Source organism: Peromyscus californicus, unplaced genomic scaffold (assembly GCF_007827085.1).
Source record: "Peromyscus californicus insignis strain IS unplaced genomic scaffold, ASM782708v3 Scaffold_5__1_contigs__length_169319896, whole genome shotgun sequence".
NCBI classification, from domain to species: domain Eukaryota; kingdom Metazoa; phylum Chordata; class Mammalia; order Rodentia; family Cricetidae; genus Peromyscus; species Peromyscus californicus.
The window spans coordinates 147,934,153-147,995,100 of NW_026294573.1; the positions used below are offsets into that span (position 1 = coordinate 147,934,153).

The window sequence follows — 60,948 nt, forward strand, 5'->3', positions numbered from 1 at the left end:
CTATCTCATAATTTGAGCCAGAGGTCTGAAGAAGAACTTGGATGGGGAGAAAATGAGGGCGATTAAGAGGGGTAAACAGGCCGACCCAGCTGAGTAGGCAGGTTCCAGCATTCCAAGGAGGCTCTCTTGTGCCACCTACTGAGAATCATGTATAAATGCATGAAATACAGATTTTTTTTTTAATGGTTAGTGTACAATTAACAGTTTAAAGTAGCAGACAAGGAAAAGGTGCAATATTGAACAATGGGTTGAGAAAATGTTTCATATTTGCTAACATGAAGAGATATTAATGCAATATATGTATATATTTGAATGAGAGATGCAGGAAATAAACAAGTACACAGTAATCTTATTACTATACATATAGATTTTATATATATATATAGTTATACAGATTACTGTATATATATAAATATAAAACAAGACATACATATATACATATCCACAGACAGACATACTGTGGATTAAGACACTTTAAGGAAGTAATGGAATTCTAGGCACTGGAATTAGATCTTATGCAACAGCAAATAGACAAATCCCCTTGTTTATAATCTTCATTCTCATAGGGAAACATGTGACAATAAAAATCTATCAAAATGAATTAATTAGCTAATAGTAAATCAGTCATTTATAAAGCCTGTACCACATATGGTTCTCATGCTAGAGATATAAGTTTGTGAGCAAACTTAGTGGCCGTGGTCTCTATCCTGAGGGGCAGATGGAGCAGGTTAAGGCTGATACAGTGATAAAGGAAGCTGTGATGATGGAGAGACAAGACCCACGGCCTGGTTACAGAGGGTCCGTCATGGCATCCTTTGAGGAGAAATCCAAGTTAGCATGTAAACAAGGAGTGGGGTGGCTGAAACAAGAGAGTCCCCAGAAAAAGATCATGATGGTTTGGAAGTTCGAGAAGGAAGGTGAGCAGGGAAAACCGACAGAAAAACTGCTGGATGACTGTTGATCCACCCCAAGAATTTACTCTCTGTCTGTGGTGCCTAGAGTTGGGATGGATGGAATAATGAGGAGCAGGGAGAATGGAGGAGTGTTTGGACGTGACCTGGAGCCATCTCTCAAAGATCATCATGAGTGGTTCAAGGGTTCAATAAATTGGGTTAGCCCTACTGTCTACTCTTTAGGAAGAAACCATTGTTTATTTACTTTAAAACAAACCCCAGATCAAACAGAATCCCTAACAACCAGGGTCTTGTTATGCTGTCCAGGCTGGTCTTTAAGTCACAAGCTTATACAGCCTTCATTCTTATGGGAAAATATGTAACATAAAAAGTAATAAAACAGCCGGGCGGTGGTGGCGCATGCCTTTAATCCCAGCACTCGGGAGGCAGAGGCAGGCGAATCTCTGAGTTCGAGGCCAGCCTGGACTACCAAAGTGAGTTCCAGGGAAAGGCACAAAGCTACACAGAGAAACCCTGTCTCGAAAAAACCAAAAAAAAAAAAAAAAAAAAAAAAGTAATAAAACAAATATTTTTATAGATACTAATTTGTTTAAAATCAATTTCTGAAGGATATTAAATCATGTGAAATATACTTTTTCCTTAGTATTTTAAAAATCAAGCTACAGAGCCTGGAGGGATGGCTAAGGGGTTAAGAGCACTGGCTACTCTTCCAGAGGTCCTGTGTTCATTTCCCAGCCACCACATGGTGGCTCACAACCATCTATAATGAGATCTGGTGCCCTCTTCTGGCAAGCAGGCATTCCTGCATGCAGAACACTGTATGTGATAAATCTTTGAAAGAAAGAAAAGAAGGAAGAAAGAAAGAAAGCTACAAAACAACATATGCAGCACATAATCCCATTATGAAAAAAGGTGTAAATAAAGGCATATATTATACATAATGTAAAGAAAACTGGGAAATATGCTAAGCTAAAATGTTATATTGGGTATCTAAAAAGTCATGGCATTAAAAAAATTTTATTTGTACTTTTCTATATTTCCTAAAACTTCTACAAAGAATATATACTACTTTGTAAGTTGAAGGACATTTAAATGTATGTGAACTGTACTAAGGGATAGAAAACAGTGTCCTAAGGGTTGAAAGTCACCAACTGTCCTGATGATGTAGAAGAGACAAGGGCTTTTCTGAGGAAATGACTTGGTGCAGCAGCTTGGATGGGATTCCAGAGTCTGTGAGTTTTTTAACTCTAATGATCTGAATGATACTTTCCTTAGCACTGAATAATGCAACATAACTTTCTTTATTTCCAGACAAACCTTACCAGGGCAACTAATATATGTGCATATATTTGCATGTATAATCCTGTTATTTCCATGTGACTTAGACCCTCAAAGCCAGTGGTTCTCAACCTGTGGGTCTCAACTCTTTGGGGAGTCATATATCAGGTATCCTACATGGCAAAATATTTGCATTATGATTCATAACAGTAGCAAAATTACAATTATGGAGTAACAACAAAATAATTTTATATTTGGGGGGTCACTACAACATGAGGAGCTATATTAAAGAGTCACAGCATTAGGAAGGTTGAGCACCACTGCTGAGTCTAAGCTATGTTTAGAGGAATTTTGAGCCACACTGACTGCATTTGTCCAGTAGGGCAAACAACCTAAATTACACCAGTCCTGAGGGACCTTTCCAGTGAGGAGCTTGCTGGTGACCTTGGACCTTCCACAGCACTGTTTCCAACCTCAGTTTTCTGAGGCACAGATGAGAGAGGTTAGCGGCCACTGCATAGGCTCAATAAATCTAATGAATTGGGGTATTGCTCCCTCTTTGTAAAATAGACAGTATCCTAAAAATAGAGTGAAGACTAATCTTTGAATACTGATAACTTTAATTCTACAGGATTTACAAAGAAATGTCTGAAGCTGGACAATAGGGGAGATGAGGCTGGTTTTCTGTTTGATGCATACCTGGAGGGGACTTTTGATGAGCTGTGCAAAGGCTGTTCTGGAAGGAAAGGGTTCTGCAAAGAGGGAAGTAGGTAAAGCAGAAGGAGTGGAGATTTTAGTGGCAAGACGCGGTGGGGTGGGGGGAGGCTGTGCCTGCCCAGTGCCAGTAGCCCTTTCCTACAATTTATCATTTTTAAAATTTATTCTTCCCTCATACAATCCATCCTGACTGCAGTTTCCCCTCCCTGCTCCCTCCACTTCTCCCACCTCCCCTCCCCCATCCACTCCTCCTCCATTTCCCTTCAGAAAATAGCATGGCTCCCAGAGATATCAACCGAATGTAACATAACAAGTTACAACAAGACCAGGCACAAACCCGAATATCAAGGCTGGATGAAGCAACCCAGTAGGAAGAAAAGGGTCCCAAGAACAGGTGAAAGAGTTAGACACCCCTCCACTGTTAGGACTCCCACAAGAACACCATGCTAACAACCATAACACACATGCAGAGGACCTAGTGCAGACCCATGCAGGCTCTGTGATTGTTGCTTCAGTCTCTGTGAGCCCCTAATGAGCCCTGCTTAGCTGATTCTGTGGGCTATGTTCTCGTGGTGTCCTTAACTTCTCTGGCTCCTACAATCCTTTCTTCCCATCTTCCACTGGGTTCCCTGAGCTCCACCTAATGTTTGACTGTGGGTCTCTACATCGGCTCCCATCATTTGCTGGATGAAGACTCTCTGATGACAATTGGGCTAGGCACCAATCTATGAGTATAGCAGAATATTATTGTTTTCCTATGATTTAGACCCTTCAACCCAACCTTCAATAATACACAATCCAGGGAACAGCAATGTGCTTTTAAACAAAGGCAACTTTGAGGTAGGTCCTTTAGCTGCCATTCTTCATAGGTGAATAATTCTCCTTTGGCAACTTTTACAAAGAATTAGGGAGGGGTTGAGTCACTGTTGGCACTCTGTGGTACTTTTCCGACATGTTCACTAAAGTTTAAAGACTAAGTATGAAGTGGTTCTGTGAAGCCAGGACTTTTTGATTATTAATGGAAACGTGTGAGCAATTGTTCGTTGTGTATAAGATTTATAATACGATGCAAAAATATATTCTATTAGCATAAGGACTGAGGAAATAGCTCTGTGATTGAGCACTTACTCAGCATGCTCATGGCCCTGGTACCCTGCCCCATGCATGCACATACACACACACACACACACACACACACACACGCACACACACACGCACACATATGCACACACACACTCACACACACGCATATACACACAGTGTGTGTGAGTGTGTATGTGAGAGAGTATGTGAGTGAGTGAGTGTGTGTGTGTGTGTGTGTGTGTGTGTGTGTGTGTGTGTGTGTGTGATTGGTATAAGAATCCCTCCTCAGGAGAACTTGTCTTTATTAGGAAAACTCAGTTCTTGCCTGGTATGAACCCCTTCTGTAGAAGCCGAATGTGGCTGATGACCCCACAAGGAGGTGGGTCCTGATGAATCTGAGAGAGAGAAAGGGAGAGAGAAAGTGAGAGAAGAGATATTGGATGCCACACTATTTGGAGCACTTGAAGGACTCAACAAGTTTTAAAATAAGTCGCCAGGAATTTCTTCTGGAAACTGTAGAGAAACTGAAGAGGCAACCAACTATGGCCCCATGTAAGCAGAAGTCCTTGACTGGGCTTGGACAAGGCCAGGCCCAGAGGGAGCCCGGGGCAGGCAGTAGGCACAAGTTTAGATACAGTAGCAAGCCTGGGTACTGGGGAAGTGAAGCAGGTGGATTAGTGAGAAGACATAGAGGTACTGTGGGATGGTCTGTATGTCAAATGTGTTGCTGATTGGTCAATAAATAAATCACTGATTGGCCCGTGGCCAGGCAGGAAGTATAGGCGGGACAAGGAGGAGAATAGAGCTGGGAAGTGGAAGGCTGAGTCAGAGAGACACTGCCAGCTGCCATCAGGACAAGGAAGATGTAAAGTACCGGTAAGCCACAAGCCACGTGGCAAGGTATAGATTAATAGAAATGGATTAATTTAAGCTATAAGAACAGTTAGCAAGAAGCCTGCCACGGCCATACAGTTTGTAACCAATATAAGTCTCTGTGTTTACTTGATCGGGTTTGAGCGGCTTGGGACTGGCGGGTGAGAGAGATTTGCCCTGACTGTGGGCCAGGCAGAAAAACTCTACCTACAAATGGCGTCCAACGTGGGGCAAGAGTTTCCACCTAAAACCTGAAAAAAAAAGATTCTAAAACAGAGCTAAAAACAGCTTCCTAATTGTCTCTCTCAAATGAGCGGCAGCTGCCGGTTTGAGCTACTGGCGGGTTCCTAGCGTGTGCGCTCGACCTGCCCCCGTATGGCGGGAATGAAGCCTCTGCAAGTGGCACATTAAGCTGCATTGTGGATTTAGCCTTTGCTAGCACAAAACAAAAAAAGAGGTTTCTGGGCTACACGCTGCTTGGATAAAAGCATAGACCCACGATGGCTCCCAGAGCTGGCGGTAAGCATACTGCCGCCATGTTGGGAAGCTGAGGTGGGCGGAGCCAGCAGCCACAGCTGCTGCAGCTTAAAGCAACAGATTCATAATAAGACAGATTCAGATGTAATAGTTTAAAATGTGTGTAAAATATACGTAGGCTTAAAAGAGACAAAAAAAGGTGATATATACAGTATAGAAACAAATACATGGTTTTAAAAAAAATAAAGTCTTTAAAGAGACAGTAAAATTAATATAAAAAATAAGCCACGTAGAGATGACTATTACACAGAGAGTCTGGATTGTGTTGTCTTTGGGATTCTTAACTACAGAGAGATATTTGATTATAAAGGAAGCTGAGTTAAACCAGTATGTATATTTTAAAGATACTTTGACTTCAAAATTTGGATGTAAGGATATGTTGCTTTGGAAAAGAGTCTCTTTTGTTTCCACAGAAAGCAAGAGGCTATGGATTTGTTCCAGAGTAAGATACATCAGGTTTGACCAGCCAAGACCCCCTGAAAGGTCTCCGATGACACCATGGCCCAGATGATCCAACATCCAGAACCGTTTCAAGACAACTGGCTCAGATGATACAGCCTCACGGACTACTCCATGATCCTAAAATTTTCTTTGTTTCCCCAGAAGATACAGCGCCCCCCTCCAGCAGGAAGTAGTAAGAGAAGCTACGCCCAAATTCCCAAATATACCAAGCTGACTTTGGAGATGTGTAAAGGTTAAAACCTTCCTTTTTAAGAAAAGAAAAGGGGAAGTACTGTGGGATGGTCTGTATGTCAAATGTGTTGCTGATTGGTCAATAAATAAATCACTGATTGGCCCGTGGCCAGGCAGGAAGTATAGGCGGGACAAGGAGGAGAATAGAGCTGGGAAGTGGAAAGCTGAGTGGGGGAGACACTGCCAGCCGCCATCAGGACAAGAAAGATGTAAAGTACCGGTAAGCCACAAGCCACGTGGCAAGGTATAGATTAATAGAAATGGATTAATTTAAGCTGTAAGAACAGTTAGCAAGAAGCCTGCCACGGCCATACAGTTTGAAACCAATATAAGTGTCTGTGTTTACTTGATCGGGTTTGAGCGGCTTGGGACTGGCAGGTGAGAGAGATTTGTCCTGACTGTGGGCCAGGCAGGAAAACTCTAGCAACATAGAGGTACGTGGAGAAATAAAAAGATAAACATCATTTCAAGGGAAGGCTAGGTTGAGAGCACTTCAAGAAGGCAGCTTACCCATTTTGACAAGAATTTAAGAAGAGAAATCCCTGGAGAGAGAAGGAAAAATACGATTTGTCTGTTCTTAAATGGAGTGCAAACATCTCTAGAAACTGTATCATTAAGTATATTCTACAAAACGTAGCCAACTACATGTGATAAAAGCAAAGCAAAGTGTGAATTTACTAACCACCTAAAACTGGAAGATGATTCTTAAGTCCAACAAAACAGCCATGGCTGTAAAGTATGCATAATTTTAAGAGATTCTGGTATGGCAAAAGGTAAACAGCCATAAAATAACCAATGAAACATAAATTTAGCATGGAATGTTAGTTAGAATAAAAGGGAATTTTGTTTGCCTTCTCAGTACTTAAATGTGGTTTTATGGGGTGATAAATATAACTCCTAAAAGCACCATTCAAGAAAGTTCTAGTTGTTGCTGTCTTGGGACTGGATGAATGCTCCTGAATTAAGTAGTGTTGCTTGAAGCCAGGCAGTTGAACTCAGTCCTGCAAGGAACACAGTGTATATTACTCACTGTTTTGCTATCATTGTCGGAGGTGATAACAATAATAACTTCTTTTTGGAACACAAGGAATGGCCTATTGTGAAATCAAGCTTCGAGACTAAGAACTCTCTGAAAGAAAGGGTTTATTGAACTGTGACAAATGATACAATGTCTCCAAGCTACCAGCAGTGTGGCCAGGGAGCATGCGGGAGAAGGACAGAGTTGTACCGTGGTTTGGAGGAGAAGAGGCACACGTGGTTGACCCACACCCTACATAGGCTACGTGTAAGAGAATCAGGCCCAGAGGGGAGTCCAGGGGCAGGCTTTTTGGACCCCACTACCTATGGTGGGACACCTTGCACAGCCTTGAAGGAGGGGGAAGGGCTTGGACCTGCCACAACTGCATGTACCAGGCTCTGCTGACTCCCCATGGGAGGCCTTACCTTCTTGTAGGAGGGAGTGGGGGTAGGTTTGGGGGGCGAGCTGGAGAGGCAGGAGGAGGGAAGAGGGGGATCTGTGATTGGTATGTAAAATAAATAAAAATTTAATAAAAGAGAGAGTCAGGACAGCACAAAATGGTCAAAGTCCTCGGTAGAAAGTTTGCTCATGAAGAGAAGGTCTTGCTGCTTCTTGCTTGGTTGTTCCTGAAAGCAGAATGCCTTCTAGTCTTGCTGGACAGCGTACTGGAATGAACGTGGGGAAGCCTTTGCTTCGCTGTTGATTTACTTTCCTGCTGTGGCTTACAATGGACTTCTTTTACATCTTTCATCACTCTATTCCTTGCCTGTAACTCAATTCAGGGCATCTCTGGATCCTCTTACAAACACTTAGAAAAAAGGAGGGGAGGTCAAGTATGACAGGAAAAGACCACTGTCATTGACCGTTAGACCGATACTGACCCCAGCCAGAAGCAGACCTTTCCTGAACAGGATCGGCTCAGTGATGTGGGCTTTGAGATCTGACCTGGGTCTCTCACTTCTAGACAATGGTCTGTCACAGCCATGTAGCCATGGCTTTGAGGGAGGCTCCAGAAAAAGAGAACTACTCAGTGCATTGAGCCACATTTAACTAGCTAAATCCAACCCAAAACAGTCTCACTCTGTCTGTCGCAATGGGGGAGGCCGAAGGCACAGATTGGATGGATAAAACACTTAGGTTTCTCCCCCCCCCTTTTCGAATTTTCTGCTTGATTCTGAGCAAACCCTTTCTCTGATGTCGCTCCGTGTCAAATGGTCCATCCAAGCCTCCATCTCATGCATTCTTCCTACTATATTGAAACCTTCAACATTATTTATATCCCAGAATCTCTCAGCTGCTCGTCTTTTTTATAAATTGAAGTAGCTCTTTCATACCCCTTCCTAGACCACTCAAACAATTCAGGAATTCTAATTTCATATTTTTGTTCTTATACTTCATAGATAGATTTCACTCTGGTAGACAGAATATCTTCCCTTTTAAAAAAGCAAAAAGACAAAAAAACTTGCCTGCACCCAGAACCAGTGAATATGGTTCAAAAGTGACTTTGCAAATGTGATTAAGAACGTTGAGGTGGGGAGATTACCTGAAAATATCCAGTGGGTGAGATAGAGCCCCAGAAATCCTTAAAACCAAAGAGAGAGGCAGGAGGGTCAGGAGAGAGATCTGAGGGAGCTCTGTTGCTGGCTTCAGATGAGGAAGGGGCACAAGAGGCATGGGATGTAAGCATCCTCTAGAAGCTGGTGAAGGCAAGAAATGGAGCCATGGAAGACATGCAGCCTGGATGACAGCCTGAGTCCAATGAAGTGGACTTCCGATGTCCGGCACTGAGAGATACCTCTGTTCTTCTGTGAGGCACAAAATCCTGCTAATGTTACAGAATTACAAAATGAACAATGCACTGACTGTAGTCGCTTGCCCCTCTGTCTTCCCTTCCCCGATGTTTCCTTAGCACGCATGCACAGTAACTGTCACTCACAAACACAGCGTACACGTTTGCAAATTAACTGGGCTCTAAAGAAGCCTGCAGCAAGGATGGTGTGTGTGTGTGTGTGTGTATGTGTGTATCATCACAACAGACAGCCCAATCAAAATCTCTGTTCAGTTCTTTCCTTCAAATGTTTCTGGAATTTCTGTAGTACCTTCCAGACAATCAAGACACTGAACAAAGGTGGCCCGGCCCCTCCCTCAGTGAAAAATCTTTACCAGGACAGCAGCAGCTGCCGATACACAATTGCACCCAAGGTCCAAAACGATTGAGGAGTGTGTTAATATTTGGTGAAAAGTCTTGTTTATATTTGCCATGCCATTTGTAAAAACAAACAGAAAAGATTCGTAACTGGAAGATGCGCAGGGAGGTTGTGGGTACGTGCAAGTAATTACTAGGAAGCTGCTTGAGTAAGCAACAGTTGCAAATATTTCAGGTAATTATGGATAAATGCCACTGTCTCCCAAAAGGAAAAAACAACAACAAAAACTAGGTTCAAATTAGGGGCTCCTGATGGTGGAAATGAGGCCTGGTAACGGACTGGTCATAGCTCTTCCCATTCAATCAAACTTGACGTGATTAATTTCTTTTTTTCTGAAATAGGAATGACCAGAAGAGACACAAACTAGAAAAGTAATAGCACATCATTACTGAAAAATACAAATGCTTCATAACAAAAATGGGGGAGGGTACATCCATATGCATGAATATTTTTATGCAGGTAAAATATATAATAGTTTCTCTTAATATGGAGGTTTCAGTGTGAGGGTCATGGTCTTTAGAACTATATTTCCTTGTAAATGTTTCTAGTTGCAACATTAATATGTATAACAAATTATTAAAGTAAGACTTAGAAGATTGCATTGTAGAAGGTGCATTACTCAATATAATACTCGATATTCAAGATATAGCCTAATTAAAAATTTTTTTTTCTTTTTGGTTTTTTCGAGACAGGGTTTCTCTGTGTAGTTTTGGTACCTGTACTGGATCTTGCTCTGCAGACCAGGCTGGCCTCGAACTCACAGAGATCCACCTGGCTCTGCCTCCGGAGTGCTGGGATTAAAGGCGTGGGCCACCACCGCCTGGCTAAAAATACTTTAAATGCTAATTGGTATTACAGTAAAATGAGTTGAAAGAGATTCCGTAATCAGGTAACACGCTTTTCTGCGTTCTGAGGTCAAGCTTGTGCTGTGGCTCTCCTCCTCGGTGGAAGATGATGGTGTTAGCGTCTAGTTCAAAACCTGGGTTAGAAGAGCACTCACAACATGCTTGTTAGCTGAGCTGCCCGGCTCTCCAGTGCAGTAAGAAGAGAGCCAGAGGAAGTGAGGGGAGATGGCAGGGTGGTAAAGCTGCGGGCAGAGGCGGGCAAGTTTCTGTAGACTCTAGTCCAGGGAGCACACCCTTCAGGGATTTTTTTTTAAGAAAAGGCCCGCCCAATCCCGAAAAGCTCTTTGTGATTGTGCTCTCTACTGCCACCTGCTGTTGTGTCTGGGGAAGTCTCCGTGCCTCTAGGTTTCACAATGATCAGATTAAGATGACTTTATGTAGTGAAAATAATATGAAAGTTCATTTGTTCTACACAGCCCTGACAACACATGGTAAACTTTTAAAGCTATTGTCATATTGGTGGCACCCTGGTGGTACCTTCTGGCTTTATTCTGCATTCTCAGTTCACTAACAAGGGTGAATACTTTTCCGTGCACTTATGCACAGTACTTGTATATAACCTACTCATATCTTCCCATATACTTCAAATCTGCATTAGCTTACATATAATACCTGCTACAATGTCAGTGTCTTATAAATAGTTGTTAGATTGTATTGTTTAGAAAATAAGGAAAAGGAAAAAAGTTTGTATGTGTTCAGTTAGGACACACAAAATACATTTTGACACATAGCTAAATCCTTGGATCTCAGATTTGGAAGTCCCACTGTATCTATTTGAAGGTAGGAAAAGTGTGTTAGTTCCAGTTGTCATGAAAAAATATCTGAGAAATCTTAGAGGAAAGATTGGTTGCGTTCAATTTTAGAGGTGCTATTTCACAGTTGGCTGGAATCACTGTTTGGTGGTCATGTGAAATGAGGCATGAAATGGCATAAAGCTGTTCACCTCATGGCAGCCAGAAGCTGAGACAGGAAGAGGCTAAGGGCCCTTCAAAAGCATACCCCCAAAGACCCACCAGATAACCTATTCTGTATGAATTCATCAATGGATGAAGTCATTGAGAAGTTAAGACTTGCATGATCCAGTCACCTCTCATTAGCATCACTACCTGAGAACCAAAATTTCAATGCACAGGCTTCAATATATACATATCCAAAGCAGCTAGGAAACTCAGCTTGGCTAAACTCTACATGTGGTTGAGATACAGCTTGGTGTGGGGATTTTTAATGATGTGTCAATGCTTTTCAACTTCATCATCTTCCCAAACCCTCAAGTAGACTGTCCTATGTGATGGACAGCCAGGTACAGCTATGAGATTAACTATGGTAGTATGAATTGGCCCCCATAAGCTCATAGGGAATGGAACTATTGGAAGGTGTGGCTTTGTTGGAGTAGGTGTGGCCTTGTTGGAGGAAGTGTATCACTGTGGGGGTGGGCTTTGAGGTCTCCTATGCTCAAGCTATGCCAGTGACATAGTCTACTTCTCCAACCATTTCTTGGTGGACAGCCATTGTTGGACTAGCTGGACCATTGCCTGTAAACCATTCTAATACCCCTCCTCTCTATATGTTTAATCTATACTTATCGTTCTGTAAAGTCCTGTTCCTCTAGAGAACCCTGACTAATACACCAGGCAAATGTTCCACCACTGAGATACACCCCAGACTCCTGTTGTAAGCAGACCAGCTGTTTGTAATACAAACCAGCATCTTAATATGCTAATCTTTGGGATACCCCATGTGGTGAGGAAAGGATACTATTTCTGGAAAAGATGTAGTATCTTTCCTGGTGAGGGAAAACCTCTCCTGTGAATTCACAGCTGCTTCTGGTAAATCTGGCACATCTTCATTAAGCCATTTGGCTTACTGCTCTGTGACTTAGATTTACTTCCCCTCAGATGATACTAGTCAATATTTACATACAGGAAAAAGACACAAGCTTCCTGCTTGAAAGCACTTGAGTTAAAAGTCATCGTGAATGTGCCCCCATTCGGGTCCCCAGTGTGGCTTCCTCCAACAGCACAGCTCGTTTACCCAAGTATTTTAGGGATTGCCTGTTTCTGAGAAGGGACACAAAGCGCACGGCAGCTTAAAGGAGCCCTCTAGGGCTTGGTTCATAGGAGACACAGCCAGTGTTGCCAGGGCCTGAGCAACTGGTACAGGTGCTACAGAAATAAACAAAAGGAAACAACCGAGGGAAAAGATGAACACAGACTTACGGTGGGGTACTGAGACCAACGGCTGCTACACTGGGAACAGGACCACAGGATCTAACCAAGACATCAAGTAACACACAAAACTAATTCAAAATGGATTTTAATATTTTCCCTTTTCCTTCTCAGCCAAGTGCAGTACCAGATCCTGTATTTTGAAATTTATTTACAGCACTCACCTTAGAAATAACTGTATATTGTGTAACGAAGGCTGAAATTCTTCTGAGTAGGTGGTTTTAAAACTCTATGCTGCCTCATTTATTTGCCTCTGTAGCTCTATAAAGACATTCCTGTTCTGTGGCCCTTCAGAAACCACAGTTCCAATGACCTAACTTTTTACTTCTTCCTTTTTCTCTTCAGTCATCCACAAAACGAAGGGAAAATGAAAGATCCAGCTTGGGCAGTGGCCCGGCATCCTGCCCTGAAATATTGCATTTCGGAATGCTAGGTCTTCTGGTATATACAAATCAAAAAGGAAATAGAAATGTAAAATATTTTATTACATATTTTTTCAATTCATAATATATACGGTATGTACACAGCACTGTATTTAAGTGGTTACACAACATCATTGTAGAAAGCAGTCAGGAATGTTGGCTTTGGAGTATGACAATTATCCTGAGGTACCAGGGCCCTCCAAGTATATAGTATGCCATGGAAAGAATTACTTAAGAGTATCTTGAGGAGAAAAACAGAAAATGATTAACTATATGGTTTAGGGCTTACTTTAATTGTATTTTTTTTTTCAGAGACAGAGTTTCTCTGTGTACCCCTGGCTGTTCTGGAACTTGCTCGGTAGACCAGGCTGGGCTCAAACTCAGAGATCCACCTGCCTCTGCCTCTAGAGTGCTGGGATTAAAGGTGTGCGCCACCACTGCCTGGCTACTTTAATTGTACTTTGAACCCAATATTTCTTATAAAAAAAAAAAAAAGCTACTAGGCCAGGCAGTGGTGCCACCCGCCTTTAATCCCAGCACTCAGGAGGCAGAGGCAGGAAAATCTCTGAGTTTGAGGCCAGCCTGTTCTACAGAGTAGAGTGAGTTCCAGGACAGCCAGGGCTACAAAGAGAAACCCTATCCCTAAAAACAAAAACAACAAAACAAAACAAAACAAAAATAAAAAATAAGCTATTGACTTATGAAGCCTAAATTTGCTTTCAACAAATTGGTCAATATAACATGATATATTTATAGTCTGTTATTTATAATATTTACTTATAATTGAAAAGCAACACTTTAGAAAAATGCTCTTTAAATATTAAAATGTGTGAAAAATCCTATATTGGGAAAAAAATCACCCACTTTCATAAATGTAAATGACATAAGAAACCAGGTTTATAATGGACTGGATTTGTATCACATCATACTTTGTCTAAGAGGGGTTGGCCCACTGACAGACAGGGTGAGGTATTAGAAGGAAGCATGCTGAGTCAGCAATAATATAACCAAACATTTTAAGTACATTTGAAAATATCCTTAAACATTTATTTAACTACAAGCATAAATAAAACATGCAAATACTGAACACTAGCTTTGAACTTAGAATCAAACAGATTTGTAACTGTGAGAAAATGTGGGCAGATCAATTCTGAAATGGTGACCGTCACGGAGTCTAGCTTACCATCAAGACCTGACCATGGAAAGTAGCATTGGAATTCTTCTTTTCTCTTTCTTTCTTTTTTTGTCTTATTGTCAGTGTTAATGTATTACCTAGTAAATTATCTACAACACATAATGGGGAAATAGAACCTTTTACTATATGTCATATTTTACAAGTTATAAAAATAAGTTTTTCTATAGGTAAAAAAATGAAAGAATAATATGTACTACAAGTCTTAAAACATAGCTTGACAGCACTGCTTGTGCCCAGTCACACTGAGTCCTGAAGCTCTGCAGTCACGGGTTAGATCAGAAACCTTTCGTCCACCAGTGTTTTGGTTGCCAGATTCTTTTGTCCTACTGTATTGCGGATAAAACGAAAAATCTGGAAAAATAAAATAGTCAAGAAGGAAAGTAAATATTCAGAAAAAATTAAATATGCAAACCAATTAAAAATAGCTAAATTAGTTAATTTTCTCAACCATTTCTTGTCATGAATGAGATATTTTAATTACTTGATATAATTATTTTAAAACTATAAAATAATAGGAAATGCTTTTACGAATTAATATATACATCTCATGCACACAAGAATATACTTTTAAATACTTAAGGAATTTTTTTAACTGCCTAAAACTACAGAAAACTACAGAAGCATCAAAAGCATCTCTTTGGTAAGGACAGAATTTGTCTCTGATTCTAGATCTCTACCTAGGGATTATAAATCTTGTCCTAACTCATGCCTTCTTCCTTCATGCAGGAGGGTGTTTGGGTGCTATTAATAATGGCATTTCAAGAACAGTTGCCATTTCTTGAACTTTCCATTCCAGAGGCTTTACCCACTCAGTTATTCACTAGGCACAGAGGTGAGGCTGTGTGAGTCTGGTGGACAGCCCTGAATGGCATCTCCAAGGCCTGCTTTTTTTGTTTGAATGGGACTGTTATAAAAATGAGTGCTTACTTTCCGTACGTGGGAGACTGGTAGTTAAGTATCTTCCTGGTTGCTCAGGGAACCTCTGCCCTCCACTGGATCCTAGCATTTTACTGTCCCCAGGGACAGAGCACAGAGTGTGATCTGCTGAATGGTTCTTCCTTTCTTTGGTAGGGTTAATCATATTCTAAACATTCCCCAAAGCCTGCTGTAAGTGGATGGTCATACACTCTGTTAAGGAAATAAATACCCACACTTCTGACACTTCTGCTTTAGAAGAAGCCCAGAATATGCCTTTAGAGTTACCTCTTGTTGCAGGTATGTGAGGAAGGATGCTAAAACAAAATCCTGGCAAGCCAAGTCCACAACACAGAAGAACAGCAGATCAAAGATAAGGAGCGTGGCCTCATTTCCATAATACAGCACACTGCTGAAAGAATGGCCTTCATCTATAAAAACCACGTGTAAGATAAAGAATCAAAGTTAAAATCCAGCAAGGCATAGCACAGGTGTTGGAGAATTTCTGTCTCAGCCTCCTACAGTCTGTCCTCTCTGCACTCAACCCACAATTCTGTCCTTTGTGGGATGTGAACACTCTTTTAAAAGACCTGATGAGTGCTACAGACACTTTTACCATGAAAAACAAACAAAAAAAAACAAAGAAGACATACACAAATGCTATAAATAATTTTTAGGGGTTCAGAGAACCCCCAACACTGCCACAGGAGTCCGTTTTATACAAGGTGGTGACATCAGGGTACTGGTACCATTGCATCATGATTGGTGCTGGGAACAAGGATGATTCAGTTTGTGAAAATTCCCTGGTCTGTCAGCAATACCCTTACAACATATGCACTTCTCTACGTATGTATAGGCATGCAATTACATATAAGCAGAGCGGTGACCACTATCTCTTCTAGCAATGACACACAGGATGGCCACCAGTTAATTGTGCGCCTTCTCTTCCTCCCAAGAGCTGCTCCCTTATGTTTCCTTAATGGTCACCTCTTCCTACACGTCCCAAGTTACCTTCAGATACAACAGTCTCCTTCTCATTCAAACCTTGTCCTCATCTTCTGATCCCCCGATTAGGGAAGGGCATCGCTATCATTCACTAGGTTGGAATCTCAGCTGGAAATCTGGATAATTTTTTGTCTTCCTTTCCTCTCTTTCTTCTTTTTAATTTGTTGTGGGTGGTAGTAGTAATGACGGTGGTAGTGTGTGTGTGTGTTTGTGTGTGGTGTATGCACATATGTGGGAGTATACACGTCTGTGCATGCATATGATGGCTGTTGCTGCTAGAGGGTGTGTGTGGTGTATGCACATGTGTGGGGGAGTATACATGTCTGTAAATACATATGATGCATGTGGGTGCTAGAGGAAGGCATCAGGTGTCTCTGCCTTACACATCTGGGACAGGGTCCCTCATTAAAGCTGGAGCTAGGCTGGCAGCTGGTAAGCCCCATTTCCTTATGCCCCATTACCCTTGCTGGGACAGTGAGGTTACAGACAGGCATGTGGTCATGGTCTAGCTTAATGGTTACGGTGGTCCAAACTCAGGTTTCATGCACACACACCCATCTCTTCTTTATTGATGAGATCTCACTATGTTGCTCAGGCTGACCTGAAACCTGAGGTCTTATCTCAGCCTCCTGAGTAGATGGAATTGAAGGGGCATACATGCCCAGCATTGGCTAGTTTTCCTTTCCTATTGCCTTTTTCTCCTAACATCTCGGGGGAACCCCTTTCCTCCTTGTATCCATCCTACTGCCTTAAACTTATCACCCTCTCCTGATGAAGACTGAGACTGAGAGAGAAATGGAGGGTAGGAAAAGAAGGAAGAGACACAGGAAAAGGAAGGAATAGGAAGAACTCAAGAAAACAGTTGTTAATTGTGCTTTAGAACATCCTCCCTCAGCAACTACCCGAATACTCCTCTCCTGACACCCACCCTACACCCCTCTCCTGACACCTACCCATAACAGGCTCTGCTTTAGTTTTTGCACATTATTATTACATAAAACCTTTAGAAGGTCATACTAACTTTAGAGAGAAGGGAACTTTAAAAGTTCAGATAGGTTAAGCAACATTTTGAAGTTCACAAAGCTAATGAGCGTCGAGTCCGGTTTTAAACCTAAGGTCAGAAGACTCTGAAGCTATATTCTTAACAACCGGTTCATTTCTTTAATGCAGCCTGCACCATGCCGCCAGAGTAACTCATCCAACCTACATACTGGACTACATACATACACACTTCGGTAGCCGGGCTCATTAGCAGTGCCTTCTAAACTGCTTTTATCATGTGTCCTCACCAAAATAAAATGCTGGTAATGCACGCTCACAGTAGACATATCCTATTACCTTTTATATTATAAACTTTTAAAAATACAGGTTAAGAATAATGGAATGACACATTTATAAAGTAATTTTAGTATTTTACACCTCCATGAATCAATTTACATATAGCTGGTGGTGTAAATTAAGAATTTCTTTTGAATGACTAGTCTATAAGATAAAGGGAAACTCACAAAACAAATTCTCTAAATTTTTTTTTAAATGGGGCTGAAGAGATGGCTCAGCAATTAAGAGCACTGGCTGTTCTTCCAGAGACCTGGGCTTGATTCCCAGCACCCGCAGGCTGGCTCACAACTGCCTATAACTCCAGGACTAGAGGATCAACACCCTCGTTGGCCTTGGTAGGAATCAGGCACATACAAGGAACATAGACATACATTCAGGCAAAATATCTATAAACATGAAAGTTTAAAATATTAAAAAATTAAAATGATTCCTATATCAATGTAAGGAATTTTTAAGACTTTAGCTAAAAATGAGTTAGATATGAAAGATAAACACACAGTACTCTTTAGACATTCTGTAAGTCCCACATTAAGTGACTATTCCAATAAAATCTGAATTTAATGTATTTGTTTTACTATCTATTTGTGATATGGTTAATTCTGAAATTTGGCCTTTTTGCTTTTACTCAGTCTTTTCTTTATTTTTTTTTTTGTTGTATTTCAAAATAAAATGGAACACAGAAATGACTTCAGTTCCACGAGGTTGAGTTAATGAAGCTCTCATTGTTTCTATATAAAATTACAAAAATCAATGAAAAAATGACTTCAAGCCCCCCCCCCCCCCCCACTTGACAAGAGGACTCAAGGTCATCAGGACACAAGGGGTCACCGTTGTAGAAGATGCTCTTCTCCATGGGCTCCATGAACTCCATGCCCAGGACCCTCTCAAGAAGGAGCTTATCTTTTATAAAGTAATCCATTTCCTTATGGACCTAGTTGGAGAAGACAGTCATGTAAGAAACTGTATGAAATAAATGTTTTCCAGTGAACATGAGATAGGAAGTGGAAAAGATAAGGAATGAGTAACATACAAAGAAAAACTTGTGTAGAATGAATCACTACACTAGTATTTATAATAAAACTATTTTTAGAAAAGTTTTAAATCTTAAATTCTATGAATATATTTAAGGCTAGATAGACTGAAAATTGATTTATAAGATGATTTTAAGAATTTTAAGAATAGCATAAGGATTTCAATGAGTAATAAATAACATTGTGGTGACATAAAATTCTAGTATAGACTATTTAAGAGAATCATCATTTGCTAATGGGCACATTAAATTCACATCTTTCTTTTATATAATCTAACATTATCTCTAAACCATAAGTTGTTAATGACTATAAATGTTTTTTTTTTAAATATTTGTAAGTATTAAATGAGGCAGAAAACAAAAACAAGAGGTTCCCTGCCATGGTTGATTAAAATAGCACTGAACTCTTATTGAACTTTTCAAAAGCAGTGGACGACCCCTGCTTGCATACAGATATCAGCATACATACATGATCAATGAAAGAGCCAAGGAACTTGTTCATTGCATGGTACGCTTTTATACTTTGTTCAAAGGTACTCGCTGATGAACTCAGTAGTCTGGCAGGGCCATTTCTCTAATATGGAAAAAAGAAATGTATAAATACAACACGCCTTGTGCTTTGGAAGTTAAATAAATATGGCAAAATCATGTGAACAATCCTTTATACAAACCCTTGTTAGTGTTTCATGAATTCTGTCATAGTGCTGCCTCATCTGATCAGAAACTGCAATCTGAAAAGTCTGCCCATCTGTGTTGGGTACCAAACCTCTTTGGCTGCACAAATTTTCCTGAAAATTTTAAAGGATTTAAATTAAGACAGAAATGACTGCAAAAGGGCTTTCTTAAAAAGAGAAGCATATAATTTTTCTTTAGTTAGTATCACGTTACAGGATTGATTAACCTAGTGATATTTTGCTGATAACTACTTGAGACAAAGATTCTAATGTTACTCATGGTCCACATCCTTCTCACCCCAGCTTCCCTGTATGTCTCCATGTTGTCTCCTATACTCTGCTAATTAACCCGTCATTACCAGTTCCCACTGACACAAACTTGTTCTAACATCCACTGATGACCACAGCACACACTCATTTACTATTAGTCACTGTGATGTGGTGGTTTCCTAATTGAAATGTCTGTTTTCTTCCCCTGCTGAGGAAGAACTTTCCCGTTTCACTTGATAACTCTGAGATGGAGTTCACATGGAAACTAAAGGACAAAACCAGGCTCTAGTAACATTCAGGGTCATGAGCTGTGTCCCTGCAACTTTCAAAAGTCGCCTGTGAACACTGAAGTTTCCAACTTTAAAATAAAGACGATGTAGAACACATTCCTACCGCTTCTCTCTTAAGATTCATATTCATCTCTTCCATGTTAGTGTCTGCATGTCCATGGACTGACCTCCCGTGAATGTAATACCCGAAACATCTGTGGGACAGCAGGAACACAGACACCTACAGAAAGGGGAGAGAGAAAGCCATCAGAGGCTCAGCCATACAACTACAAAAGTCGGTTTTGCTAAAATTGCTCCCTTCTCCCCAAAATGATAAGCACTGAATTTTTAGGAGGTACATGAGATGAAAACCAAGGTAGTGAGGGTAATATAGGTAAAGGGAAAGAAGATTGGAGTTGTTTTCTAAGAAAGGAAGACATTCTGATGCATGAAACAAATTTCAGGGGCTGAGGGTGAATGAATTATTAATTATTCATAATTAAGAACTATGGATAAAGAAGAAAAAAGTTAAGGCAGGAGTATTAACTTGTGGAACATTATATCTATTCTTCATATTAATAATAATATTCTTCAGACTAATAATCCAATCACCACAACTGGTTAAACTGCAATAGAATGGCTTTGTGAAACGTATGGACACATTTGTAATGCCTCTCTAAACATACCTGTGTCTTTTCAAAGTGGACCAATAACAGTAACAGATGGGGTGAGAAAGTACTCACATTACTCATGGAGCACAGATCAACGAACTGCCGGATTTTGTCTTCTATGAATCTCTCATAAAAGGCAGCAAAGAAAAAAACCTGAAACAGTAAGTCAGGGTCATGAGGACTCGCCGCCAGGGCAGCCATCTTCCTTAATAACCACAGTGCAGTATTTTCAGAAAAAAATGAAGTGCCAACCAAGAACACAGTGGTCTCTAAAGGTTCCCATGGGATAAAATCCCACTTGTCAGTTCTGATTCTATCCTCAATGGAGGGAGATTTAGAATTCTGTGAAGAGTTACTGAGTGAGTCCATTGGGAATTTTAAGAACTTATATGTGCTAACGAAACAAGGAAAGACAAAGGTGGGAAGAAAGTCTTACACATTTAGTACATATTAGTGCTGGGAAGAGGGCTCAGTATATAAAGTGCTGGCTGCACGTGCTTGAGGACCTGAGTTTGGATCCCCAGCAGCCACATCAAAAGCCTGGTGTGGAGGCATGCAACTAACCTCAGCATGAGGGGTGGAGACAGTGGATCCCTGACTCACTAAGAGACCCTCAAAGTATAGTGGAGTGACTGAAGGAGACACTGGATGCTGACCTCTGGCTTACACATGTACACACACACACATCTACATGCACAAGTATGTACACCACCCACTCACATATTTGAATAAATCAATGTATTGGTGGCCAAGATATTAATCTTGAACAGAATAGCATACAGAAACATATATTTAGCATTAAATTTTAACTACTGATAATGTGTTAACTTTCAAATTAAATGCTTCTTAAGTGTCTAATTATATAGATTTAATAGCAATACTAGGTAAGGGACTTTTATAATTTAAAAATTTCAATTGCAGACCTTTCTAGATATGTTCAGATAAACATGTTTCCTAACTATCCTATTGAGAGCTGCCCCCACCCCCCTACGCTAACCTCCACCCTTCCTTGTTGACTATCTCACATCCCTGTCAAACATCTTCACAGCACTCTTCACACTCCCTAGTTCGCTCTTGTTAGAGCCCTCCCTTGAATTTGTCCATTATATAGAACACGCTTAAGTCTGAGGATGGATTAGAGACTCTGCAGCAACTGATTTACAGTATGTCCTTAAACCAAGCCAAACAGCAACAAAACAATAAGGACAACAACATCAACATCAACACCACCGCACACACACACACACACACACACACACACACACACACACACACACACACACACACACATGCACGCATGCATGCACGCATGCATGCACACATGTGCTATTAAAGAACGTGGAAATACCAGCAGTCAGGTTAAAACATGTAGAAGGAATGGACCCTAGAACCTGCCTCTTACAACCTTCAGAGAGGTTAGATGCACGTGTGAGCTGCAGCAGGTAAAGGAACGCACAGGCTACCTGAGGAGTGATCTTGGAACCTGCCTCAGAGAGGAAGGTGTTCTGAAGGTCTGAAGGCAAAGTGAGAGCACAGATGAGGGTAGGGGGCGGCAGGACTGCCAGCTACTGTCCTAACCACCTTCCCCCTTTCCTCTTAGCCATAGACCTGTCCTTTGGGCAGGACACACAGATGCCTAGCCGAAGGGCATCAGCACAGTTAGGCGTGGCCACATGACTAAGTTCGAGTTCAGAAGACACCAAATGGTACTTCACAAAGACTCTTTCTTTAAAAACAAGATTTTACTTTTAAGAGTGTGTGTACCTGCTGGTGAGTACACAAATGTGCATGTGCAGGCAGGCATCTTCAGAGGCCAGAGAGGCCGCTGGACCCTCTAGAGTTGGAGTTACATAGGTTGTGAGTCACACAATTTGTGTGCTTGGAACCAAATTCTGTTCCCCTGCTGGAGTACCTACTGCTGTTCTAGTTAGTTTAAACCACTAACTTGATATGGCCTAGTCACCTGAGAAGGGTTTCAGTTGGGGGACTTCCCGGTCAGACTGGCTTTTGGGCATGTCTGTTGGGGATTGTCTTGATTAGTAGCCGATGTAGGAGAGCCCAGTCACCTACGAGCACCACCGTTCTGTGGGCGGGTGGTCCTGTGCTGTATGAGAACCTAGTCAAACAGGAGCCTGTAGACAAGCCAGCAAGCAGCCCTGCTCCACAGGAAGGCTTCAGTTCCTGGCTGATTCTCTGCCCTGATGTCCCTCACTGATCACCGGTGACCACCCTAGTTGTCTTTGTCACTGGTGGACGGCACAGTAACAGAATGAGAGCAGAGCACTCTTAACCACAATCATTTCTCCAGCCCCAAGACTTAAAAAGGGACAGGAAAACCAGTCTCCCAACTCCTCCTGTAAACCCATCAGCCATTATGGACCAGGAGATGAACTCAGGGATGGAGGTTCCGCCCCAGAGAACAGGCTTCTGGGTCCCACTGAGAGCAATGAGAACGTTGAGAACAGCCGGTACTGCTGACTTCTGCCCTTTGTTTTCATGAGAAGAAGGGGGAAGGGGGAGGGAATGGCTTTTTCCCCGACATTCCTGTTTTGTTTTGTTGTTGTTACATTTTATGAAATGGGAAATGTTTCAGACGGCAGTCCGTGAAATTCTCTACAATGATGCTACTTTAAAATCACAAAACACAGTGGTATGTGCACAGAACCTCCTAACACCCAGCCCTACACTTATCAAAAGATCTTATTTCAAATTCTCTCTTCTGTGTGCTCTTCTCTCCTGGTGGTCATTCACTAACTCTCACTAGTCCCAGTTGAACAGTGTCACCAACGCAGAAAAAGAGGGCATTCCAAAAGTCAGTCCTCAGGCTGGGAAGGCAGTTCAGGGGTAAAGCCTTGCCTGATATATGTGAGGCCCTGCGTTCAATTCCCAGCTCTGGGGGGAAATATCCATTCTCAGGTTATGGAATGCCACTTGAGTCCAAAGGGAAAGGATAATTTTCACAGACACAGAAAATGCCGTCTAAACAAAGATAAACAATAAGAAAAAGAGAATACCCAGAGTATAGCAGCACATCTGGCCCCTTAGTTACATATAAACTAGAGTCTGCCCGGGGTCTGAGGTCCAAAAGACCCTTCAGAGTCCACAATGGATAGGAAGTGAACTCTGAAACAAAACTGCCTAGGTTCAAATTCCAGTGCTGCCAACTCTAACTGTGAGACTTTAAGGAACTAGTTAACTCTCCAAAGCCTCGGGTTTCCTTGCTTGTTACATGAGGATACTAACTTAACCCGTCTCTGAAGGCTAACGTACGGACTAAGTAGTTAATGTGTGTAAAGCAATTATTGATTCTCACAGTGCCTGGATCACGATTCAATAGAAATAGCTATTATTATTGCCTTTGTCACCTTCTTTCTGCTGTAGAACTCAGCATTTGGAGACGTTAGGACATAAGCAGGGTTATAAACTGGGAATGTCACTTACAGTACAATCTCTTGTTACCTGTATTATTCCAATCACCAGCCAGATAGCGGTAGCCACGGCATATCTCAAAATGCGGCTGTAAGGAGCGATGTAGTCTGACGGGTCTCTAGACAGGCTAGAGGATGAATCCATTAATGCTAAGTTTTTGAACCCCACAACCTGAAGGAAAAGGGAAAATGGGAATTTAAATAGACATAGGTAAAGAAAACTCTTCCAGACTGAAAATGAAATACTCATCTCTACTCACCTTGTAAAGCTAAAATATCCAAGCTTGCAAACAGTAGGAAAAACCTAGACATGAATCACAAACCTAAAACTACCAGTAAGTTAAACAAACAACTAGCAATTCACAAGTAGTTAACATGTGCTGTGGCGTCCAACGTGGTGGCAAGAGTTTCCATCTAAAACCTGAGAAAAAAGATTCTAAAACGGAGCTAAAAACAGCTTCCTAATTGTCTCTCTCAAATGAGCGGCAGCTAACAGTTTGAGCTACTGGTTCCTAGCGTGTGCCCTGACCTGCCGCTGTATGGCGGGAATGAGGCCTCTGCAAGTGGCACATTAAGCTGCGTGGTGGATTTAAAATTTACAGGAACAAAACAAAAAAAGAGGTTTCTGGGCTACACGCTGCTTGGATAAAAGCATAGACCCACGATAGCTCCCAGAGCCAGCGGTAAACCACGGCCATGTTGGGAAGCTGAGGTGGGCAGAGCCAGCAGCCACAGCTGCTGCAGCTTAAAGCAATAGGTTCACAATAAGACAGATTCAGATGTAATAATTTAAAATGTGTGTAAAATATACGTAGGCTTGAAAGAGACAAAAAAGGTGATATATAGAGTTATAAAAACAAATACATAGTTTTAAAAAATAAAGTCTTTAAAGAGACAGTAAAATTAATATAAAAAATAAGCCATGTAAAGATGAATATTACACAGAGAATCTGGATTGTGTTGTCTTTGGGATTTTTAGCTGCAGAAAAACATTTGATTGTAAAAACTGTTGAATTATGCCAAAATGCATATTTTAAAGGTACCTTGACTTCAAAGTTTGGATATAAGGATATGTTGCTTTGGAAAAGAGTCTCTTTTGTTTCCACAGAAAGCCAGAGGCTATGGATTTGTTCCAGATTAAGATACATCAGGTTTGACCAGCCAAGACCCCCTGAAAGGTCTCCAATGACACCATGGCCCAGATGATCCAACATTCAGAATGGTTTGAAGGCAACTGGCTCAGACAATACGGCCTCATGGACTATTCCATAATCCTAAAATTTTCGTTGTGTCCCCATAAGATACAGCGCCCCCCTCCAGCAGGAAGTAGTAAGAGAAGCTACGCCCAAATTCCCAAATTGTATGTAATTTTACTTTGTTAAGGTTAAAACCTTCCTTTTTGAAAAAAAAAAAGGGGGGGGGGAAGTGCTGTGGGATGGTCTGTATGTCAAGTGTGTTGCTGATTGGTCAATAAATAAAACACTGATTGGCCATTGGCTAGGCAGGAAGTATAGGCGGGACAAGGAGGAAAATAAAGCTGGGAAGTGGAAGGCTGAGTCAGAGAGACACTGCCAGCCGCCATGATGACAAACAGCATGTGAAGATGCCGGTAAGCCACGAGCCATGTGGCAAGGTATAGATTTATAGAAATGGATTAATTTAAGCTGTAAGAACAGTTAGCAAGAAGCCTGCCACGGCCATACAGTTTGAAACCAATATAAGTCTCTGTGTTTACTTGGTCGGGTCTGAGAGGCTGTGGGACTGGCAGGTGAGAGAGATTTGTCCTGACTGTGGGCCAGGCAGGAAAACTCAAGCTACAGTGCTGGGTACTACACTAAATACTTTCTGTATTGCAAAACAGTACACTCCAAAATGTCTTCCAAGGAATGTACCCTCTAGGATGAAATAAAGCCGTAATTAAATAAGTTTGATGGTATATAACATTGACTGCTATGTCTCTTCCTGTAAAACAAAGGCTCTGAGAATTTTTATAGTAAGCTTTCTATACAATTTTATTTACTCTAGTGTTTTTGCAAAGTTAACTGCAGAAGCACAAGATACCCTTTCAATTCATCAAATATTCAAATCCTTTTTACTCTTTCGGGGTTTGAAGTAGGATCTCCTTAGCCTAGGCTAGGTTGGAACTTGCTATGTACATGGCCTTGAATTCCTGATGATCCTCTTCTGCCTCTACCTTCGGAGAGCTGGGGTTACAGCCCTTACCACTACACCTGGCTTCATCCAACAGTATTAGAAAGAACACCAACACTGCTTTACCCAAAAGGTAAGTATGCGGGGCAACAGAGGTGCTGAGTAGTCTAATTCAGCCATCCTACAATACATACGCATATCGATAAATCATACTGTCTACTAAAACCATATCATTGGTGTGGAGAGGATTTGCTGGAGAGTAACCCCGGGCCTCATGGATGGTCTATTATACTCCACTGTAGTAGAGCAACTTCTCTATTATTGAGCTACAGCCTCCTGCACTTGCTCTCCCCCACACCCTTCCTATAACTACTTGGGGACAAGGTCTTGCTAAGTTGTCCAGGCTAGCCTTGAACTTACTCTGAAGCCCAGGCAGGCCTTGACCTTGTGACCCTTTCACCTCAAATTCCCAAGTAGCTGTGATATAGCAAGCATACAACAGTGGTTGGTTCTGAGGCAGGGGTGGGAATATAGGTCATATAGAAGGGAGATTTTTGAAAATATACAGATGAGATCACCTAAAAGCTACCAAAAAATAATCTGCAATGACAATGTGCACAGGTATTTTATACAAGTTCATCATGGAATTCTGCTGCAGACCACTGGTACGAAAGCTACTCTCTAAAACCCGGAGTACTCAAATCCACGGAGACTCAAGAGAATGGTGGTGACCCCGGGGCTGCAGGGAAGAGGACCGAGTGACCGCATGATGGAGTGCTGCACTGGAAGGAAGGCTCTGAAGAGCTCTGGAGGCCGATGGTGGTGGAGTTTGTTACGGCAGCACGAATGTACCTACAGCACTGACCTGTCTACGTAAGTGGCTCAGACGGTAAAGCTTCCGCGTGTTTCGTCACAACTTAGTTAAGTTTTTGCTTTTGTTTGTTTTATAGGAAGGATAAACGGGGAAAAATGAGACATTCCCTTATACTGTTCTGACAATAACACTTCACCACAGAAAAATGTTCCACCGTCTGAGAACTGAAGATTCTAGTCACATTCATGAAGTGCTAATAAGAAGCTTCATTCAGTTGCATCAAATGACTGTATTACACAGTTTATACCTCCAAAAAGAAGAGTGTGGCAAGCACTTGAAAGAGAGGATTAATTTTTCTCACAGTCTGAATCTCATTCCATTCGTTTGCTACAAAATATGTTCTCCATATGCTCACAGGAACAGTGGCACTCCGTACACCACCCTCACCTGGGAAGGGAGACAAAATGAGTAAAAGCTTTTCTCCCTTGCTCTGCAAGGCAGCCAAAGAATTCTGGTCCAAACACTGATTTCAGTTACCTTCAACAGCTTTAAGAACTTTTCCTTTCGGCCGTTCCCAATCAATAAAGAATATATCGATGGTGATCTGGGATATGAGCTTATGTAAAAATTGTAGAGCCTAAAAATAACATGCAACCAAACACCTGAGAAGTGTCAGTACTTAAGATCAATTATAAAACCTACACGACTTCAAAGCACAGTGTAATCACAAGAGTACCTCATACATTCTGAATCACCAAGTGCACACAACTGTCACATACCTATTAATTCACCGTTTTTTTTCTTTCTGTCCTTAAAATAGGAACATGAAAAAGAGGAGCTATCCTCCTTCCCCTCCCCTACAGGACCCTGGCGTAAAAGACGCCCCTCCTCCCGGCTCTGTACATCACCTGACTCCTTATGAGGGAGGTAATTTTCGAATCGAAAACAGTAGATGCTCTATTGTTCTATCTCTGGGTCTGAGACGGAGAGCAGGTCTGACACACAGCCTCTCGTTTACAGGAGTGGTCAGTTAAACCTAGCTCTTGTCCCTGGGCCATTACTGATCAAAGAACAAAAACCTAACTACAGGAGGGTAACTGTCCTGAAGAGTTACTTTCTCAGTGGATAAAACAGATATTTCACTCCCAAAAGTGAAGGGGGCGAGGGTATGTGAATAGTTGCCAGCTATATAGATGAGAACACGCTGAGGGGTGGTTGCCACAGAAAGATGAGGAGGAGAGATCAATAATAGCTTGTACAATTCCAGTGCTCCATCAGAGTTGGCTGTTACTCTTCATTAACAAAGAGACAAAATCCATGATGGAAGATAATTGTCCCATTGTGAACACATTGCCAGATTTTAACAGAAAAGTTAAACACTGAAATATCATTTTATCAAATTAGCTGCAACTCATGATTGCTCAGGCATACCTATAACTTCTTTGAAAAAATGATTTAAGGCATACCTTTAAATGGGATATTATAAATAAAGGCACATTTCCTATGTACAATAAAATGATGGATGCTTTCTTTCAAAATCAAACAAATTTTACACCAAAATCATAAAAGCATCTGAATTTGAACACCTCAGCAGCTTCTTAGCAGTCCTGAGAAACTGAGTCACCTGTCCTTTGACACGCACCTTCATAGCAAAGGCACACCCCACGTAAGTGACGAAGCGCTCTTCCTGGACTGGCATCGGCAGCAAGACAGAGACAGACTTCTGTGCCTAAAATAACAACCACATAGCGCTGTCATGTACCATTTACAAACCAAAGGAAGCATAAGTGACAAGCAGTTATATCCCCAATAAATGGCGCACCAAAGGTGAGGAGCCTAGCAGCTGCCTCAGTGACCTTGAACAGAAATGTCCCCAAATAGTTCTGCTATTAAAGCAGCTTACCAGTCATTCAGATATTGGCATTTAGGTTAAATTCAGAAATTCACTCACTTTGAAGAAAATAAGCCAATAGAGACCAGTTCCCACTGTGACGATAAAAAACACATTGGCCAGATCACCAGCATAATACATCAAGAATTTCATAACTGTCTGCAATTTAAAAAGAATTACAATTGTTAAAGATTCCATTTATTTTCATTTATTACCCACTTAATTACATTTATTTCTTCTCAAAAATTAAGCAGAAAATATAAGCTCTACTTCACTGTCACAATATATAAAATGGGAATAACAAAAGTACTACTACCTTTATTTTAAGAACTTAAAGTATAAAAATATTTTCTTCTTCCTGTGTGTGTGTGCAAGAAGTGGGTGCATGAGCGTTGACTACCACAGGATGCATTTAGAGGTCAGAAGACAATTTATGGAGTTGGTTCTCTCCTTCTACCTTTATTTGGGTTCTAGGAATAGAACCCAGGTCTGATAGCTTGTGTGGCAAGTGTCTTTACTTTACTGAGCTGTCTTATTGGCCCATGAATATTACTACTTCTTACTTATTTACTTATTTGTTTTTATTATTTTTGAATATTACTACTTCTTATTTATTTATCTATTTTTATTATTTTAGATTGTGTGTATATGTGTGCACAAACACACCCATGTGAGTGCTGGTGCCTGCAGGGTATGGAAGAGGGCATCAGATCCCCTGCAAGTGGAGTTACTGGCGGCTGTGAGCTGTCCAACATGGATGCTGGGAACTGAGGTTGGGTCTTCTGCAAGAGCAGTACACTCTTAATCATTGGGCCTCTCTAGCCCACTCAGTATTACTTCTAATAGTATTAATATATTGGCCATTCGTATCCATATGCTACCAGTTACAAAGACCAACTGAGTTTGCCTGCTATATTTCTCCTGAACCCTTTTCGTTCCATTCTTCTTCAATCCACCTCATCTTTCACTTTATGAGAAAATGGAAACTGCTTCCAGATTACCTTAGTTGGGAATCGCTACCCAAATCTATCTTATATATTTTCACAGTTATTATTACGTAATATTATTATTTGTTACACAAAAGGATTGAAGCTTGCTCATGGTAGGCATATACTGAGCTATATCTCTGGACCCTAGAGTTAGCTTTCTCAAATGTAAATTAGATTATGTCACTTTTTTTCTTAAAAATATACAATGACTGCTCACTAAATTCTTGACCCACAAGATCCTTCTCAGTATAGACCAAAGTTAACTTTCTACTTGGCTTCTGGGCTTGTTTCAACACTCACTCAATGCTATCCACTTCACAGTTCCATCTCAAATACTTTGTGGACAGCAACTGTCACAATTTTGTCAAATAGTCTTCCCTTTCTTTATCATGAACTCTAAGGGCAGGCTCTGTTGTGTTTGTTACTACCACATTCCCCCCAGTACTTGGCACTCTACAACAGACCTGCAATGACCACTGTGGAATGAACAGTTTAGAGTTTACTTGTATGAAAGGCCTTCTTTGACTCTCCCATACAGGAGCACAAGCCCTTTGCTCTGACTCCTTATCATACTGGCTTTGGAGTCAGGAAGACACGCTGGCTAAACAATGATTACAGAACTTTTCTCATGCTCTTGCTTTGCAAAATAGAAACAACACCTGTTGTTGAGTTACTGCAAAAATTAAGCAGAAAATCTAAGCTCTAGTTCACTTTTATCATATATAAAATGGGAATAATAATAATGCTCAATTACACAGAGCGATGTGAAGGTTAAGTAAACTATACATCTAGAGCTTAAAAATGTGCCTGGCACACAGTAAATAGTCAATAAATGTTAGGCAAAAAAATCCAAAATTTTAAAGATTAAATGAGAAGTAAACTATGAAGGTGATGAAGTAAAATCTTTTTTGGTGTTGAGATGGGCCAGTTTTTCTAAACAAAAAGAACATAATATATATATAACACACACAAAATTCATGTAACAGTGTGAAAACTAACTAAATGTTAAATGCTAATTATATATTGAATGTTAAAGGCATCGATAATAGGTAGCTCATAAATTTGCATAAAAGATTTCAACATGAAAAATAAGGAGATTAATATTTTGAAAAGACAGCTCCTTCATATGAAAAAGAAAAACAAGGAACCTAATAAAAAAAATGAGCAAGAGAGCTAAACAGTTGACAAAAAGAAAGCCTTAACATTTAAAAAGTATATATAAAGGCCTGGAGAGAGGCTTAGCAGTCAAGAACACTTTCTGCTCTTCCAGGGGTTCAACTTCCAGCATCCACAAGGCCTCTCACAACCATTTATGACTCAGGTTCCAGTGGATCTGGTGCCTCTTCTGGTTTCTGTGGGCACTAGGCAAGCACGTAGTATACAGGTGGACATGCAAGCAAAACACCATATATATAAAATAAAACCTTTAAAGTGTATGAATAATAAAACAAAATAAAGAAAATGAAGCCAACAATGACATCTTGATATAGACCACTATATGGCGCAAACATGTTAATGTTGGAAAATATCAGGCATTGGCAAAGACAAAAATAAAAGTGGTGGTGGGAATGTGGACAGACCTTGGGATCCTGGTAAGAAAGTCAAGTCACATATGTTCTATGGCCTCAGAATGAGTTTCCTAACTTACACTCCAGAAAATCAAAGGCAACTTCCTTACTCATCTTCTATCTGTATTTCTGGAAAAGATCCAGAATAGTCAAAACATAAAAAAAGTTCATTGAAAACTGAATGTACCTGTAAATCAATCATGGGGCTCCCAATGCGCCTCTTCCACCCTGCTGTCTTCAAAAGAGATGATAACACAGCCAGTCCACCCAACACACCCAATGCAATCTAGAAAAGGAAAAGAAAAGAAAAGAAAAAAAAACATTTTAGAATTTTCATAATTCCTCTTATTGCTCCTAAAAACCACTGTAAATAGAAAGTGAAATTACTTAAAAACTGATGGGGAACAGTTGAAAGGATAAGGGAGACAAGCTGTAAGAAATTCCAGTGGCTAAATTTGGGGAAAATTGAGCAAGAAAATGAATACTAATGGATTACAAAATCACCTAAATTAACTACCCATGAGATCATATTGACTTAAATAAATTAACTGAATAAATATTAATGAGGGTAAAAAGGAAAGCTCTACCTTATAATCAAGTTCCAATTCATAAATTCAGAAGAAATGAAGGAAAAACCATCAGGCAAACACCACAGTGATACTTGCTGCAAATTTTTAAAAATTAGACAAAACGGAAAATGTGGTGATGTTTTGTTTTGTGATCTAACAAATAAAGCTTGCCTGAAGATCAGAGTGAAGGAGCTAAGGTACTAGTTAGACTTAGAGGCCAGGCAGTGGTGGCACACACTTTAATCCCAGTATTTGGGATCTCATGCAGAGGCAGACGGATCTATGTGAGTTCAAGGCCACCCTGAGCCACACAAGATTGATCTAGTCTAAAAGAGAAACAGAGCCAGGCAGTGGTGGCACACATCTTTGATCCCAGCACTTGGGATCTCATGCCTTTAATCCCAGCACCAGGAAGGTGGAGACAGGAAGTGATATGGCTGGGAGGAGAGGGGAATAAGGCAGGAAGAGACAGGAGCTCAGTCTCTTTTTTTTTGGCTAAGGAGTTGGTGAGGTGAGAGGTGGCTGTGGCTTGTTCCTCTGTCTCTCTGATCTTTCAGCATTTACTCTGATATCTGACTCAGGGTTTTTATTAGGGCCAGTTAGGATTTGTGCTGCAGACAAGCATCACCAGTGGGCACCAGCATTAGAGGGCAGCCGCTGTGGAGACAGCTCAGTCAGCAAGTGCTTGCTGCACAAAGGACATCAGTTTGGGTGCCCAGATCCCTGTGACAGTCACATAAAAAGCATGGTGCATGGGCCGTGATCCCAATGATGCAGAGGCACACAGGCCCTGCAGCTTGCTGGCCAGATAGTTTTGCCAAATCTGTGAGTTTACTAAGAGACACTGTCTTAAAAAAATAAGGAAGAAATATATAGAGGAAGACACCTAAAGTTGATCTCTGGCCTTCATGTGAACATATGTGCACACACACGCTCCTGACCCCATGCACTGAGAAGGGCTTGATGCACTCCTATGGCATCTCTAATAAAACTACACAAACTCAATTAAACTGGGGGAAACTTCGAGAGAAATCCAAATTGATGGTCAAACAAGCTAACTAATAAATGCTAACAAAGTATCATGGCCATGGATGACAGAGAAATACTGGGGCACTGTTCTAGACTGGAGGACACACAGAAGATGTGACAACTGAAAGCAATTAAATCTGAAGAATGATAGAGAAAAACCTGTGATACCCACACACAATGCAGGTTAACTGACAGGATTCCATCAATATTAATTTCCTGGTTACCGTCACTGTACCAGGGGGAAGTCAGGGTAAGAGTGCACGGCAAATCTATTGTCACAATTTCATTTACATCCGAAAATTCTAAAATTAGAAGTGTAGTGTAACTATTTTAACAAGGCCAAAGGTACTCACATCTGTCTGGACAAATGCATCCCCTTGATTCATCTCGTATTTGACTGAGAAGGAAATCTGGTAAAGAGAACAGATCAGTTACACTAAAATTAGACACCATACAACTACTTTCATAAGAATAAATTTGTAGCTGGGTTTTGCCATAAACACCATCTTTTTACAATCACTATTATGGATGTTGGCCTTTATTCACAGAGATATGCTTTTTTGAGAACCTTTATGCTGCATTAAATCTCTATCTTGAACATGCCTGAAAGGAAAGAGGGGTTTATTAGGAACTAAAGTCACTGACAGAAGTTCAATCCAAATTAATCATATTTCATTTTCAGATAGATTTTTTTGTCACTGAGAAATACTGTATCAAAAATTATCAACTAGCTAGGCAACCGTATCCTAAGAAGGCAGAATACTCAAATGTCTGAACCGGAAACCTAGGGACAGCATAGTATCAAGGCAGAGAAAAAAATCAGAAAAGGGTATGGGGGTCAGGGAGGCAGTTCCCTTGGTTTTACCACGGCCACAGAGAGTGAGTTTGGGATGGAGAGGGAGTTAGGTGTCCGCTGTTTCGATACCAAGGGAAAGATGGCTGACCTCCGAGATTTTCAGAGAAGGAAAATGTCAAGAGCTGGAGTGAAAATAATAAAAGATTCAAATGGTTGGAAAAGGGATGGAAGGGAGCCAGTGGCAAGCTGAGGAAAGATCTGAATGGCTGGTATCTGCATTAGTGTGTTTTTAAGGTGAAGCACCCCAAGAGTTCTACAAGCAAAGGAAATGATCTATCAGGGAGGCTGGCTGAATACCAGCTGGGGAGGAAGGGGTGTCCCACAGGCACAGGGTCACTGAGGAGGAAGGAGTGTCCCACAGGCACAGGGTCACTGGGGAGGAAGGGGTGTCCCACAGGCACAGGGTCACTGAAGATGGAGGAACAGACAAGAATGAGAAAGGAAACAAAGCTGGGTCTCTTCTTAGGTGTCCAAGAGGAGATGCAGAGGGATTTATGTTGGGAAAGCAGGAAGTAAACGAGCTGCTGTGGGGCAGAGAGAAAAGGCACAGCTGGATATCTAAAACTCAGATAGAACTTCTGTAATGGCTGCCATAGAATTTAAAATTATGTAATTATATTTTAATTAAAATGTATTAAAAATTAAAAATGGCCGGGTGGTGGTGGCGCACGCCTTTAATCCCAGCACTCGGGAGGCAGAGCCAGGCGGATCTCTGTGAGTTCGAGGCCAGCCTGGGCTACCAAGTGAGTTCCAGGAGAGGCGCAAAACTACACAGAGAAACCCTGTCTCGAAAAACCAAAAAAAAAAAAAAAAAAAAAAAAAAAAAAATTAAAAATGATTAAAGAACTGTATATTTTGCACTTAGAGTAAATTTGAGTTATCATCAAATCAAGGTAGTTCCTGGCTCTAAATTTCTCTTTTTCTTCCTTTATTTTTAAATTTTATTTGTGTGTGTATGTGTGTGTGTGTGTGTGTGTGTGTGCGCGCGCACACGCATGCCATGGCTCATATGTGAAGGTCAGAGGACAGCTCTGTGAAGTCAGTTCTCTCCTTCCCCCATTAGCAAGTTCCGGGATTGAACCCGTCAGGCTCCCGCGGAGCACGGAAACCCGCGGAGCATTTCTTATGTTTCAGTTTCTCAGCACTTAGTTTGCAAACTGTGGACAAGAATAATATTTAAAGAAAAGAGTGCCTGCATTAAAATAGATATACTTTTAGGAAGTTTTAAGCCAGGCAGCCTTTTCTGTTGTTATTTAGCTTGTTTCTATATTTTCCTCTCTCATTATAGTGCATGTAAACTCAGTGAGTGGAGGTTGATTTTACCTAATTGTATCAGGTACTACAAATGTGGACAAGACATCTTTGAAATTCTGTTATGTCCCTCTTTTGTTTAATGCAAGCCTGGTCACAAGCTGAGAACAAGCAGGAACAAGAGCACCAGCCAACCAAAGAAGACTAAAATAATAATAATAAAAAGGAAGCTGACAGAAATCAAGTTCTGAGTCAGTTCCGGAGGTAAGGAAACTTCATCTCCTGCTTCTCATGTTTCCAGAGGACAGGTAATATATTAATCTTCTGGAGAAAAGAAAGCATCCAGGATTTCCTGTTTCACTCTGTCCCTCTCTCATTTATTCCTCCTCCAAGAAGGAGTGCTCTCTCTGAGGGACAGACCAAGGAGACAGCGGCCATGTGCGGCCAGGATTTCCCAGGCTTACTCTTTGGTACTGCCTGCCTTCTGGACGTATGAGCTCTTTTTCTCTCATAAGTGGGTCCTCTCAGACACAGAAGGCCTTCATCTCTTTAGTGAACTGAGGCTGCAGGTCCGAACTCCATTCTCTAGCCTATCTTTGCACTACTAGTTATGAAGCTGATGTGTTCATCTTTCTGCCTGCTGAAGCCGCTCTACGCAGTGACGAGCCCACATAGATCCACGGCACCTTCTGCGTTCCTGGTTTAACCAGGCAAGGAAACAAAGAGCAGAATGATCAGAAAAGACAGATCCGGATGCTGTGTCTCAGTGTCACAGGACAGCAGGGGTACTTAGCTGCTGGTAATCCGTCCACTGAAAAATCTTCCTCCATTCTTGGGGTTGGAAGGATGGCCCAGTGGTCAAGAGTGCATACTGCTCTTGCACAGGACCTGAGTTCGGTTCAATTCCCAGTTCCCAGGTTGAATGAAGCATCCTTAATTCCCACTCAACTCCAGCTCAGTTCAGGGCATCTGATGGCTCTGACCTCCATGGGAACCTGCACTCACATGCACATACCTGCCCTACCCCCACTACACAATACACATAATTAAAAATAATAAAAATTTCATCTATTCCTGCCTTTTAATACTCAAGTTCCTCAAGAACTCAGTTTCTTTCATTAGATACTCCTAATTAATATTTGAATATATAAAGAAAAAGATTGGTTTAAAACTTTAAAAAGATTACCTTTTGACCATTCTAAGCTTCACCAGCATTATACTAATATTTATAATTATAAGATCACTGACCAACAAAGAACTCACCTTCACAGACTGGCTGTTAGCATTTTTGAGGTCAATGTCACTGTAGGCAATGGTAAGTAAGGGAGTATATATGTTCCCATTTTTTGTGTTGGGTACAAGGCGTATGCTATTAAAAGAAAATATACTCAAAATTATAAATATACTTAACCCTTTAAGCATATACTTATCATTTCTTTTGAATTCTGTATAGACTTTCTTTATATTTTAGACTCAGTCAGTCTGCAAGGCTGGAGGAGGCTAATACAAACTAAGTGTTAAGCCCTAGCTCATCTTCATTGGTTAAGAACTGTGACACTAAAGCATGCTGCAGGAGACTGAAGCCCTGTTGGTGCAGGCTCTGACACTACAAACGAAACCGCTGAGGCACTGGGACCGTCTTTAAGGGACAGCGGAAAGAGCTGGGTCACATGACACCCAAGGAATGGCAGACAGAACATGGATCTTCACATAAGAAAGACAAAGTCTTACTAAAATACACGTTACATCTAGTTTTGCTGTAGGCCTAATTTGGCAAGTACAATGTATTAGTGAACCCAAAAAGAAACATGCCAGCATGGCCTTACCAAGAACGAGTCTACCCTAATTAGGTGTGATTTCATTTTTATTAGGAATTCCACACTGACAGATTGAGCAGCAGTCAAAATGCAATACATATGGATGTCAGCATGATGTATAAGAAAACTCTCACAGTGCCCAACTCATAAGTGAAAGAGCATACATTATAAAACACTGGATTGGGGGACTCAATTACAGGCTTCACAGTACTACTCTAAGGTAGGGTATTTTAGAAAGAGGTAGATGCTGCCTAACCTGGGTCAGTCTAGAGAGATAGCCATAAAGGAAATGGGGATGAGGAGGCTGAACTCAGACTCATTTCTCAGCTCTTATTAAAGTACCCATTTCAGCTACTGGTCTTAACTTCCTTTCTCCTTCAACCCACTGTAATTCACCAGGTACAGTGACCTAGAGCATGAATCTGGGCAAACTCCTGAGGTCCTTCTGATATCTCTTTATCCCTTACCCTTTATTGGTCTATGCCAACCTAGACATAGCTAAGAAAACCTCATGTATTATTTCAGCTCAGTTCTCCTTCCTGTTTCAGTCTGACAATTCCTGGCGAAAACTCTCCTTACGGCATTGTCTTATATACTGCCAAGTCTAACTTAGTCATTAGGCATGTTTACCTCAGTGATATCTGGGTAGCAATTCGAATTACCCTTGGCTGACTTCCTAGGTCATTTTCTCGTCCACTGACTGCATCCACCAAGAAAATGCGCCGAGTGAGAAGCCACTTGCTGGAACTACTGTCTTTTATTACAAAAAGGAAAAAAATGGCATTAGGAAAACTGCTTTCAAACTGCTTATGATGGCACTCACAACAGTTACTGACAAAATCCAGATTAACACTTAGTATTTTGTTTCAAGTAAGATGGCCACAAAGAGCTATTCCTGTAAGGACTGTCAGTCTTCTCTGATCCCTGCCTGGATCATATTTTGTAGCACGGATAATAGCAAAAGAAGTTAGCCTGTCCCCAAAGAGGGTCAAGAACAGGGAAGAAGAAGTCAGTCTGCAGTTCTACTCACTTTCCTCGGGCTACTCTCTCAGCAAGGGTCGATTCTTAAAGTTCTGAAAATCAAATTAATAAAAGGCCTAAACACAGCAGCCATCCTACTGCTTTACTGCACCTTGGGGCACACTATATAAAATCATATACTAAGAGGATCCATCATTATCATCATCACTGGTTTACCAAAATTATCCTATTGGTTTACATCTATGGAGTTCAGCTACGAGAAAACCAGAGGAGAAAGTCTGACCTTGGTTCACAAACATCTTATTGTGTTGAAGATTTAGGTTTAACACAGGGACAGCCCAAATATAACGGTGTTGATCTTCGCCAGTATATTCGAGATAAACGTCATAAAATATAGGACTGGGAAAGTCAGCCAGGATTTTAGAAAGAGAAATTCCACACTAGGAAGTAAAATAAAATAAAACCATCAAAATTACAAAGTATATGACCATTAAACATTTTTTTTTAATTTTGTGAAGTATCTTTCAACTACATTATTTGCATGCACTTCCAAGAGACTTCCAAAACATGAATTCTTAAAGGCCCTACTCAAAAAAATAAAAATCCAGCCAGTAAAGAACTTCTGTTTTTAATCTATACCATGAGGAGGAGATCAGCTTTTACTTTTAATATAAGTGTACATCAAAGACGAGGTTGAAAAGCTGCTGTTGTCCTCCAGGACCAAGGACAACTCTTTCTCCTGATGCACAACCATGTACCTGACTGGCTCCCTCACGGAGGTGAGGCTCATCTCTCACTGTTCCCTACCAGTCTATGCTCATCCGTTCACACTAATCCATTACAGTCCCTTACCATGTATACGCCAGGCCAGTCTATCTTCCCACCATTGCAAATGTGGGTTCTGCATTCATTCCTTTCTTACTGTGCTCCATCCAACTTATGTTATTAGATAACCTGAGCATCACTGACTCGCCAGTCTTTCTCTGTTTCCCTGAGATTTGGTATTATGTGCATATCTACATATAATACATGGATAGCTCTGCCATTCTCTGTCTATATAGGTATTTTGTTTAGTGAGCTGTGAACTACTTTTATGAGTGGCAATCAGTTACACTGCAATAATCATTATTTTAAATCTAGCAGAACATTTTTAATTTTAATAGTCACCTAATACCACTGGGTCCCATTGAAGCACATATACCAAGTACCTCACATGATGTGTTAGGATTGAATGGGACATCAGTGATAAAATGCATCATCAGGGACGTAATGCCTGCTGATCCCCCGCTCACTGTAGCTCATGTTGTTAGAAAAGGATGATGGTGAAACACCCTGTAAGTCATTTCTTATCTAAGAACAAATTCATGTTTATGGTAGAAAATTTGGAAAATATAGGAAATGAAACAAAAATCAACTCTGACACAACTGTCCAAAATTGATCAATAAAAGTGTTTATCTTCTTCCATTAGTTGCTCGTGGTGGCACTGTTCACTGTGGTTTTGTTCTATGTGTACGCACATACAAGTTAAGAAACATTTTTATATGCTACTGAGGATCTTTCAAATGTTAAACGGCTCACAATATTCCTTTGTACCATACTACAACATCCAAGAGAAAGAAAGTCATAACAGGAAGGAGAAAGGAAGTGTGGAAAGAGGGATATATTAAAAGAAAGGGAAGGAAGCACTGTTATTTTATTGGGAGGTAAAGTGGACAGGGAATTACATTTTTAGTAGTCACTAACTTTATTATAAAGCTTTCAGGAGTAGCATTATGTTTAAGACACATAAGCCTAGATGCAGATAAACAATTGACTATGAAAATCTAACATTATAGAATATTTAAAACTCTGTAGATGCCAATGTACCTTGGTCTTGATGATTAACATTCTCTGTGCCCAGATAATACAAGATTTATGAACTAATGAAATTGTTCATTACCACTAAAAGAATTTCTGATGAAAAGAAAAATCCACCTACCACTGCAGTTACTGAAGAACAAAGTGAAAACACAGACTGTCTAACAAATACACACACACTCACAGTTTGCTGGTAGGTCGTTCCAAAAGAATAAGCTGCATCCAGTCTTGTCTCTGTGTCTGGACAAAGCTTTAGCAGAAGAATACAACTGATGAGTATCTCTCTCAAGTGATTTCTTTGCTGAAAAGTTCTCTGGCTCCTATATGAACAAATGTTTTGTTTTCTACTAATTTAATGTGCAAAGGCCATAAAAAAGGTTAAGGGAGGCTGCTGGGTGGTGGTGGTGTACGCCGCTAATACCAGCACTCAGGAGGATCTCTATGAGTTCGAGGCTAGCCTGGTCTACAGAGTGAGTTCCAGGACAGCCAGGGCTACACAGAGAAACCCTGTCTCAAAAAACCAAAAAAAAAAAAAAGTTAAGTGAGCATTTTTTTGTTATAAATTAAAGTTATAACTAAAAAAACAGTTTTAAGAAATTCCAACTTGGGGCTGGCAAAATGGCTCAGCAGGTAAAGGCACCTGCCCCCCAGCTTCTGTCCCTGGGACCAACATGGAAGAAGGAAGAGAACTGACTCCCACAAGTTGTCCTCTGTCCTCCACACATTACATGTGTCCATGAAGACACACACACACACACACACACACACACACACACACACACACACACACACACTATGTAATTTTAAAATTCTAATTTCAAGCATCAGCAACACCCCTCCCCTACACCACTCTAGTGTCCCATCACAGTCTCTTCAAGCAATACTCTAGTCTGTTCCTTCTGTCCTTGCTTCAGACAACAATAAAGTGCATTAGTAATATTTTAGCTAGAATCACACTTACCTGTAAGACACCACCTTCCAAAGTTTGCCATTTGATAAAATGTCCTCTTATATCATAGGAAGCAGCAACAAAGTTCAGCTTCATGTTTTGGTTAAGGACAGACAACAGTGAAACAATGTCAGTCCTCCATGGAGGGCATTTTCATTACTATCCTGTCAAGGCTAACACTGTATTTGCGGAAAAATTAAATTCAACTAAATTTATGTGAACGTAAATTAACCCACCATCTCTACATGTAAACACACTGTAAGACAGGACTGGGTTCGGCAGGAGCATTACTTGAGAACCGAGAAGGACACTAGCGGCAGGCACCTTCCTCTCAGTCTGTTAATGAGCTGAGTGCCCCGGGACGTATAGTATCTCATTCTGGAAAGCTCAACAGGTAGAGGTGGCAATTAGGAGCTGTGGGTGCCATGAAGTGCAGAGAGCCTTGGGCAGTTCTGTGAGCTGTCTTAAAAGGGAGGGCACGTACAGTGAGATGAGTCTGCACTTGGTGACGAGGCCTCTCTTCTCAGCCCTCCAAGTGCCACCATATCCACACAATCCAGTCACCCAAAGTAAGAGAGCCTAACTCTACACTATGCAGTTTCTACAGCAGCTAATATTTACACAGTTGAACACGTACTTTTAAAAACAATCTTGGAAATGAAGAAGTGTGACTACTAACTGTCCCTTTGTCCTGACACTGGGGATTGGGGATTGAAGCCAGGACCTTGTGTATGTCAAATAAGCACATCACCACTGAGCTGTATTCCCAGCCAGTTGGTTACTTCTTATCTTAAAGTTAGTAGATCACATGTAGTTATCCCTCCAGTGATATGGAGACTTGTACCTGGTTTTGTCCTTTAAAACTGAAGTTTGTAGGAAGAGGGGTAGTACCAAGAATTTGAGGTGCCAATCCTGGCTGGTCTCCATAAAACAGCCAAGGAAGGTTCTGTCTCCTATGAACAACGAGACTTGTCTTAATAAAAGGAGGAAATAGCTCATGTGACTAACATTTGTGAAAATAACTGCACTGAGTTCATTTGAGAACATTTCATCAATCCAAATCTCCTTACCAGAAAGGGATAGAATGAGCACTGCTCAATCCGGCAGTACTTTCGAAGATATAATGGAACAGGCGACATGCATCAAATGTGGTAGAGTCATAAGAGTTCATGTTCATCACACACATATTTCCAAGAGCTTGGCAAGATGTCAGGTTGGCATGAATCTACACAAGGAAGTGGAGTAACATGAGTAGTGTAAACAAATGTTGATAGAAAAATGATGTAGCCGATTAAGTAGACAATGAACTTTTAAACACTTTTATTTGTGTCTGTGGATTTTGCCTGCATGTGTGTCTGCACCAGGTGCATGCCTCATGTCAGCAGAGCCAGAAGAGGGCTTCGGTTCCCCTGGGACTGAAGTTACAGAGAGTCGTGAGCCACCATGTGGGTGCTCAGAACTGAACCTGGGTCCTTTGCAAGAGTAGCCGGGGCTCTTAATTGCTAAGCTATCTTCCCAGCCCCAGAAAATAAAATCTTAATACATGAAGATGAATAATAAGAACATTTTAATTAAAAATCTTAGGAAAAATACTAGTATCTGAAAGAAGTACAAATATAGAGATTGATATTTTTAAAAAAAACTATTAAATAGTTATATTTCAAGGAATATTGTGATTTATTCCACTTTGAATTTATTCCACTTTGCTTGAGTAATTTGTTTTTATGAACAACACAATCAAATCATTAGTTGAGTTTAACCTCTCAACTTCCTTTCCCAGTTTTCCCTATTTGGAAAATGCAACTCCACTTTGTTACTGAAGTAGAAAGCTTGAGGAAGAACTTACCTTCCTGCTGTCCAGTCTGCGCATCTCTACCCACACCCGTGCTCCCCCTCAGATTACTCTAACATGACTCTAAAGGATCTCCTTGCTCCCGCTGTTGCCCCAACAAGTCTATTCTTTGTGCCACAGCAATAGTTTCCAAATCTGAAATCCGATTACGACCTCTGGTGTAGAAATCCTCTAGCTCCTCCCCAGAGCCACTCACTACACTCTGGCTCCACCTCCACTTCCCCTGCGCGGGCTGCTCAGTCGCCGGCACTTCCAGCTTCTTAAGTGCCAGCGAGATAGAGAGTCCACTCTTGGGGCCGTGATCTTTACTCCAGTGGTGGTCCCCTCTCAGAACGCTCTTTCCCTTTGTCCTTACATGGCTTACTAGCACTTTTTTCGGTCTTTGCTCAAATATCACTCTCTAAGAGACGTAAGCCTTTACCACTCTAGATAGCACAGCACTGGCCAGGCATGCTGGTGCACATATTTCATCTCAGTACTCAGGAGGCAGAGATAGGTGGATCTCTGTCAGTTTGAGCCAGCCTGGTTTACACAGTGAGTTTCAGACCAGCCAAGGCTTCATAATGAGATCCTATCTTAAAAACAGCAACAACAACAAAACAACTTAAAAAAAAAACACCAAAAAACAAACAAACAAAAAACTAAAAAGATATACTTTTTTTGTTCCTTATTCTGATTTATTGCCTTCATATACTATTAACGACCTGGCATTTATTTAGACCAAATGTAAAGAGGAATGATAAGCACATTTTGATTACTTACATGAGGGAGTTTTTCTGTCTTAAGCTGAGAACAGGCCTGGCACATACCATGTTACCCCTAAGATCCTTCCTAAGTGACATTCAGTTTCTCCAGACAGTAAATTACAACTGTGGTGCTTTGAATGAAGATCACCCCATAGACTCAGATGTTTGAGTACTTGGGCCCACTGGGTGGAGCTGCTTGGGAAGGGTTAGGGGGTGTGGCACTGGGGTGCCACCTGCCATTACCAGTGTTCTCTCTGCTTCTGCTGTGGATCAGAATGTGAGTCTCAGCTGTCCCTGCCACCATGCCTGCTCTGCCATCAGGAACTCTAACCTTCTGAACTCTAGGTCCAACCAAATGCTTTCTTCTAGAAGTTGCCTTGGTCCTGGTGTTTTGTCACAGTATCTGAACAGTAACTAAGATGACCTGGAGACAATCAGTATATGTAAACTGCATAATAGTTAATATACTCTATTTCAACCAATAGAGAGGCTTTATTCTTTTTATAGAATCTGACTAAAGAGGTGTATCCACTGAGAAAACTTTTATCTAAGTAAAAAATACTATTTATCAATGTAAAATTGATTTTGAAAATATTTAAACTTACCCAGCATGCAGCTGCTGCTGCCTGCAAATACTTGGCAAACCATTCTGAGTTTAATGACATGCCCTATAAACAGGAAGATGGAGGTAGGTTTAAATTCAAAGGAAGATTCCTTAATCCTATGTGTTAGGAAGACATTAATACATATATTAACTGAGAAATGAACAATGCTAGTTTCTTGTTGTTATTAGAAAAACAGTTTACTGGAATTTAAAAAAAAATGCTGATGATGTCTTCCACTACAATTAAAGCTGTGTGACAAAACAATGACACGTAGACAAAGGATGAGGTGACAGAGTATGTCTACACTCCCAAATTACAAAAAATGAAGTGGAAAAAGAAAAATGAGAGTGCCTGATTGAGTATGAATGGTTCATATTTGTTGATTTAGGATTATGGTAAGTGTATCAAAATGATGAGCACTGAATTAGGAGAACCACTGCTACACGATGGGAAAGTTGGGCTCTACAGAGTAATATCTGACATTTCCAAAATGGTGCTTTGTAAACAACGAAGGACATCAGAATAACCCCACACCAAAAGGTACCTGATTTAACCAAAGGCAACTAGAACCACCAGGAGACCAGGAAAGGCATGCATGGTTTTTGTTTTGTTCTGTTTTATTGAGACAGGTTTCACGGAGCCCAGATAGGTCTCAAACTCACTACATAGCCAACTGTGACCTTGAACTCCTGATCCTCCTGGCTCCACTTTTAAGTGGACTACAGAAGTGTGGCATCAAACCTGTTTTCATAACTGATTTCTGAGAAATGTAGGTATAAACCTCTGGTCAAAAGCTGAGACTCTGAGAACATAAGTGTGAGTTATGGATTAACAGGGGAGCCACAACCAAATCATCTAGAATGGATTCTCAGCCATCAATATTTAAAATACAATTATGAGGCACTGTTTTCATCTCTTTAATAAGCAAAGTTTTCTTTTTTAGGAAAAAGAATAAATGCATAGAGTGAGGTTGAAGAAAACACATACATGCACAGTTACACTCACACACATATTCACATATGGACAGTTATACTCACACACACATATTCACATATGGACAGTTATACTCACACACACATATTCACACATGGACAGTTATACTCACATGCATATTCACACACGGACAGTTATACTCACACACACATATTCACATATGGACAGTTATACTCACACATATTCACACATGCACAGTTATACTCACACACATATTCACACGTGCAGTTATACTCACACACATATTCACACATGCACAGTTATACTCACACACATATTCACACGTGCACAGTTATACTCACACACATATTCACACATGCAGTTATACTCACACACATTCACACGTGCAGTTATACTCACACACACATATTCACACATGCACAGTTATACTCACACACACATATTCACACATACACAGTTATACTCTCACACACATATTCACACATGCACAGTTATACTCACATACACACATATTCACATATGAACAGTTATACTCACACACACATATTCACAATGCAGTTATACTCACACACACATATTCACACATGCACAGTTATACTCACACACATATTCACACATGCACAGTTATACTCTCACACACATATTCACACATGCACAGTTACAGTCACACACATATTCACACATGCACAGTTATACTCACACACATATTCACACATGCACAGTTATACTCACACACATATTCACACATGCACAGTTATACTCACACACACATATTCACACATGCACAGTTATACTCTCACACACATATTCACACATGCACAGTTACAGTCACACACATATTCACACATACACAAATGTTCTTTATGGCAGACTGCTAATGAATAAACATGGAAGGCTGTCAAAGGGAAAAATCACAAAAGGAGACTAGCTAGTACTAAGAGTCAGTGCAGTGTAACCTTTGAAATTCTCCTCACATCATCTACAGCCATACCAGTCTGACTGCGCTTCATCTCAGAAGCTAAACTGGGTCAGGCCTAGACAGTCCTTGGACGGGAAATGTTCTCCTCAAAAAATCACTCGTCAGCTGGGCAGTGGTGGCACAAGCCTTTGATCCCAGCACTCGGGAGGTAGAGACAAGAAGATCTCTGTGAGATCAGGCCAGCCTGGTCTACAAAGTGAGTTCCAGGACAGGCACCAAAACTACTGAGAAACCACGTCTCAAAAAACAAACAAACAAACAACAACAACAAAGCACTCTTCAATTACAAAGGAAACGGTGAGTTTAATGTACTCATGATAACTTCATGGCAGGTGTTCAAAATCAACAGTATCAGGATGGGAGAGGTAGACAGACTCCGTATCCTCTCTGACATGGTGTTAGGTACTGAGTTGAACACACCATTTGCTTCTTTACTGGCTTTCTAGCAAGCATACATTGAATGTGATGAAAGACAGGACAGATACAGGCTGGGATTGTCCCACAGATGGTAAGCCTTGGAACCTGAACTGTCAAGTTCATAAAAGACTGGGAAAGACTGAGGGACTGAGGACTTATCTCATAGTGGAAAATAAAAAAGGATATAACCTCTAAAAGCCTGGCAATTTCAGGGAAAAAAAAGACATTGTTGTGACTTCTTGAAAAAATTATACTCCATGCTCCCCCACTTCCTGCCCCCCGCCCAAGACAGGGTTTCTCTGTGTAGGCCTGAGTATCCTGGAACTCACTCTGTAGACCAGGCTAGCCTCGAACTCACAGAGATCCACCTGCTTCTGTCTCCTGAGAGCTGGGATTAAAGGTGTGCACCACCTCCCAGCAATTTTAGTTTTAATTACGTGAAAAAGTAAACACATGTAAATTAAAAGGATGAGCTAAAGTACAGAAGGGAGTACACTTTTAAAATATAGTGCTGGGATGTCAGACTCATGGTTTTAGCTATTTGTATTTTAAAGTGATTTACACATAAAGATTTCTCAGTTTGTCTGAAATTAATCAAAGGAAGAAATGCAGGACAACTTTTCTCAACCAAACAAGCAAAAAAAGAACCAAAAATACTCACAAGCTCTCCATAACGTGCTGTGGAAATTACACGTTGATGAAAATTCCCTGTGTTGCTGAAACATAATCCACCTGCCTTCACAAATTAATAAGAGAAAAATATCTAATTATAGAAAGGTTTATCTATTGAATTAAAGTATCTACTGGTACATACTTCACCCCCTTGATTGTCCTTACTAGTACGTGAGGCTCTGAACATGCACAAGACCTGCTGGTGTTCACAAACGTGGGTTCACAGCGCACACACCTGGTCAATATAATACAAATCATTTTAAAATGCTGATGAGTGACACCGAGCCTAATGTAACTGAGAACTTCTCTCCCCTAAATGACACATTAGAACACAGTAAGTCAACTAAGTAATTAATTATACAAGCTTAAAACACTAGCCTGCCTTTAAAGAGTTTTACATCATTATTATAAGGTAAAGTATAAATGACATTGGCTAATCATAGAGGACCATTTTCTTAACTACATACATGAATGTATAGCATGAGTAACATTAAATAGCGAAGATTATAGAATCATTAACAGAGCCCATCAAACTCATATAAATGGCACTAATTAATTTGCACATGTAGGCATATCAAACCCACCTTTTCAGTGTGAGCTGAGAACACATGCATGTTTAGCCTTTCACCAAACCTGCAAGAACACTTTAGTCTATCATCTCTGTTGTCTTCAATTAAGGAATGAGATGGAGAGAGTAGTGTGGACTAGTGGGGATTGAGATGGGCTCACATGGACATCAACTACCTATGAGATAGACAGGTTAAGAAGCAGGCTACAGCATGGCATGAAACTCAGACCAGGCTGGGGAAGCATTAGAGGGGAAACTTATAAATCAGTCAGCCTGGGAGCTCCAGTCAGTCTGAGAGAGGAAATCACCTGCTGCCCAGTTTCACAAGGAGTCTGTTACCTCTTCTACAATAAACTTAAGAAAGTAAAGAGAAAAACAGTGCCAAGAGGCAAGTTATCAGCACACACTTCTGAAAACACTGGAAATGCTGGACTAGGTATAGTATGCTTACACTAGAGGAATGTGTAGAGAAAGGGATGTGCTTATGAATTTATGTGCATGTGGTAAACACACACATAAAAAGGGAACAGAAACAATACAAAATTGGGCCACAAATCAGTGTACCTGAGTTATGACAACATTTATTAATATGCCCTTGTGCTGGACTGAATGAGAATGGCCCCCATAGGCTCATATATTTTAATGCTTAGTCATCAGGGAGTGGAACTGTTTGGGAAGGATTAGAAGGTGTGGCCATATTGGAGGAGGTGTGTCACTGGGGTGGGCTTTTAGGTTTCAAAAACCCAGGCCAGGCCCAGTCTCTCTTTTTGCCTGTTGCCTGAAGACCAGCATATAAGGCTTTCAGCTCTTACTCCAGTGCCATGCCTGTCTGCTTGCCACAGTGATGAGCATGGACTAAGCCTCTGAAACTGTAAGCAAGCCCCTAATTAAGTGCTTCCTTTTATAAAAGTTATCATGGTCACAGTGCCTCTTCATAGCAAAATAACAGTAAGCAAGACACCCTTCTACATAACACTGTAATATAAAATGGTTTTCGAACCAAACTTTATACATACTATTCTATAGCTTATGTACAAGTTATATAACAATGAACAAAAAATAGCTTCCTTTTGCAAGCAATTACTCCAGCACTATGCTAAGACCTTTGCACATTTTTTTGAGGCAGGGCAGCTTCTAAAACCCATGAAGTGAAGAGTATATTTCCATTCTAAATCCAAGGGATTGTGACTACCTAGTCAAACTAGTAGAAGGCTAATTGGAGACTTGAACACAGTTTTTCATGGATTCTGAGTCTCAGCTCCTTTAATGTCTATTCACATACTTTTTTGAGATATACAGCTGGTACATAAAAACAGGATGCTATTAAGGAAGTCAGTTTTTAGTATACCACTTACCTGGTTCCTAAAGCATTGGCTTTTGTAAATGAGTTCTCCTTTTCATCACAAAGCTCACAAGTGGCTTGGGATAACAAAGACCCACTGACATTTCTTTCCACTGTACAAAACACAAGCAAAATGATGAACATCATACGATATACTCTGAAATATTTACATAAATGTATAATTATTAGTATTATAATAATTCTCAAAGCAACATCATTTGCTTGAAAAGCATGTCAACCATGTATATATAAAGTATACAAGGAAAATCTTCCCCAATCCAACTGAAAACATACAGAAACCAGTTTTCTAAGGGATTATAACAGTAAATCAACATTTTTCCTAAACAAAATTAACATCTTTCCTGTCACACTGGGATGAGGAAACATATTATCTTCATAGATTGCTGGCCAGTTTCCATAAATGGGAGGGCTTTTAATAACCTCCAACTCATATACCCCACCCAGCACTAGACTTGATTTTTAGACGCAAAACCTACAGAAGCACTTACACCAGCACAAAACAGTCTTCACCAGATGGTTATTGTATTTGGTTACACGGTATTTGGTAGAGCAGAACCAAAATGTCTAAAATAGCAGAAGGGTGATACACCTATGATTAGCTTTTTTCAAGATATAATAGATTTAGCCTCTGAATTCTGTAATTTTTTTTTTTACTATTTAAAAAAATTGTAAGCCACAGGCAAGGTGGCACATGCCTATCATCCCAACACTTGGGAAGTAGAGGCAGGGGCATCAGGAATTCAGGACATCTGTGACTACACAGTGAGTCTGCCAGCCTGGTCTACATGAGACCTTGCCTCAAAACAAACAAGATATCATACATCCCACTTGTAGGGAGAAGGGAGGATTTACAAGGGTGTAAAGAGATAAAAGAGGGTGGAGGCTGAGTATAATTATAATTAGAATACATTATATACATGTACAAAATTGTCCAATCAACAAATTTAATTAATAAAAAGTAAAAATACTATATATATCTTACTCAATAATTTATAGGATGATCCTTATATTTATTGAATAATTTGGACCTCTAACTGCTGTCCACATTATGAAAATTTCTTTAGTTTGCAGTTAGGTTCTAGGTACTCTGTGTAGGTGGGTAGGTGTGACTACGCATGGGTGTGTGGAGACCAAACATCAAATGGATGTTTTCCTTTATAATGCTCTGCCTATTGTTTCAAAGTCTTTTGCCAAATCTGGAGCTCACACTTTAGGTAGATTGGCTAGGCATTAAGTTTCTGGGATCCAGGTTGTTTCACACACACACACACACACACACACACACCACTCCTGCTGGCATTATAGATGTGTGTACACATGTGGTTTTCACATGAGTTCTGGAGATGTAAACTCAGGTCCACATGTTTGGCCTCAAGTACTTAAATTAACCCACTCAGTCATCTCTTCAGCCTTGGATTTGGGGACTTTTATTTTATGACATCTAAATGTTTTATGTAATCAAATTTATCAATTTCCCCATCTTTTGCTTTATAGTTGTTTTTCTATACTTGGAAAGATTTACATACAAAGAATGTAAGTTTGTCTTTATTTTAAGAATTTTCATGTTTTACAGTAAATATTTAAATATTGGATTTACTTGGAATTTAAAGATTGAGGTAGAAACCCAATTAAAAGTTTTCTTAGCACCATTACCAGTTAACTAGTCTCATCCTTACTGATAATGCCAGTTCTTCATACCAAATGGTTGGTGCATAACAAATGATTGGACTCATTTTAATTCTGTCTTAAGTTCCACACATGCTGCTGTGGAAAGCAAAAAACATATAAGATATCTGACAGTATAGTTTCCTCTTTCAGAATTCTCATGTATTTTGTATATAAACTCGAGGATCTGTGCATCGTCTGGGACAAATAAATCCTGGTAGATTTTATTATTATCATTCTTTAATATACAGGCTGGTAGGACAGATGATAGTTTTTATATTTAATCTTCTCAACCAAATACGAAGAGTGTATTTTCATTACTAAGGCTTGCTTTTGGCAGTCCCTCTGAAGCTGCATGATATTCATCTGACCTCAGTCTTTCTTTCCTTTATCTTTTTTTGATGCTGGCCAGAGCCACATGGTTGACCTCGAGTCAGCTCAACTCAGCAGCATGGCACAGTATGGCTTTCCCTTCCTTCCTCAAGCCTCCTCCTCTGGGCAGCAGCCAAGATTTACAGCTTACCTGCCTTGAGGTATTTTCCTTTTAAACTCTAATGAAAATTTCCCTTAGTTTAAAAAAAAAAAAAAAAAAAAAAAAAAAAAAAAAAAAAAAAGGCCTTCTTTCAAAGCTCATTTACATATATCTTCAATTAATTTATCTTGTACATTTCTTCTAAAGTTTGATTCATTCTTTATTTTCTTACATCACATTTTCTAACTTCTTTTTTACATAGACTATAACTTTTGAATATTAATTTTGCAACTTAAACTCTGTGTTTATAGGAATTTTTAATGATTTTCTTGGGTTTTCCAAACATACAATGACTTTATATTCAAGTAATGACTTTAAAAAAAAATCTTTTCTTTCCTAAGAATACTTTTGACTTTTACTTGAGTCCAACAGTTTCCATCCTTTTCCAGGTACTGACATTAACGGACATGCTTACTACTTTTCCCTCTCAGGAGTGAGTGTCATGTCTGGTGGTGCACACCTTTAAACCTAGCCCTTGGGAGGCAGAAGCAGGAAGATCTCCTGAGTCCAAGGTCAGCTGGATCTACAAAACAAGTTCCAGGACAGCCAGGGCTATCTAGATTCCCTGTCTCAAAGGAAAGAAAAAAAAAGAACCAGGGGCCAGCAAGATGGTTTGGAGTACTGTCTGAGGCCCACATGGTGGAAGGAGAGAACTGACTTCTGCAAGGTGTCCTCTCAACTCCAGACAAGCACGCACTATGCAGGAGCACATCTAAGAGCTTATGTGCACATGCACACACATAAATAAATAGTGTAATTTTAAAAATTAAAAAGAATCATATTGACTTTGGAGTTGAGATATGTATATCACGTTTTATTAAGGAAATACCCATCTAATGTTGAATTGGGAAGAATTCTTAAAAATTTCTTCTCAATGTCTACTGTGTTAAGCATCATAAAATTTTGTACTACAATAATTTTTTACACAACTACAAAGCATTTAAGTTGATGTCCTTTACAAAATAAACAAAAATAAATATTCATCACTACTATTTTGTAAATACTGTTCTTACCTAATATATGACCAGTAGGACAGTGGCATTTTCCTTCGGCAGTAAAGCCACTAGGGCAAGAAATACAGTCCCAGCCATCTTTGGTAACGCCTTTCTAAAGTTAAAAAAAATAGATTTTCTTCTTAATTAACTTCCTTTTAAATTGATCATATAAATTCAAAATTGTCAGCTTTGCATTCACAAATATAAAATACAACAAAACTCAAGACAATTTAATAAATAAAAAGCCAGTTATCAGTTTACTGTTACCAGTTCCACAATATTCTAATGTTTAAAAATTCAAGTTTATTGGCCTTTAAAATTTAAGTTACGATTCCAATGATATAGTTAGTAATTTGATTCAAGAGAATTCAATAGAATATTTATCTAGTAAAGTGGACTAGCAAAGGTTTTAAAGTTTGATATCATGAAGATTTGACCTTCTCATATCACATGGTTTAGGACAAACCAAGAATAACAGTCATTAAAATTATAGTCTCGAAAAAAAACCAAAAAAAAAAAAATACAGTTATGACTGAAATCCATAGAGACTAATGCTAAAATCAAAATAATGACACCAATTAGACTTTGTTGAAGAGACTGGACTTATTTACAAATGTTTCTACATTTGGTCTGCTTGTTTAACACTAAAAACTACAATAGCGTCAATAATATCACTGGAAAATAAACTTGCCCCGAAACTATATCCTATCCACGGCTCTCATCATCAGTCATTCAGCTATGACTAGAACTTCCAAAACATGGACTAAATATAAATATGGCAACCGGATCTACAGGATGAGTAGTTCAGAGGATAACTGCTAATGATAATGGATTCTCAGACTAATAGAATAAGAAACATTACAATAAAACTCAGAACTGTTACAAAGACTCCCAATTAGCTAAACTGATTGGAAAGGAAAATATATTTCTATTAATGGAAAATTAGCCTATGAAGCAACTACTAATTGATTTAATTTCCCCAAATCAGTATGTAATGAAGAGACTAACCAAACTGCAAAGCATATTTGAATTTTTATTGATGCAACTGGCATTGCATAAACTTATTGCACTTTGCATAGCATTATGAATATCAATCATCATGTGAGAGTCCTGACACCATAGGTCTAAGTCATCTATATCAGAATTGAATTACTCTATGTATGTAACGCTCACCTTCGCTTCTTTCTACCCGAGTTATCTATGAGGAAAACAGAAACAATTTTTCACAGCTTGGTACTTTGGGATATCTGACTCAAACACTTTCATAACAAAATGAATTTCTGCTTTTTCCCTGAAGTTTTCATGTAGTTTTATTGATCTCTCAAATGTGCAATAATAAAGTTAGCTTAATAACTTTAAAGTTGTGGAGAAATGGGAAAGATTATACTGAAGTTTAAGAGAGAAAGACATTTATTACTTTTTTTCCAAAAGTTATTTTAAACTAAGTTTTTCATACCATGTTTTCTGGACATTTTTTACAAATAATGGAAGGTCCTCCATTATTAGAGATCATTCGATATCCTGGTAGACAGACACATGAAGTTCCTGAAAGGGAAAAAAAGCCAATTTTGTCCTTAGAAAATAAAATTTCAAGACAAGGAAACTTAACAGTTCTTAAGATCTTGAAGCTGGGAGGGGTGGTGTATGCCTGTAACCCCAACACCTGAGAGGAAGAGGTAGGGAGATCAGGCAGGAGTTCAAGGTTATTCTCGTTACACAGGGAGTGGGAGGCCAGTCTGGGCATCATGTGTGTGTGCACGTGTGTGTGCATGTGTGCACGTGTGTGTGCAGTGTGTGTACACACATGTGCATGTGTGGGAACATTGAGTGGGTCACTGAACTTTAGACCTTGGTTTCTTACTTAGTAAAATGGAGAAAATAACACTACCTACCTAATAGCGTCAAGACTTAGAAATACGTCTGGTATTATGTTGCTACTATTTAAATTGTAATTATTATGAAACTATGAAAACTATTTTCTTGTCACTAAATCATACATGTGTGTTTAATGAATTTTGTCAATATCTTATTGGAAAATTATTTTCACCCAGTTACTCTTTGTTGAGAAAGACAATAAATATTGTATGGTATTTGCTACTGAACTTGCTGGATAATTAAGCTCTAAGGACCCTAAGCAGAAACAGCACCCATAGGAGTCTATGTACAACACACACACACACACACACACACACACACACCCCTTTCTTCATAACCATGGAACAAATACAATGTAGAACACGTTTTCTCTCACACTTCCTCTCCAGACACCCTGCTTTGCATTGCTCAATGACTGAACTGAGATCTAAAGATGACAGTTAGCCAAATTGAGATTCAAAGCTTTTAGACTTTAGTAAACAGAAAACTTATTCTGAGTAGTTTCCGTGAAAACTAGACTAACTGATGCAATTTAGCAGAAAGATTAACCTAAGTCTAAAAAGACAGTGCAAACAGTAACCATCAACAATAAAAGGGGTAGGTCCGAAGGAAACCTGTAATCGATTCACAGATGGAGAGTGCGGGAAAAGAGACAAGAGCTCTCTTAGCTTCCAGTGTACATCATACAAATATCACAAAATCTGGGTTTCAATTTCCTTATGAGTACAGTGTACAGAATCTGATCATAGTTAAGGTCGCCTACAGCTCTCAATTTCTTGAATTTGGGAGTAGGGTCACAAGAGAAATTTACATTTCCCCTCTTTCTTTCCTGTCAGGGTGTCTCTTGTCACCCCATGTTACCTCTTTACTATATCTATCCTACTTTTGTTAGGAGGCTTTCCAGGAACTATCCTAAGGATTCCATTCCAGGGACCGAGCCCTGGAAATGAGTTCCTGGTTAAGGTGGAGTGGTGGGACCAGAGTTCCCGATCTTATTAGTGGGCCAATGCAATCCTCCCAGAAACCCTTTTCTTAGGCATGGTAGCTGTGAATTTTCGGAAATACTATTCTAACAAAATACCGGGCTGTCAAGAGTGTGTCTTTTCGGTCAGGGTCCATCCATCCCAAACCGCCTCACCTAGGCTATCCCGCCTCTGGTTGGCGCCACAGGGCTCACAGGAGAGCGCAGAGATGTCGAAGTACTGATTGAGGCCGCACGCCTCTGGCCGCCGGAAAGGGAAAGAGAAGACCTGGGCCCATGAGACTTCGCAGAGGACCAAGAGAAGGAACGCGATGCCAGCCGGGACCGGAGAGCTAGATTTGACCGCCATGGCCGCCGCAGGCCCAGCACGCGTCACCATGGTACCCGCTCCCGGGTACGCAGGCGCCGGCTCCCCAGCAGCCTCCGCGGTGACGCTAGTGAATCCGCTGAGCTGATTGGACAACTGGGTTCAGGACTGCTCTTTGCCCCGCCTGGTTGCTAGGTTACCACGCACGCGGGAAAAGATGGATTAGGCACAGACTAAAGTAGGGGCGGCTATTTCAAATTTATTTTTAAGATACCATTGTGTCTTTCTCAAAAGACTAACATGGATTTGGTTTCTAGAATGTCTGACAAGAGAATTGTATACTCTTAAGGGGTTCCCCAAAGAGAAAATTTTGTTTTGTTTTGTTTTGTTTTGTTTTGTTTTGTTTTTCGAGACAGGGTTTCTCTGTGTAGCTTTGCGCCTCTCCTGGAACTCACTCGAACTCACAGAGATCCGCCTGGCTCTGCCTCCCGAGTGCTGGGATTAAAGGCGTGCGCCACCACCGCCCGGCTGAGAAAAATCTTTTTTAAAAAAAGCTTTTGAGACATCATTTTATTGAACTGGAAATAACTTATTTGGATACACTTAAAAGCATGTGGTCATATAAATGTTAAGAATAAGAAGGGGGAGTTAGAATGGTTGGAATTAATGTGTGAAAGCTTGCCATGGGTGCGTTTTGACTCTAGTTTTCCTTGATAAGGTGTGTACTCGTTACTGGTCTCTGGAGGTTATTAAAGCCATGATATGTACTTCCTGTCCACTGTGTAAATTAAATGATAAAGAGTTCCTCTTCATGATGGACCCATATTTCACACTGTGCCAGGCTCTTGGCAACTTTAGACTTAAGTTTTCATAACAACTTTTGGAAGAAGTACATCTGAATTTTAATGAAAGTGGAAATGAGATATCAAAAATGTTAGATGCTGACAAAACTAAGATTTATCTTTATTTTGTCATTCCAAAACTTGTTATCTTTTCACTGCATTGAGTGGCTTCTACATGAACAGATGCAGAAAAAGAGGGCTTGTTTACATGCATCATGTCTAGCTAAAAGTGAAACTATAGTTACATACCACCTACATCAGAATTACAACTTTCCAACACCTTTGGCCACTGAACTTAATAAAAATTCTAAGAAATAGTTTATCTGTAGCACAAGGACTCGACATAGATGAACACAATTATCTTCGAAATAACTGTAGATACTGTAGGCTTACCAGGCATTACGAAAGTTAAGGAAAAAATGTAAACTAAAACCATTAAGTATAAATTTGAGATTGTATCATTTGGATTATTTTTGTTGCAAGTAATCAAAGACCATGCAGCTTAAGCCAATTCATAATAGTTTAAATGAAAAAAAAAACTTAAGTCTGAAGGTATGTGGTTGCTGATGTTTGTTTAGTGTACTGGGTCATCCCTCTTAATTGTAGGGGGTTGCCATATGCCAGACATCAAGTTTCAACTCTAAGATCTGAATAAAGAAAGGAGCTGAACAGCAGGTATTTCTTGCCCCTTTAATCAAGCACACTAATACTTGCTCATATCTTCTGCTAAAATCCTAACATGTATATATCCTTTCAATATTTTTTAAGCAACTCTGAGCAAGCAGTACAATTATCTTCATTTACAAGGACTAGAGACATGCTCAACATTACCCAGTTAAGATATAGAAGTCATTCATGAAAGTGGCAGAAACTAGAGGTATGGGGCTTAATGACTTAGAGAGGAATATACCAGAGAAAGATTGGCTTCTGATAGAATATCAACTATGACATAGGCACCAAACTATGCTCTCTCTATAATACCAATGTTAATTAATATAAATATTAATAATGTTAATATTAACCTATTATATCTTTCTGTAAGTCATTATCGATCTATTAAATGGAGACAAGAATTAGAGATTTAAAACAAGTTCTCGGCTTGCAATTTGCAGAAACAAACTTTGAATTCTGTACGTTTAACTGCAGGAGCTGTTTAACCAAAATGTTGTGCCCCCTAACAATATAAATGCTGCAAAGGGGGTTAAAATAGAGAAATAGTCTTTGCAGCTAGCACCTGAATGATCATGTGTTACTTCTAAGAGTATGACTTTATTACAGTGTTTGAGAAAGAAGCCATTCAGCATTAATGAGACGTAAGGAGCAGATAATAATTATTTTGAGAAAATTTTCAAAAGAAATGATGAGCAGAAGAATTTTTAAAAAACTAAGTATAAAGGCAATATATCTGTAAATGAAGAGGAAATGCTTGACGGAGGAAGGAGTTGAAATAAATACGTATTTTCTCTCGTTCGGAAAAAGACTGAGGTGGAAGCTGGGAGGAAGTACTTCACTGGGGACAATTCATTCTTTTGTTGCCTGTTCTGTTTTATGTGGGCCCCTTGAAGGCCGAGGGCCACTCCGAGATGAACTCCGCTCTCTGCAGCAGGGAGGTACACCTGCTGATGGACTGAGCCTTGAACAGCCATGCAGAGGATTATTTCTTGATTGTAACATGAGAGTTGGTTTTTGGATAAAGCAAGTTCTGCATATCAAAGTCCTTGATCTAATCTATGTTCTTCTGGAGGAAAGCATTACACCCCAGCATTACACTTTAGTCCTCACTGCCTACTGTTTGCAGAACCCAATAATTCAAGATATCCAACTGTGCCAGGATAGTCTCGTGACCAAAATCATGCAAAGGCTGTAAAACTCCTTCAGAAAAACAATTCTGTTGATCACAGAAAACAATCACTGTTTTCCTCAATGATTTCTTCAAGGTCTAAGTACTTCTAGAAAACAGCTGTTCATTCTGATGTTAACCCTAGACAGAGTGAAAACAACTATTTGCTTCTAATGTTTACCCTAGATGCAATGATTCTATTAGAGTTCCACTATATTCTTTCTCAGAGTCCCCAAAGAAGAGAGATGAATCTAGCCAGAAATAAAGCCCAGAGTGGAGATGAGAGAACTCAGGCATGATCAGTTTTCTGAGAAAAGAACATGAAAACAGATACGAAATATTTTGAAATAATATGGTAATTGGAAGGGTAGTTGCTTTCAGATTTGAAAAAAAAAGCTGTATTCTATAACATAAGAGTAAATCGTTTTGGCATGGGTGTAGGGAAAGGGGCTGGCTAAAGAAACCCACCCTGACCCTGGAGCCCAGAACCAGGGAAAGAAACACAGCCTGGGTCTGGGACCTGAGCCAGAGAAATGAACACTTTATCCCCAAACCCAGAACCAAGGAAACATGCCCTGACTCTGAAACTAGTACCAAAGTAACACTCTTGGTGCCTAGAATCAGAGTCAGTGAAAGAAATGTGCCCTGGCCTTAGAAGTAGTGTCAAAAAGCCAAGAAAGGCCAATGAAAGAAACACAGTTTGGCTCTGAAATCAGGTCCACCTCTTTCCCCAGTCCACAAAACTGACCAATCCCTGGGCAGAAAAAAAACTAACCAATCACTGGTTGACTCTGCCCCCAAGACATCCTATATAAACCATCCTAACTGTTAAGTTGAGGGCTGTTTTCTCCACCCTGGTAGAGGCAGCTATTCTACTTCCCAAATAAATCTCTTTCTCAAAAGAGTTTTGGGTGTGAATATCTTCATTCACTGTCGTAGAGAAGAACCTTGCTGAGATGTCCCATAGTGGACAGAGCAAGGGAGAGCTGAAAAAGTAACACTTTTCTCTGGAACCCCAGGAGATTGCTACAATTCTGCAGGAGTTTCCCCTTTATAGAGTGAAGCAAAAGAAGCAACATCTTAGGCTGGAGAAGCAGAGCTCTGCTAGGAAGCACCCTTAAGTGGGGGCTGAGTAAAGCTCAGCTGTAGCAGCTCTCCATGAGAGGAGCAGGATTGCTATATCCTGCAGGGAGGCCATCCCCCACCACACCAGGTATATCCTGACTCCTGAACAGTCAGGATACCCTTCCTGTCCTAGCAGTTCCAGGCCTGACTCTCCCGAACAGTCAGGATGCCCTTCCTATCCTAGCAGCTCCAGGTCTGACTCCTGAACAGTTAGAATAACTTCCCCTCCAAGGAAGAGCTGTCCTAAGCAGCTGGAGGCATCTGGGATACCTGTAAGCAGCTTGCGGTATCTGGGATACCTTGCCCTCTAGTCATCAGAGCTGTCCTAAGCGGCTTGAGGTATCCAGGATACCTCACCCTCCGGGACTGCTGTCTCATTGCAGTTCCAGCCATCACCTGACTCCGCGAGTGGTCAGGATACTTCTTCCCCAGAGTTGCAAAACTTACAATGGGAGCAGCTAGAGAATGAAGTAGGTGAGTCCTACAGTAGAGGTGAACAGTGTGGGGAGAAGATGGGGTCGTTTGCTTACCTCCTGACTTGGGGAGGAATGGCAGCCATGGATGTGGACCAGGTCCAGTGCTTGGTGAAGAAGTTGCAAGTGGAATTTAGGGTTGTTCACAGGATTAAACTGAACTGAGACATAAAATCACCTGAAAACAGAACCTTCATGACAACTTAGAAAGTCACTCAGCCTTGGAGGTTCATCCAATATTTTGAGACATCCATTCAGCAGTTCTGTGATTTGTTCCTAAATGTCTGGAAAGACCAAAGACTCTCCATAGTTCAATGTGATTATTTTATGACCTGTGTTTTGCTGTTCTGAAAACTATGTTTTCTGTTTGTAAAAATGCTTAGGTGCAATAATGAGAACACCATGTGGTATCACCTTGACAAAAACTTCTCTTTTTATATTATAATGGCATTATCACTTGAGACAAACAGGAGGGACTAGAAATCCAGACATTTACTCTCGTGTACTATTTGGAGAAACTCTGTGTGAACAATGTCAGCCCAGAGCAATGAGGGAGGTAGCTGGAGGCTGGCAATGTCTGCCAAGTATGTTGAGAGTCTATGAGCATTCTTGTACAGGTGAATTAACTCCTCATTAAATCTTGGTTGAAATCTTTGTAAATATGGGTGAAGATCACTACAAGTAGCCTTAAATGAGAACCACACATGGCGTCTATTCTCTTGTCCCCTTGTATCCTGCAATGGTTTCCTCTTCCCTAATAGACTTTTTTCTACTTACTTACATGTCTTTCTAACAGACTCACACTTACAAATGTGTGTGTGTGTGTGTGTGTGTGTGTGTGTGTGTGTGTGTAGGTGTAGGGCACAGGCATGCCACAGCACACACATGGAGGTCAGGCGACAACTTTGTGGAGTTGGTTCTCTTCACTCATGTACGTGGGTTCTGGGAATTGAACTGAGGTCACCAGGCTTCTCTAAAACTACTTGAACAGGCTTCTCTAAAACTGCTTGAACCCATCTCACCTCCTCACCATCCACTGGCATCATGTTTTGAGATGTGGTGTTCATTAGTTAGAGCAGTGCTCTAAAAATTTGATTTCGTGCAGAAAGCACACAGTGTAGAGTTGATCTCAGCTTTGCTTTGTCAGTGTTTCTTCTTTTTGCTGAACATTGTCACTTGGATCATCTATTGTGTACGCGTGTTCTGAAGGAATATGCCGTAAGAGCTCAGAGCCCTCTCTGTAGTACTCTCTGAAGAAGTCATCAGGGCTCAATTCCTGGGTTTGTCTTTTACCATTTATATTACTGTGGTGGTTTGAAAGAAAATGGACCCCATAAGTCTTGTTGGAGGAAGTGGTCACTGGGGGTAGGCTTTGTGGTCTCAAGTCACATCCAGTGTGCCATTCACTTCTGCTGCCCTTGGAAAAGGATGTAGAACTCTCAGCTCCTTCTCCAGCACCATGTCTGCCTGCGTGCCACCATGCTTCCTGCCATGACGATAATCTCTAAGCTGCAAGCCAGCCCCAATTTAATGTTTCTGTGGTTGTGGTGTCTCTTCACAGCAATAAAATCTTTTTTATGGTGTCTCTTCACAGCAATAAAACTCTAAGACAATTACCTGGCAAGGCTTTATAATTCCCTATGTCCCATTTTAACTTATATATAAAATAAAAAAATAATAGTATTTACATTTGAACAAAGTTCTGAGACTAAAATGAGATAATGCACAAGGCCTGGGACATAAAACCTCAATAAATGTTAGCAAGC

The 60,948-nt window shown here is 40.4% G+C and overlaps 1 protein-coding gene across 1 annotated transcript; it reads right to left on the reverse strand.

Annotated features, from left to right (window-relative positions):
* Window positions 1-12,914: 12,914 nt before the first annotated feature.
* On the reverse strand, window positions 12,915-55,011 carry Tmem67 (transmembrane protein 67). Its single transcript, XM_052716077.1, has 28 exons — window positions 54,752-55,011; window positions 53,195-53,283; window positions 51,757-51,850; window positions 48,539-48,638; window positions 46,781-46,850; window positions 46,605-46,679; window positions 43,594-43,656; window positions 41,461-41,615; window positions 41,235-41,343; window positions 40,403-40,480; window positions 39,626-39,691; window positions 37,867-38,023; window positions 37,233-37,356; window positions 36,049-36,154; window positions 33,032-33,088; window positions 31,268-31,366; window positions 28,584-28,682; window positions 28,275-28,361; window positions 27,170-27,269; window positions 26,940-27,079; window positions 23,699-23,839; window positions 20,312-20,392; window positions 19,693-19,809; window positions 19,027-19,143; window positions 18,825-18,929; window positions 18,154-18,256; window positions 15,271-15,413; window positions 12,915-14,418 (listed from the first exon to the last, which is right to left on the reverse strand). The coding sequence occupies exons 1-28, from the start codon at window positions 54,972-54,974 to the stop codon at window positions 14,338-14,340; spliced, it is 2,979 nt and encodes a 992-aa protein (XP_052572037.1). The 5' UTR covers window positions 54,975-55,011; the 3' UTR covers window positions 12,915-14,337.
* Between the last annotated feature and the right edge of the window lie 5,937 nt (window positions 55,012-60,948).

Coding starts and splice junctions, on each gene's coding strand:
- Tmem67 (XM_052716077.1), bottom strand. CDS start 54,974: ATGGTGACGCGTGCTGGGCCTGCGGCGGCCATGGCGGTCAAATCTAGC. Junction 38,024..39,625: donor GAACGACCTACCAGCAAACT/GTGAGTGTGTGT, acceptor TTTACTTCCTAG/TGTGGAATTTCTCTTTCTAA. Junction 37,357..37,866: donor TAAGATGTTTGTGAACCAAG/GTCAGACTTTCT, acceptor TTGTAATAAAAG/ACAGTAGTTCCAGCAAGTGG.